Below are 72,089 nucleotides of genomic sequence, written 5' to 3'. Positions count from 1 at the left end.
TTTATGGAAAAATCTTGATACTTAGTCTTGAGTTTAGGATTTGAATCCTTCATAGAAATTTCTCTTAGCAATCTCTGATAGCTTGGATCCTTCACTGCCTCATCTTTAGCTATTTCTATGAGAGGGTTACTAGGCATTGAAATCATTGTAGTAAGAATTTCAACCCCATAGAGTTCTTGTAGGATTAGAGCATTAAGAAATGATTTACAACTTAGGGCATCTGCAATCACATTCTCCTTGCCTACTCTATACTTGATTTCAAAGTCAAATTCCTACAAGTTCTCAATCCATCAACATTGTCTCGTATTGAGATCCGGTTGAGTAAAAATCCATTTTAGGCTTTTATGATCAGTGACTAGAGAAAACCTATTACCAAGCATATAATGTCTCCATAATTTAAAGGCATGAATTACATCAAGTAATTCTAGATCATGTGTGGCATATTGTCTCTTAGGAAGCTACAGTGGTGCAAGATATTCCAGCCACATATACAAGTAAACAAACGTGTATTAAGAATATTATTTATAGTGACATTCAGTAAGAAGAATATATTACTAATCGAGGAGTCAATGTGCAGACGTCCGTATTGAAACTCACATGGAAGACCCCTTGCAAGTTGCTATCTCTTATGCCACTACAATGGTGAAGGTGGAGTGGCATAATGTTTTGTGTAACCCATTCAAGACAAGAAATGCATTATGAAATGATCAACCAAGTGAGGAATTCTCTAGATTGGTAGAGGCATTCAAGGAGATCAAGCAACACAAGATGGTCAAGGTTGATGGAGAAACCACAAACATAGCATGCGATATCATGGTGGTTCATCTCCATGAAGATAGTGTTGTGCATGGATTGGGGGATGGAATTCCATCATGAAACTCTCATATTGAGGTAAAGTCAATTGATGCCATGCATCTAGCTAATCACGTGCTCAAGAACACAGGGATGTTATCTTTCCTTGCCTCAGCACATTCCATGGTAGAGCTCATCGAGCAGGTTATGGAGGATGGATGCGGACGGGGATGGAGTCAGGAAAGAAGTGTTAGGCCTTATGTATGGCATAGGTTATTCATTATGAGACTTTTGTCTGTGTCATTGGAGATAGAGAGGTGAGAGTTTTAAAGTCATGATATAGTCATACTAGACATTGTTAATGTATGACACTTGTTGCTCACTTTGTTTAATGAGTACATTGCTAAAATTAGTATTTTATACTTTAAACTCACGTACATGTGATATATTCTAGTGTACATGCATTCAAATGTTGTTAGAATGAAATTATCCCTCTAGAGTTTACAAAAGACAATATTATTCTGAATGAGTGGGTGTGAGATGAAAGGTGAGAAGGATCGAGCAAGAGAGCATGGAGGTGAGAGCTATGGCGGATGAAGCAAGAAAGAGAGAGACTCCAAATGTGGAAACTCCAACCGTCACAATGTGTGACCAGCCTTCTCTGTATTCAAATGTCACTGAAAGAATAAAGAATGAAGTGATAGTGATGTGTGTCCACCACCTATTGTGTGCAGGTGCAGGTACTGTCAGTGTAGTAATACACGGGCGGCTAGACAAAGATGCCTTTACCCCCAACAACCTCCCACTTAAAGGAGAATTTGCCTTAGTGAGGAGTGAGAAGAAAAAAGAAAAAAAAGGCAATACAAGAGGATAAGAAAAGATGTCATCTCATCCAACGCCCATCAACTTCTTAAGGAAGGCAAAGCACTCTGTAGAGAGGCTTTTCATGAGCAAGGCTGTAGGATTCTAGTCAATTGAGATCTTAACAAGGTCAACAGACTTGTTCTCAACAACCCCATGAATGAAGTGATACCTCATCTCAATGTGTTTTGTCTTTGTATGGAAGACCAGATTCTTGGCTAACTAGACAACACTCATAGAATCCGAATGCAGTGTAGGGATAGCATCTACAATACCAAGGTCAGTAACCAAAAATGACCCAACCAATTGGCCTGCTTGCAACCCTTAGTGGCTGCAACATACTCAGCCTATGTAGTAGAAAGGACCATGCATTTCTGCACCCTAGACATCCACGAAACAGCTCCTCTAGCAAAAGTGAACACATAGCTGGAGGTGGACTTCCTCTATCTGCATGTTTTGCATAGTAAGTTAGTGTATCCCACAACTCTTATATCCTAGCTACCATAACATATACACATATCAACAATGCCCTTCAGGTACCTCATGATACACTTCACGGTATCCCAATGCCTCTTGCCATGTGTAGCCATATAACATGCCACAACACTAACTGCAAAAGAAATATATGGATAGGTGGCTATCGTGGCATACATAAGACTGCCCACTACAAATGCATAGGGAATCTTGGCCATCTCGACCCTCGACTCATCTGTCTGCAGATAATCAGCCTATGATACCTTCACATGAGAAGGCAATGGACAGCCAATAGGCTTTACATCCTACATATGGAAGCACTCAAGGACTTTATGAATGTACTCTCTTTAAGATAGATAGAGTAGTCCTCGATGCCTATCACGCGTAATATGCATACCAAGAATATGAGAGACTTGTTCTAGATCTTTCATCTCAAAGCTCTTCTTGAGCTAAGCCTTAAGAGCATCTAGCTCATCATGAGCTTTCCCAACCAAAAGCATGCCATCCACATAGAGTACCAAAATCAATAAAGATCCATCACGGGCTTTCTTCATGTACTAGCAAGATCCATAGCACTACGACTATAGCCCTACGATTGTAGCCCTGTGATTGCATAAATGCATTGAACTTATGATACCATTCCCTAGGTGCCTGCTTCAAGCCATAAAGACTTTTTCTCAATCAGCACACTAGGTGTTCCTTGCCAAGCTCTACAAAGCCCTTAGGCTACTCCATGTAAATCTCGTCGTGCAAATCCCCATGTAAAAATATCGGCTTGATATCCATCCAATACAAGTCCAAGTCAAGCTATGCAACCAAAGCCAAAACCAAGTGCAGGGTGGTCATCTTAACCACAGGAGAGAAGACCTCATTAAAGTCAACACCATATTCATGCTTAAAACCCTTTGCTACCAATCTAGCCTCGTATGCTAGCTTGGGGTGTCCAGGGGTACTTTTCAACTTGTACACCCACTTGCATGGCAGAGCCTTCTTGCCACTAGGCAAGTAAATCAAATCCCAAGTATGATTCTTATGTAACGAGTCTATCTCAGACTGCATAGTTTTCTTCCAGTAGTGGTTGTCACCCCTGTGCATGACCTCATCATAGGTGAGAGACTCTCCTATATCTATAACCAAGACATAGTGTAGAGAGGGCTCAAAGCGGTCAAGATGGCATCTATCTCAGTAGAACACCTCACTATAGGTTGTGCTGCCTACCCAACATGATGTCTAACATCATGGCCACAAGTACCAACTATTGTTGCAGGCTATCCAGCTGGCTGTATGGGAGAAGGTAGCACCTCCTAAAAGATAACCCTGCAGATCTCCACTACCTTTTTAGGCTGCCTATGCATTTTTCCCTCAAGGAACACAACATCATGGCTACGGATGACTTTTCGTGCCTACAAATCCTAGAGACGATATCCCATCTCACCTGCATCTCCATAGACAAGGAATATACATTTCATACTTTTAGGATCCACTTATTGCGCTTGTCCTTAGACACATGGAAAAATGTCTCACATCCAAAGACATGCAAATGAGTATAAGAGGAAGGCTTTCTTGTCCATGCCTCCTCTACAACCTGGTAGTCAATGCCACTATAAGGCGATCTATTAATGATATTCAATATAGTCATATTAACTGCCTCAGCCCAAAAATGTTGTTGTAAGCCTGCATGGCTAAGCATACTGCGTACCCTCTCCCAAATAGTCTTATTCATGTGCTCAGCCATACCATTCTGGTGGGGAGGGATGTAAGGGGCAGTCAACCAATGCTTTATACCCTGCTCATCACAAAACTGATCAAGGGCATGTGAGACATACTCACCCCCATTATCTATCCTTAGGCATTTTCAGCCTATGCCCAGCGGCTAAAGTAAGTGAACGTTGAAATACTGCAAAGACATCAAACTTCTGCTTTATGGGATAAGCCCAAACCTTACGTGAAAAGTCATCAATAAATGTAACGAAGTACTTCGTACCCCCTAGTGTGATTGACAAGTCATGGGTCCACAAACATCAAAATGCATAAGATCCAATGGCTCACCCATGCGTGAGATACCAGAATTCTTATGCGAATTCCTAGTTTGCATGCCATATAAACAATGATCATATGATGCAAGGTCAGAAGAGTCAAAAGGCAGGATGTACTACAAAGCACAAAGCATTTTCATTCCTTTAAGAGACATATTCCCCAAATGAGCATGCCAAAGAGATACATGTGGGATAGAACCCACTGCAAAAACATGATCAAGAGTAGAACCAAATACAACCAAGGTGTAGAGGCTGCCAGACTTGGCACCTCTTGCAAGTACAAGTATGCCACGAGTAATTTTCCATGTAGAGTCTCCAAAAGACATGATATCCTGAATCATCAAGTTGTCCAGCTGACATAAGACTGTGAGTCAATGCAGGTACATGGCATACATCGTGCATAAGAAAAGTGTTGCCAAAGGAAAATTACAGCATAACATCACCTATGTCCACAATATCAAGAGACCTGTCATCACCAATATGCACAGAACCAGAAATAGTGTGGTATGTATGAAACCAGTCTTTGTAATGTGTCACATGAAAGGACGCTTCCGAATCAAGTATCAGTCATATGTAAGGCATCACATGAAGAAGCTGCAAGAATATCATCTCCATCAAAGTCCTCAGGATGCATAACATTAATTTCCTCAATCCTAACACTGGACTTTACAGGTACAATACTGCGATCAGAGGACTTTTCCTACACTTTCTATTTTCCCTTTTCCTTGCACCTTTCATTGCATAGTTCATGACATTGTGGCCTAATGTGGCCCTTTTATCCACAATGATGGCATGTAACATTTGCATTCTTGCCATGGGATTTGCTAAGTGATTTTCCATGAGACTTGGAGAGGGATCTTTGAGAATCCCGTCCATGGCCATTGCCAGTACCATTCTTTGCATTTCCATCAATCATACCTCTAACTGTCAATGCATGAGAGACAAGTGAGACATCCAAATTCTTTTGGTTTATCTCTTCCTGAAGAAGAGCACTCTTAACATCAGATAGCTTAAGTGTAGTAGTAGAGGCACACAAAGCAATACAAAAGATATCCCAAGAGTCATTAAGAGTGCCAAGCAAGAACAAATGAGTCACATCCTCCGTAAAATCAATGGCCTGCAAAACCAAATGTTTCAGGATAGCATGGAACTAACTTAAATGAGCAAACATAGTCATATTCTCCTTTATGCATAGATCCATAAGCTGTTTTAACCAGTATATCTAGGAAGCAAGACTTTTCTTATCATGCAAGTTCTTAATTTTCTCTCGAAGATCCCATGCACTCTGTGATTCCTTAACTACAATGTAGTATACTTGTTCTATGAGAGACAATATGATAGTAGACTTGCACAATTCATCAAGCTCAAGCCGTTGATCATTAGGCATCATTGCAGGCTGCTGCCCACTCAATCTTAATGGTTTAACCTACGATGTTTGCACCAACACTTGCCATATTTGGCTTTTCCAATAGCCATAGTTCATACCATCCAACTTAATGATGTTGAATATAGCATTATCAGTGGAATAACTACCCATAATGCAAGCTAGAAACAATGCAGATAGTCAAAACAGCTTACTATATACTGATGTAATAAGCAGCCCAAAACCATGAGCAAACCAAGAAAAAATGGCAAAGTACAAGTGATCAATGATGTTGTCCACCAAATACTATGAATAATACATCAAAATGACATGATTCAACCCAATAAATACATAACAGTCTCTGCATAAAACAGATTGTTGTAATAAATGACAGCAGTGAGTAAATCAGAGCAAATAGTGAGCTAATAGAGATCCAATGATAACAATGACTACCAAGTCCAATCCTACATCAAGTAGGCACAACAGAGGCACTATGATAGCCAATGAACATGAGCCAAACACCCAAAGGTGTTAAGAGAGTTCGTCAATACAACCGATACATCCCTTGAGTAATAGGCAAGATGTACATACCACTAGCAAGTCCTGACAAAGGTTGGTGTATGCTCAATGAAGACAGATCAAATCAGCTCATAAGCATCCAAGAGCAAACATGGAAGTATCTACCAAGCAAATATCATAGTCAAGGACATGTAAGAGATCCCAGTCTCAAATCTCAAGTAATAGCCCAAATGCATAACCCACAAGCTTTAGGTAAATCCAAGACCATAAGCATAAAGCTCCCATTGGCACAAAAGTTGATGGAAAAATGAGCAACCAAGCTCAGAGATAGCATAAGACATCTCATAGCCAAGACCGTACATCATGAGAGCACCAAGAGCATGTAAGTGGTCAAGCATCCAATAGCATCTAAGTATATCATGTACGAACCCAAGTCAATCTCTGACAAGCCAAGAAACATCCAAAAGAGATTCCAAAGTATCCAAGTACAAGCCCAACTAAAGCTCCAAGTGGGAAAGAAGCTCAAACAATGTAAGTAGCATGCATCACTGACATATGCTTCAAAGCATGTACTATAACGGGTCATGCATAGACCATAGGTATAACCTCTGTCACAAAGTATGCCAGTGTAGACCAATGTCAAGTAAGTCCCAACCAATATGGAGCTCAAACGAGGCTCAAAATATATTCTAGAACCATCCAAGACATTTGCCAATCTCCATTTGCATCCAAATAGTCACAACAAGCATACGGGAAGCACCCAAGACCAATAAGCATAACATAACCTGAGTTAAATAGCTTCAGCCCTTCTCTATTACAATAGTAAATTCACTATCAAATTGAGCATAAATAGGGCCAATATCAGCACCAAATCAGTGGCATATCATATGCATAGCTTCCCATAACATCCAGGCATGATTCAGACACCAAATGGCATCAATAGCTAGTACCAAGCAAGCATAACCATCAAATGCTAATGTAGCATTGTTTGGGGCTACCTATGGATTGTTATGATAGTCCTAGACTGAAGTATATTAGACCCAAATGTCAATGCCAAGCTCAAGCCTTCAATGCCATGGTTGAAGCATACTCCTATGCCTCAAATGAGACCTTTGTGTAGTGCCAATGGCCTAAAGAGGTGTTGGAGATGAAGGCCATGTCTTGACATGCTGAGAAAATTGTGCAACCTATTGAAATCACATTTTTGATGTTGCTGAGGGAATTGGGCACTACTTGATGGTTAGGAAGCTTCTATGGCTCCTAAAGAAGCTTCCCAAGAGGCCTCAATAGGTATAGAAGAGAGAGAGAGATCAGTTTCAAACCTGCATGGGCTGGAGCCATGGCTGCCCTATTCTTCAAACCCTATGGACTAAAATAAAGAGTGGAATGAGAGCTCCAATACCTGTAGATGAATGTCCTAAGGTTGCCCAAGATGACCCAATGGTTGCCCAAGAAGGATGAGACCGATCGGAAGCTCGAAAGTTGTGGCTATGGTTGCCAAGAGTGAAGACAAGAGTGTAGGTATTCAAATGAATGTTGACAGAGTGTGCGACCACATTCAAGTCCTTGAAAAGCCAAGCTCTGATACAGTTGAAAGGTAAGAAGGATCAAACAAGAGAGCATGGAGGTGAGAGCTATGGCAAATGGAGCAAGAGCAAGAAAGAGAGAGACTCCAAATGTGGGAACTCCAACCATTAATGTGTGTGACCGGCCTCCCCTTTATTCAAATGTCACTGAAAGAATAAAGAATGAAGTGACAGTGATGCGTGCTCTCCACCTACAGTGTGCAGGTGCAGGTACTGTCAGTGTAGTAATACACGAGTGTCTAAGTGGAGGCACCTTTACCCCCAACACGAGATACATCAGGATCCCAACACCACTGAGAGGTTAGTATGAGATCCAATGTTGTTAAACTACTCTAGAGATGTTTTGTAAACATTTAGTAGATTCATAATCCCTTATATGAATACCAAATATTGTAGGTGGCATGCAATGTGGCAAGGCTTTTTGGAGCTCGTTCTTGCAAATGTACACAAAAGAGGGGACACCATTTTAGATTTTAATGCGAGATGTGGTGACCTTGCATTGGTAGCGCTAAATTTCAATGGACAAATTACATGTCTGTATCGAAGATATCTAAGAGAAAAAGTAGCATGTTTACATAACCTTGTGCAATATTTGACTAATATGTAGTGCTCTTTTTTGTCATACCAATACATGGGTACTCATCTTTCCACATGTGCATGTACAACTACCTCCCACAACCAAAAAATTAATTATATTCGATGTGAATGGGGTGCCTCTAGATAGGTAGCCAAAGCAAAAGGGATTCAATGAATCCCCTAGAAGTGGATGGTTATTTGGTGATTTTGTGGCTAGGACTCGCAAGGTTTTTGAAGGAAATATCCATATTGTTTGACATTTCCATTTGGAGCTCCATGAAGAAAGACAACTTAAGTGAGCTACTCCAACTGGTTAGAAGTGAACATGTGAAGTTGTCAAAGCAAGCACCAACCTTTGTATTTCAATATGGACAAGGCAAGTGTAGAGCAACTCCACAACCACTTCTTCTAGAAGAAATTACATAATGCCCCTTTTCCTGAAATGTTTTGATGATATTGATTGGCCGCACTTCAGCCCACACTTCAGCCCAACGACAATACTATTTATGGATGATAGCATGGAGAAGATGTAGAGAAACCCATCCAATGCCTTTATGTGTCTATCCTAGAGCTTGCTACCTACGATGGTGAGTGCCATGGGACTGGCACTCATCTAGGAGGGGGGTTATGTTAACCCTCAGATGAACAAGGTGAAAATTTTAGAAAATCTAAAGCTGAAGATAAGGCCAAGGCAAGAGTGAAAACGAAAGACGAAGGCGTGCCAAGAAGAATCTGGAAACACAAGAAGAGTAGAAAAGTCCTAAATCAATGAGAAAGGCACACAAGAAAAAGTGCAAGTCAATACTTTTGTAAAAAATGCAAGGCGTACTATGATTTATTTTAATAGCGTCGGGCTCTCACATGTGCAAATTGTAAAGGTAGATGGGCGGTAGGAAGGAAGCTATGAAAACAGGAGGACAATGGGAAAAAGGGCCTAGGCCACAATGGGCCATGTAAAAAATGGGATAAGGGGATAACCGCCCAAAAGGGATTTAGGGTTTTGTATATAAAGTTGAAAAGTGAATGAGAAGCTCATTCTTGTGTGTGGCCAAAAGTAGCTCTCTTCTTCTTCTTCTTCTTATTTGCTTGAGCTTGTGCTTGAGAGAGGGAGTGTGAGTGTGAGGGAGTGAGTGTGTGAGGGTGAGGGACCGTGGTGGAGAAGCTCTCCATCTTCTCCTCTCTTGTTCTCTTCTCTTCTCTTCTCTTCTCTTCTCTTGCTCGTGACAATGGAGCTTGCTTAAAGCTTGCACTTGGATCATGGAGCTATTGGAGTGCTCAGGAGAGGAGGCAACTCGATCGGGCATGGAGGTAAGCTCACTACACTCGTAGAGATGGATAGCACGTTAGCTATATGAGAGGTAGCCATTAGTGCTCGGCTTGGAACGCTTAAACAATAAGTAGTCTGTGGGTCTTGGTGGTTGAGTGTGCTTGCCATTACATGCTAAATATAACTCTACTTCCCACAATAGTAACAAGTTAATGTAAACTTATAGCCACAAGACTTACTGGGAGACTATTCCCATGACTGAGAATGAGACTTCTAAGAGTCTCGCCCATGGCAATCATTATTGCTCCTACCATTATTACCTCTAACTGTCAAAGCATGAGAGGTGTAGAAAGCATCTATATTCTTTCAATTAACCTCTTCATTCTAAAGGGCACCCTCTACGTCCTACAATTTTATCCCATCAATAGGAAAATTTGTATAGATAGCAATACATAATGTGTCCCATGACTCAAGCAATTAACCGATAAGAACAAGGGAGGAATATTTTCCTAATATTCAGTCCCCTATGAAGATAAGTGGTTGAAAATAGAATGAATCTCATTTAAGTGGGTAGATATGGAAGTCCCCTCCTTTGTACCAAGGTCCATGAGTTGCTTCACCCACCACAATACATATGAGAGGAAAGGCCTTGCTTATCATAAACATTATAAATTGTATCCCATAACTGCCAAGCGGTTTGCCCATCTCAGAGACAACATTATAGTAGACTTGCTTAGAGAGTGACAAAATGATTGTAAATTTATATAACTCATGCAATCCAACCCAATTACTTGTATCAATGTGTTCAGGCTTGACATGCTCATGTCCAAATGGCTTAATCTACAATTTCTACACTATAACTTGCCAAATTCATACCTTTCAATAGCTGTAATTGGTGCCATCCAACTTGTCAATGTTGAAGATAGCATTGTCATTCAACCCACTAGCCATAATGCAATAAATAAAGGCACAACACAACATGAATAGATTGTTGTAAATGATTACAAACAACCCCAGCCAACTCAAGGGCTAAGCAATAGGAACTTCCAAAATGGTGAGCTTTCCACAAACGATCCTTAGATAGAATTCATAAAATTGAAATGATAAGCTACTGTAATAAACTATAGCAATGTGTTAACAACCAACTATGAGCAACCAAGAAACAACTAGCACTAAAGCTTATCACAACTGCAATGTACATAACCATACATGTGGTAGGCAAAGACATCATACATATAGTAGATCTCGAGGGAAAAGAAGAGAACTACCAAATGCATAATCCTTATGCAAAGCTCAATACATAACCTAGAAGCATATAAATAGCATTGACAACACATTAACAAATATAAGTGCTAGGTCCAAAAAGTAAGCGATCAAATCAACCCACTATAGTGTAACTACATCCAATACATATCAAGAAAGCATGTACATGAAGTAAGTATCCCATGATCTCGACGAAAGTAAGCTCAAGCTCAATTGTGAATATCCAAAGCTCTATGTAACATCCAAAATGTCAAGAAAGCTCCCACTAGAATGAAGAGTGAATGCCAAATGAGTAGAAGAAGCTCAATACATCAAAGGTGTAGCATCCAAGTATCCAAGATACATGTGACATACATCTGAAAGCATGAGACCCAATATCTTGTTCAAGCTCTTATTGTGGCATCCAAAGGAGCATGCAATAGCATGTAACCATAGCCAAGGTCAAGGTAACTCAGCCTAAATCTTAGCTCAAAAGCATACCATAGCATATCATGAAGTATACATAGCAACCAAAGTAAAAGTACATCCGTTAAGTATCTCGTAAAGCATCAAAGAGCATTAAGTGCATAAACCATCCCTGATAAAAGCTTGCTGTCTATAGTAAACCAATAGTGAATGAGAGTGAAAAATGAGCTAATGCACGCTCAAGCCAAGCTCAAAAGCATCCCAATGCATTGTACTAGCAATCATGCATCATAACCAAGTGTCAAAGCATCACATAAGCAAAGTAGAATGAGTAGAATGAAATACATTGCCAATATTAAAATGTGGTAGCTCAAATTAGCACAATAGTGCCTTAGTACATCACTATGCATTAGTATAGCATCCCGAGAACATCAAACAAGCAGTAGAGATGATTAAGTGCTTGCTATCCTAGAAGTATACATCAAGTCTGTTGTGAATGATAGTCAATAACAAAGATCCCCCACTTGAAATAGGTGCCCAAACACAAGTATTTAATGTTAAGAAGTGATACCAACCTTTCCAAGCATGCAAGAGTGCTAGAGGCCACATGGGAGGCAAGAGATACACTTAAATTGTCAAAGACAAGCTATTAGACGACAAGCGCAGTTCACGCAGATCTAGCTAGAGTGTTTGCTGGTTTGGCTACCCACTCTAGAGGGTTTGTTGATGGACGACCAATGAATATTTAGTGCTCGAAGAAGTAAGCATCATTAGGTCTTGACAAGTGTTGAAGGAGAGAAGCATCAATGCATACCTTGAAGAAAAGAAACCATGGCTACCACTAAAGAACCCAAGCTATAGGTATTCAAAACTAAGCTGAAAAAGAATGTAGAGAAAGCTCTTGAGTTTAAAGGATCTAATACTAGTTGAAGGGAGAAGTTGTGAGTGGAAGCACACAAGCGAAAGCAAGAGCTATGGCGAAAGGATCAAGAGAGCAAGAGCAAGAAAGACAAGATGTGGAAACTCCAATAGTCACAATGTGTGACTGGTCTTCCCTTATTCAAATGTCACTAAAAGAATAAAGAATAAAGTGACAATGATTAGCACCTGCCACCTGTAATGTACAAGTGTGTAAGTACTGTCAGTGTAATGAATACACAAGCAATTAGGCACATGTACCGTTATCCCCCAATACATAATGTCAATGCCTAGCAACCCCATTATCCAATTAGTAAAAGAAGAACCCAAAAGGGATCCAAAATATCAATAGCTAGGTAGAGATGTTCAACTTAAGATCCTAAGTTATGGCTTAGATACAAATACTTTGCTATTGAGGAAGGACTTGTATACTTCAAGAAGAGGCTATGCATCTGTGCTTATCAAAGAAAAGGTTACTTCATGAGGCACATGACTCACTATTTTTAGGACACCTTATGTAATAAAGCTAATGAGTGCCTTAATTTCCATTTGAGGACTCTTAGTTTGGACCTGCCACCATACCAAAGTTATGTGAACCTTGCTCAACCATAGTAAGAGGTGAATATCTTTCTTTCTCTATTTTCCCCCATTGTAATACTTCATCTTAGCAATGAGAATCCAAGCTATGATCACCCTCGTTATGGTTGTTGTAATATTTATTGTTGTATTTTGAGTATATCATGTTATGAAGAAATTGCCTTCCTTACATTGGTGTTTGAACAGTTCAGATACAACTATGTTATCATTTAAATGTTAGATATGGCTACAATAGTTTGTGTAGAGTAACTAGATTTACAATTCTTGGTTGTTGTGACAAGACTATTTAGGGGCAAGACTTCTATAGTTAACCATGACCACATATGAAGCCACTTGAAGTATTTCTTGGGGAAGAATGGCAAGGGCTTCACCATTTTACCTGGCCATCACCAGATCTAGAGCTATTTCGAAGGTTTGTGGACAAAGCAAGAGCTAAGGAGGCCAACTGGAACTAAGGTTCTGTTTTCTCCTTCACCATCTTTCCCAAGCTCTTCAACAAGGTTCCATTGAGAAATTCCTTCTCCTCACATAAGCTTTATGGACCAAAAGATATGCTACAAGAGCACTCTTCACTCAAAATGCTTGAGATAGAGTAGCCTTATGTGGGCATTGGAGCTACCATACACATGTTGACAATATGCCAAGTTTGTGCTACTCCCTATAGCCTATTCCAACACCATGACTTTTATTTTGGCCATGTCTACTACATTACTAATGCTTCTATGCTTCCAATTAACTATTGGACTCAAGCTTGCTTAACATTGAAGGTTGTCCTTGCCATGGCAAGCTTTGAAGCAATACTCACCACATGACCAATAGTAAAACAAGGAATACATTGTGCTAAAGGCAAGCTATTATAGCAACAACCTCATATGCTTCATTTTGCTATTGAATTGGTCTAGTTGGTAACACCTAAGCTTCAAGTATCATTTATCTTTGCTCAGTGCATCATTTGTAATGCTACGGATGCATGAGGCACTAGCCTTAAAACCTATATTCCATGGCTTTGAATCATTTTGGCTTGCTCTTCTTCCTTATAATGATTCCTTGGTGCACCACTAAGACTGTTTGATCCTTGAAGCATGCCATGGTATTGACCTACCTATTTGCTTCAATAGTTTATAGTGTTGTAAACTAGGGGAATAGCTTGAAGAGGTAAAGAAGAGATGAGGTAGACTGAGCCTTGAAGTAGGCCAGCGCCATGGGAATTTCCTCAACTACTATTGAAGCAAAAGCATGTGACTGCTAAGGAAGCAGAGAGAGCTAAGCTTGAGAAAGCTAAACGAGATAAAAGAAGTGCCATTGTTTGAGCACAAGGAGAGGCTAAAAGTGCTCAAAGAAATTGCTAGTACTATATCCAATTTAGAAAATAGAGACTTGCTAAATTTGAATGGATTAATGCTCCAAGAACTTTATCAAATGGCACATAAAAATTAAGCTTTATTAGCATTTTCTCTTGCCACTGTAATCCTCATATCATGTTATTCATTGGTATGAAACTCAAGGTGAAAACTAAGATGTCATCTTAGCTTGAGCTATGGCTTCTTGCTTTGTTAAACCAACTGATGATAGAGGAGATGTTGTGCTTTTAGCAATTGGTAGAAAACCATACACAAAGAGTTCTAAAATTAGAGGCTGTTGGTGCAAAGCTTGGGAAATTCCTTCATGTTCCAATTTTGTAATTGGATGCCATGTTTCTTTTTTTAGAAATTTTGGATTCAATCTACTATTAGATGCTTAAAATATCTCAATCTACATATCTCCTATCATTTCATATTGGAGCAAATAACATTGTTAGTGCTAAACCTTTTCAACATACACAACATGAGATCCTTCCAAGTTTTATCTAGCTCAACCTTTGGGGTTGCAAGCTATGCACAAATAGTGTGACATTCAAGCAAGGTTTGGGGCATCATGACTACCAATAATGGCAATCTTGCCCAAAGAAACATCAGAAAGTGAAATGGCTTGTTAATTTGACCAATCCTAAACACTGCACCATCAAAAGGTTTGGATACATTTGTATTTGCAAAAGAGGTGTGAGCATTTTTGTATAACAAAGGGTGGACTAAAGAAGCAAACTAATCACTTGCTAATAATGGCATTGATTCGGTCAAGGGCTTTGCAAGAAAAGGGAGAATGGAGTTATGGTTTTTTTAAGTGGTGGATCCTCATCCAACAAAAATGGTAGTTGCTCTTCTTGCAAGGAATCGGATATACCAATTGAAAACAAGTTTCTATCCAAAATAAGATGACTAGATTCTTGCCTCACTAGCTGTGTAATAATTTTGTGCATTAAAAAACTCTTCAAAATATAATTATTCCAAAGGGTCATTGCATAGAAGCTTGTGGCAAAGGTCTATGCATTCTAAACAAAGTCCTACTAGATACAAATGCAAGAAATTGAAGCTCATTTGACTTGATATTCTATAGTAGCTACATAGGACATTGCTCTACAAATGGCGGCTATCATATCGCTAATTTGTACATGTTAATTCCTACACTCCACAAGTCTATCTTTGCATCATATATTTTGGAATCTAGGATTTCAAGTGCCATATACTAGGGGAATCCGTAGAGTATCTTAACCATTCATTGTGGTTGCAAAGACCTTGCAAATCCAAATTTTGACATTTTCAAGACATTGTCTCCATTGCTTGATGATATAAGAAGATTTTGAGGTTTCAGATCTCTATACATAGATCATTTGCATAAACAATAGCTCAAACATCCCTTAACCTTGTGAAAGAACTTGCTAGGACAATACCTACAAAACTTGCAGGGGTAGCACTTGGAAGATCTACCTCAACTACTATAGGAGTTTCCAAGGAAATCACAATAGCAAAATTGGTATGAAGACTTAATATCAAGGTAGAAATGACATTGGATAGCAATTTAGAGTGGAAATACCATTTTGGTCTTTTTAGTGTAGCTCATTAGGGAGTTCAAAAAGTTCTTATGATCAGTGCATCTCACAAGATAGCATGGACCAGTAGTTTGCGTGTTCTTTTCAAGCACTATCAAAATGTATTTTCAACTAATAGGACAACTTGAATTCAAGGATAGCATGGTTGATAAGGATGTACGAGAGTGTTTTATGCAATTGAAGGAAGGGATTGACCAATTTGGTCATAACGTGGAGTCCAAGATTGACAAATGAATTGACATTCTTCAAATTGGACATATGATGGAGTCCAAGATTGACAAATTAACTGACATTGTTACTTCATTCAATGACCAATCTACTCATGTATCAGGCCCTTATATTTTAGATCCCACTCTCAATGAGCTTTCTACTTCATGGTTTTCAAGATCACTATTTTGGGTGGCAGCCACATGGAATTACATCTCATGGATACTCTTTGGGATAATTCTCTTATGTACCTTCATCATATGGATAGCATCATGACTATCAATGCTCAAATGTACTTGGACAGTGGCACAATTACTATGGGCATCATGTTAATGATTATGCTTGTGAGGATTTATTTACTTAGTAGCATGGTTCCTATGGACAACATGCCCATGTTTATGCATTGGAATTTCATTTAGTTTTGGCCAACATCAAGTTGACAATCATGATTGTTTTTATGAGCAGTCCTATTTGAATGGACATCAAGCTACTTCATTTGAACCATATCCCAATGATTTTGAACATCATGTTTATATGGGACAAACAAATGCAATGGTGAATACTTTACTTGTTGATGTGGCCAATGAAAATGATGAATAGGACAGTGGAAAAGAAGATGATCGAGAGGATGAGGGAACAAGTGTGTTCAATGCTCATAACATACATTGTGTGGATGGAGGAGACATTCATACCTCTTAAGGCTTCAATGAGTATCAACAATTGTCAATAGAGTTGTACCACATGAATGTGGGTATTCTTAGGGAATTTCAACAATTCAATAAGTCAATGGATATGATGGATAGTAGATTTGATGAATTGATTGCAGTCATCAAGAGTTTGGGCAACAAGATGCATGATTCTTAGCCTACCCATGATTGTATTCCACCCTCACATGACTCCATTCTAGCCCTGCATGGTAATTCCATTAAATAACAACTCAAATCAAACCTCAACTTTGCGAAAAGGAGTTGAAGACAAGCATTAGCCATACAATTTACTGAAAGATATGGGCAAAAATACAAGAGAGATGCTGTGAGTTTTTAGCCTAAAGGTGGTGTAGGTAAGAGTTCATCAAATCAGTCTACAAGGTCAAGGTATAATTTCAACCATTGAAGATTTTAGATAAGAAAATAGGGGATTAAGTAACTACAACAGTAATTATAGCAAAGTACCAAATTATTCCATTGTTTTTGCATCAAAACAGGGAGGTAACTACAGATCTACAGAGCTGAAGACGACTTTCCATTTGATCTGGGCACTAGTAATGGAGTGAATGTTCTCATGGACTCTAGACACGTGTGTTATGGATGTGATGGATGTGTTCATGGTTTCCCATTTGACCCTTTGTGCAGGGAAGGAGGGGGTAAGACCATTCTGCAATGACCCCATCATTAATTAATTCAATAGTCATTTTCCCATGCTTACCCCAAATAATCATCCCCCCATACTTTTATTCATGTAGAGTGCAAACAATGGCAGCTGGGATAGACCATGGACAACTACCAAGCATTACCTTTCACAATTAAGTGGTGGGTATGTTATACATTTAGCCATCCTATTATATGTATGATGAAGATGTTCTATTTCTTTTACAATGCACTCACTTATCTTTCCAAAAAGGTCCAAGCACTTGACAACAATGCAATTTATATAGTTAAAGACAAGTGGACAACTTGCTATGTGAAATTTATGTCATCTATTAAATTACTTTATTCACAACAACTATTGAGTTTTATATGATCTAGGGGTTCCTTATTGTCTCTACTTTGTAGCAATACTTCATTCATGTTAATCATGCTTCTCTATCACAAGTTATGGGCAACTTTTGATGGTAGCCATGTTTTAACTGTATATAGCAGCTCATTGGGTTCTCTCATTTGTCTTATGCTAGAACTAGTACTAACACAAGAGGTCTCTCTGTAGAGACTCGTTGTTAGCTAAGAGGCACTAATGAGCCATGGGGGCTCAAGTTGTAATTCCTGGGGCCCTAAAGGACTAGTCTAATCCCCTATGAGTTTAGGATAGATATCCCAAAAGGCCATGTTGTTAATTGAGGGCTGATGGGTAGCTTTTGCCTTTGAGTGTAGTCATGTTTATTGAACTAGAAATTGATGGAATAAATCAAGGATTGTAAACCTTTCTTGGAATAAAGATCTATGCTTTCTCAAAGATTGTTTTTCACTTGCATTTGTGTCTATGCTAAAATTATGTGAATAAATATATTTTAACAAGTCTAACTAAGGAATATATTTGTGTGTGTCAAACAAGTAATTAAAAATTTAAGCAAACCCCTTCTCAATGGGAAGTAGGAGGGCTCGATGAATTCATCCTATGGTAGAGTGGTCTAGGCGAGTTGAGAGATTTCCCACAAAAGCATTAAATTAGGAAGATTTGGGAAGAGCCATCCAAGGGCATCATTCTTAAATCCCGACTTAGTTTTGTTTAAAAGGACAAGAGTGAGACTTTACCCTACAAGTAGAGGGGTTGATGCACTCAACTTTCCCTCATTTCTCACTCCCTTTAAACCAAATGTGACATGGTTTTGTTTCAACTTTCAATTTAGGTTGACTTGCATAAGTGGCTATCCACAACCGACATTATAAAGCTTTGTAAGAGAACTTAGAAGTCTTTTAGGACCCTTTTTTCAAGCTGATCCTTATGGGGGATGAGGTAAAGCTTCCCCTATGAGGGTGGACTAAAGAGATCCTATTCTATAAAGTTTGAATATTCCTTGGGAGTGTAGCTCAAGAGAGAACACCGAGAAAATGGGAAAATAACTACAAAAAAGTCTATCTTATCACATCAACAAGTATTTTCTTTATCTTCTAATCGCATTACAAAGAAAATAGGAGCAAAGGAAATAGCTTCACAGAACATCATAATACAATTCTCCCACAGTAACATCTTCAATAAAGCACATAATTTTCTTCATATTCACAAACCATAAAGCAAAAGAACTCATCCACGAGACAAGATTGAATGGAAAATAATCTCATAATATTAACAATTGTTTTCAACTATGTCTTCTCTCTCTCTCATATGTACAATCAATTGATATAAAAAATGACTATCTCTCTCTCACAATCACTCTCTTGCATGCTCTCATACAAAGATACCATATAAAATTAACTTATAACCCTCACTTGGTGGTGGAGTATCCTTTGAAGGGTATTTTTGATCCAAAGAGGTAGCAAAGCTACTACAATGTCCCTTCACAGAGTGAACTATTGTCATTATCACTTTAACTCTTCCACTCCAAACTTTAGCTACTACTCTCTTTGCTTGAACTAGGTAAAAAGAGCTTATATTTTCCTATTTCCAAAGAAAGAAGACACTCCCAAGCTTCTAACCTGTCATACAAACACATACAAAAGGCTAGAAAAGCACATAAGAGCTCATAGAAGCTACAAAAGGCAAATAGAAGGGAATAAAACCACATAGTCAATACAAGATCCATATCAACCAATCAAAAGCCCATCCAAATATTGTTAAACCATAACCAAACACACTCTTCCATAATCATAAAGCTTCAAACGACAGGAAAATAGAGCTTGATAAAACCTCACAGAAGCAATCAAAACCCAACATGTATCAAATAGAACACCTCAAATTATTCTATACCAAACAAAAAACTCAATCAACATTTAAAAGACGTTCAAACAATCCAAACTTATCCCAACACTCTCAATATAAATTATACATTAGTCAAAACCCACAAAAGCATACACCAAACATGCAATAAAGCTCCAAAAATCAATAAAACATAGCCAAAAAATCAATTAGTTCAAGCATACAACGTATCCCCATGCTAAGCTAGGGAGCGTCCTCCTGACCTTGAAAATAAGAAAAATAAAAACCCTTCTAGCTATTTATCATTAAAAAATTTATAGCAACTCTTTCCTATAATACCATAATATTGCCTTTGGGCCTCTCCTATATTAATAGTTTTGGACCTTTATCAAAACACACACACACACTCACTGTCTCTCCCTCTCTCTCAAGTTGTCATTAAATTTCTCTATTTAAAAGTTTTTGTTACCCGAATACAATTAGACTAAAAAGTTGCCTTTAGACTCACACTTTAATCGTAGTAGAAAACTTTTCTATCTTTAAAAAGATATTTACTTTTGCAACAAATATACAATGTAAGAAAATAGCCATAACATAATATGTCAATTTTTAGTTTTCTATGTTTTAAATTTTTTTCTCAAAAGAGAGTGGTCGATTTTTGTTCATAAGGTCCAAACGTTTCAATATAGTTCATTCACAAAGTCAATCTATTATGTCTCACATTAAGAAAACATCATACATAATACATAATACAATTCTCTTAGCTATTGGTTATTTTTTGTCTCTTCTCTCTCGTTACATTCTTTTTCAACTCTTCTCTCTCCTATTCTCTATCATCTCTCTATGTGCACACACACACACACACACACATATACGTACACATACATACATGCATATGCATAGTATATATACATCTATGTGTGCATGTATATGTGTGTGGATCCTATTGAGTCCTAGCGCTTCTCAAATTCAAAATATTTAAGAATATTTTCAAATGCTTATCACAAGTATGTATATATATATATATATATATATATATATATATATATATATGAAATGAGTAAAGATGGTGGTGAAGATAGTAGTGGTGGTGGTGGTGGAAGTGGAAGTGGAGGTGGGTACATCTAAGGAGGGTGGAATAAGTGAACTATGTGGAATAAGAATGGAGGTGTTGTAAAAAAAAAACTCACTCAAAAGGGTCGCTTCTTGATGTTTCCCCACCTAACTAATTTAGTTATGCTTAGATATGTCATGAAAATGTTTAATTTATCTAATTCTGATTGTCTTTATCATTGAAAAATAATCATCTTTTTGGGACACTTTCTTGTGTGCCCTTGTTGGCAAGAATGATTAAAGCTTGCCTTGGATCCACACTATGTAAGGCTTGCCAAAGAATAGGTTAACAAAAAGCAAACTCCATGGGATTTTTGACTTGAAGTATCAAGGCTAAATAGGTTGATTGTTTGTCTTGACTAGAGAGAATCACCTGGGGATTGCTCCACATATTTCAAACCAAACAGGCTTGTGCTAGAGAATAGATCCTATTGGTGGGGCTTTGAGTTCTTACCATAGACAATTGGAATAATTTGACAAGATATGAAGAGGAATCATCGAAATATTGAAGGGCATGAAATAATTTACCCTCCTCTTATACCAACTACCACAACTCCTATTGTCATTTTAACCAATCAAAATACTTCTTTAAGGGTTAGGTGTTTGTAGACTTTTACACATTGGAGAGAACATGACCTGTTACTTACTTGTTAAACGGGTAAACTCCTTGTTGGACGGGGAGTCTCCTCTAATAAGTTTGTAAAGTGATGGACAAGGGTATACTTTTTGTATTTGCAACTCACTTTTTTGCAAAATGTGTATTTTGGTGTGTAAAGGCTTTATGTCTAAGTTTGCTCTCAAAAATTGCATGCCCAAACTTTGGGTGGGGGAGGCATCCACTATTCGATGTGTAAGTAGCCTGAGTCGGGTCTGTGCTAAATTGGGGGCTAAAACTTTAAAAAAGAAAATCAAAAGTCGGGAAAATTAGGATTAGAAAATACTTTAGATTAGATAGATAGGTCATAGGTAACAAACGTCCTTTTTGCTGGCTAATAAAGCCTGCAAATCCTTCTTTTGCAGTCTAATAAATCCATCAAATCTCCTATCTAAATCTAAAGGGGAGAGAGAGAGAGAGACGAAAGACAGAGAACAGATAAAGAAAGAAATAAGACACGGCACACAGAGAGAGAGAGAGAGAGGAAACAGCAGAAGACACCGGAAACAGGGTCGCTGATGGCCGCTTGTTGGCCTCGAGGCGGAGAACAGGCGGCGCAGGCGGCCGTCCCTCTCTCTTCCTTGCCGCCATTGGCCGAGGCGCAGCACACCGGGCGTGCCGATGCAGCAGAAGGCGCTGCCCCGCAGTCCGCCGCTGATTGCTGCTCCAATTGGTACTTCTCGCGCGAGTTCATTGACCATTGCTCCCCCTCTCGGAAGGATGGCATCGACCTCAAGCAAGAGACTTTTCTCAGACGGTCGTATTCGGCCTTCCTGCAGAGACTCGGCAAGGAGCTTCACATGTAAGATTCCTTCTCTTCTCCCTCTCTATGTTGTTCTGTCTCTTCGTTTTAGGGTTTAGAGATCATTGGGCTCGCATCAATGACAGAGGGATACTTTTCCTGGTGGGAATGAACCTTTTTTTTCCCCTAAAATGTTACCGGAGAGACCTGGGGCATTTTCCCACGTTCCTTGATGGATGAGCATTACTTTCGTAATCTTGAAGTAGATAGAATTGGCACTACCCTTTCTGTTTTAGATTTGTTTTTCAAAGAAATTCCTGGCATGCTGCATGTGAATGCATGTTATGTCTGAAAAAGCTTTTTTGGATGGCCATTCAAATGTCTTAAGTGTACCATGATGCTCAAGCTTATAGGCCTGTCAGTTCTTCGTGTTCCTGTGGTTCTTCAGACCAGTATCTGTGGATTGTGCTGATGACTTGCACGGTAAAAATGCAGCAGTAAGCTCTTTTATTGTATATAATGTTGATGTTATATCTTCGTGCTGGTTTCTCGATCTTGATGTCTCATATAGCAGGACGTTATTGTTTCACAGCATGGAAGTAGCATCAAACTCTTTCCAATCTTCTAAATCTGCTTCTAAGTATGTAGAGAGGCCTAATTGGCATCTAACAATGTCAGTGGCCCAAGTTTGAATCAGAAGAAAGTGTTTGTTATTAGTTGCAGGATGAGCACAACTCCTAAAAGGTTTAATTTTACACGTAAACATTTCTTACATGACCATACGGAGAAAAAATTAGGCCTTGAGGAGATTTAGGAAAGCCACCATAGATTCTAATCATTCATTACCTCAGGCCTTGGGCGTTGAAAGAGATATGGCTAATACTGGGGTAATGAGCATAAACGGTTGTTTCTAAGCTTTAAAACAGGTTAATGTTGTTTTTCAGATTCTGGTAGGGTGGTCGTTGTCTTGTGCAAGTTTAAGGAGACTGCTGCAATCATTGAATCTGGGTTGCTGTAAGAACAGCCTGTTCCTCCAGGTGGGCAGCTGCTTTGTGAACATAGCCTGGGTCTCTATTCAGGCTGCTTAGTCCCTCTATTTTGCACTAATGGCAGTTATCTGCTCCTTGAATCCTTTCCATCATTCGTTTGCATTAGGTCCTCTATGTTGATTCCAATGAAAAGAGACACGATGAAAGAATCAGTGGTTTTGGGGTCTTCAGCTGAGGTACCATGCATGAGCTGCAAGCAAAAACCTTGAGGACGAGAGAGAGAGAGAGAGAGAGAGAGAGAGAGAGAGAGAGAGAGGGGGTCTCTACAAGGGGTCAAATCACCTGATGAGATAGAAAATAGATATATCTTAGGGAATTAGCAATGTATTTAGTACCAAAAAAAAAGCATGATTGAAGAAACATCTAATTAGAAACAATGGGGAATTGACAAAAAAAAAAAAAAAAGGGGTTTGACACAACTACCATATATGGCAATGCTGATGATGAGTGTGGAACCAATAAAACAAGCGGCATCCGGATATAGTGCTAGATTGTTTCAAGACTGTTAACCACGATTTTCCTAATTGTGTGGTGTAGCTAGCAATATTTCTACTATACTTGTGTTGGAACTTTAGAGCAGCCATAACTAAAAAGAGACCAAAAGAGAAAAATAAGATTAATGTAGATTAGACCATGCACATGCACTTGCAAGAGTTAAGAAACGTTGTATGATTGAGTTGTGATGTAGAAGATGCTACAAAAGCTTCTAATAGGAGGCCCCAAATGCATGAACCCACTTAAAGTGAGGCACAAGGACCAATACTCTTGGCAACACAAATGTCACATTATATATGTGTATGGAAGGAAATCTGCTGAGGGTAAATTGCATCCTTCGATTAGTTGACCAATTGTTTCCACATAGCGCTGAAATTAGTTGGCTAATTATTTCCACGTAGTGCTTGGCTGGTGGCTAGTCCACTGTATCCAATTATTGAATTGTCTAAGGACTTGAATGCTTCTCTCTTCGATGACCATTACTGCCATTAGGTGATTGGGAAACTATTATGGTTTATTCACTCTTGCTCTAATCTCTCATATCCTTTCTCCAATTCAAGCCAATACTTCAATTCACCTAAGCCATCTCATTAGAATACTTGTATGCGCATTTTGAAATATATTCATGGTACTTACTCTTATGGCTTGCATTTTAATCATGGACTAACCCTAGAGGGACATTTTGATTCTAGTTGGGCTAGTGACATGTTTACCTAGCTCATGGTGGCGCATGTTCTCTTTTGGTTGGGCTGTCATTTCTTAGTCAAGTTGTTAGTGCCGCTGCATCTTCACCTAAGGCTGAATATTGGGCTTTGTACAATGGTACTATAAAGACCATCTACTTCTGGAGTTTGATGGCTAAGTTGCAAGTTCCATGTGAGGCTTCAATTATGCTTTATTGTGATAGCTAGAGTGCCATTGTGCTTGTTGGCAACCCTATCTTTTTTGACAAAACCAAGCATGTAGACATATATTACCACTTCACTCCAAAGCAAGTGAAACAGGGTGCCTTATGCTTTGTGTTTGTGTTGTCATCATAGAATAAAGTCCCATAAGCAAACTCCCCCACTTATGGTTGGTTTTATCTCTATAAATAGTGTGTGTACTAGGTCACTTGCATCCCTTGCATCCTTAGTCTTCTTGGTTTAGTGACTACCATCTTCTTCAACTAGCTGCTGCCCTCCATCTCCACCTCTTTCCACAGTCATCCTACATTTTTCCTTCATCATTTAGTGAATTGCATTCGTTCCCAGCGTGTTGACGCCATTAGTTTGCTGTTGTTGGAGCTGCTCATTTGCTGCCAGCCTGATTTGGAGGAGTTTTCATGCTTTTGTACATGCTTTTTCTGTATCATCTCCTCTAGTAGTTGCCGCCAAGCTTGCCTTGGTGTCGCTAGCTCCTCCAATCCTTGTTGCCATCAACACCAGCCTACATTTTTGCTGTTCCATCTAACATCTGATTGCTGGTCATCATCTGCAGCAAGTGTTTTTTTTTTTTCCGAGCACTTTTCTACATCATCCTTTGCTTTGACTTGTGGTTATTGCCCTCCAGATTTGTTTGCGGTGGGTGATCCACATCGATATCTCCCTCAGCCCACTCCCATGTGAGTCGTTTGTTATTCGATTGCTGTGCTATTGGGCATTGTGTATATTCACTCATTGACATTCAACACTCAGTCATTCATCATATTCTACTCTTTTGCATTTTTTGTGTTTTTTGTGTTTTGCATTTTGCATTTTTGTTGGAGTTTTGGTGTTTTAGTCGTGTTTGTACATTATTCTCAGTGCAAACCCTCGCATATCTCCACGTACTCCCTTTTATCTTGTTAAAGAGTGGTCGAATTGGATATGCATGTGTGGTAGTCACATTGGCAGCTTGCCCTCTTCATTTCTTCTCCTACCCTCTTGACTGACACTCTTGCCACATAACGGTTCTCTATGGGGGATCCTATTGTCCATTTATTACCTCCCCTAAAAAAGAATACAAGATGCATAGCTGTCACAGTCTCCCTCTCTCCAACAGGGCTACTCTGGAAGTTTGCAAGTGATAAATGACGGAAGGGGACAGAGCTAAAGAAGAGAATAGATAGGCCAATAGCCTGAATAAGATCAGCGCCCCCCCCTCCCCACCAAAAAAAAGAAAAGCAGCTCTTAGCATGATATAAGCCCTCTTCTTTTCATAAAAAGCCAAAATCTCCCCCAGGGTGCCTAATAAGGCTAAAACATCCCCTCCTAGTTCACCATAGTTGCATTCATACTATGTACGGACTAGTTCATTCCGTATGGTTGGTACCGTACCATATGGCATGTATCCATACCAATTTGTACCAAAAAATAGGCTATTTTTGGCCTATGAAGATTAGACCACACAATATCTTTTAACTCCTAAGCCTTATGTTTATTATCAGAATTTCAAGTCTCTCTCACTCCCTCTCCCCCGACTTCCAAGAAATGCAATTCCAAGAGCATCCCCCCCCCCCTTTCTCTCTCTCTCACACACACACACACACACACACACACACACACAAACAAAATTTAAAGAGCCTCTTTATCCATCCACCCTACACTTTGCTTTGTTGTATAATGTATTACATATACACTCCCATTTGTCTTCTAGTAGCGCGTTGCGCATGCTGTGCATGAGGTTTTACCTTGTTACTCTCATGTAGTCATCCTATTAACTCAAGTGACATTGCTATTTTAGCTCTAAACATGTGTTCTATTATCTGTAAACCAAAATAACTAAGTATTTGTTTTTTTAAAGGGGTTTTTTTTCGTATTAATATTGTATCGTACCTTGTAAAATCATAAGGGACCAATTAGTACCGTATTTTATCGTACCTTTCGTATGTGACAACCTTGTAGTTCACAAAAACAACTGTTGAAAGTGGAAAATTTTGATCAAACACAGCAAACAAGAGGTTCAGATTGAAACAAGACAACCGAGAATCACTTCAAGAAGTATAAAAATATCGTCGCCGGCTTGAAAGTTGAAAGGGCATTAAATGCACAAAATAGAGTAGTTGTTAGTGAAATCGTAGACTATAATGGCTTGAAATCTAGGCAAACAGCAATAAAATAATGCAGATGATTAAAATGCAGGTGATAGGTGAAACCTGCCTTTCTTCTCGGATAGCGTGGTAAAACCTTATAAAGATCTTAATTACAACAATATATAATTGAGTATAAACTAAAATGCACACATTAACTTAATAGTCTTGGACAATAGACGTCTTGTTACCTCCGAAGCTAGTGCCCCTTTTAGTATTTCTTTAACTTCAATTGATAATGGATCAATTACAAGCCGAGATTCTCCCATCTCCTTGGCTAAACCAAAAGCCCCTTCTTGTACAAACAATCAACAAGTAATTTGGGCCAATTGCCTCTCGATTTTTACCTAAGACTTACTTAAATGGAACCACTAACTGGCCAAATGCTACCCCAATTCATAATGGATGGCTTGGCATTTGAAATCCTTGTCAATACAACAAATTGTAGGTGCTGATTTCAGTGTATGATGCCTTATCCTATTGGCATGGGTCTCGAGGTGGCTGTTAAACCCCATTTTTTGCAAAAATTAAGGGTTTATAGTAGAAATCCTCTTACTGTCCACCAAATCTGGCTAAGATCTACTGCGAATGGTTGAGAAATGCTGAGATCATTTAACAATTGATTGGAGAAGGTGAGAGAGAGCTAAGATGAGAGAGAAATCTGATTTCCTTTGTGAGAAAACCCTAAAATTTGCATGCTACCTGCTCTAGCTTGCATTTAATGGAGTTACCTATTGTTAGGCACCTCCAAAATGGTGTCACCTGATTAGAAATGCTGTTGCCAAGCCTTTGAAGGCGTCTCCCTGTTGTCTCTTGCATGTTGAGGCCCCCAAATGGCTGTCTTCTACAACAAATTGCTGTTCTCTGATCAGAAAATGGGCCACAGCTTCCCCCCACCTCCACAAAAAAAAAGGTGGTTGTAAACTAATTGAATGGTTTAGACCCAGTCCGCAAAAACGTTTTCTTAGTTTACATGGGCATTTTTGCTAAGTATCAACCTTTTAAACCCATTTTTCAGCATTATGTAGTCATTTAATTAATTTTTAAAATTAAATAATCTTGAAAATTAATTTCAGCCCTTTTGACCTTGCCCACAATTGAATGTGCCCATCCATAATTAGGCCATTTGCAACTTGAAGTGGTCCCCAACCTTGGTTGATTCTTAGACTGGCATTAATTAATGAATTAATACTAGTTTTTAGTGTCACAAATGACACTTAATGGCCAAATAATTGTTCGAGGGACAAAACTGATACCAATTGACCACCAAAACCTAGTTGGCATAGCTTATGATAACTTTTGCTTTGACACCCATTGCATCCTCAGAGTCCTTGGCTTGTTACCATGAAATAATTGCCATGTGCATCACATGTGCCAAACAACCTTGCACATTTGATTAATATCTTAATCAAATGTTCTTGGCAAGATTAGAGCATCTCAAAATTTCACGTCCTCGTGACAGACCTCCCCCTTGAAATCCCTGCAATCGTCCTCGATTGCAATGCATTATGCCAAAAAAGCATACTGCATTGGAATTTCCATAAGACATCCTAGTCACAACATTGGGTCACTGTTGTCTAACCATGCCACATGTCCCTAACTTTCCTGAAAATTTCCAACTAGCATAAACATGATATAAATCTGAAAATCAGTCTAGAACTGTTGCTAGAAAACCCATTGGATGCACATCCATAACTCTTGCTTCTCAAGTGTTCCGACTTCACAACCATAGTAAAGCATATTTGCAGCATAAAACCATGGCTGAAACTATCAATGGCATTTACTAACATGTTGCTGTCCATGGAACTAGCTGTAAACCATGAAAATTGAGCATAACTTGATCATAAACTGATCATTTGCTGATCTGAGAACTGACCACAAACTGCTGCAAATGTGACTCCAAACTGATTGCAAAAACTGATCAGCAATCTATGCAAAAACTGATGCAAAATTGATCCCAAAAGTGACCACAAACGGTTCTCAAACTGATGAAAAACTGATCAGAATTTGATCCCAAAACTAAGGCAAAAACTCATACCCAACTAATTGTGACTGATTCCAAATTGATGCAAAAGTTTAGTCTTAGAGCTGCAGGAACAACCATGCTCATTTGCATACATCTCACAATGACTAGTACAGTGAGTAGTGATTTCATCGTAAACATACTATTAGCACATTACCTTGGATGCATGTTGAATACATACGAGAGTTGTCCACAATTGGAGTGAAAGTGCTACCATCCCTCCTGAGCATTAGGCAATGCTTCAGATCCCCTTCTCTATTAAACTTGATTGAGCTTGAATTGAAGTTGGCTCTAATTGAAAGGCATTCGGGTAAAATTACAACCACCAAGGATGGTCTGCTAAGTCATTCTCTTCCATCCATTTTGCATCCATTGGTGAACACTTTTGAAACTTCAGCAAATATCCCTTGGAAACTTTACCCCTGATCTTTCTTTCCTTATGTGCCAAAATTTGCTTGGGTACCAAGATCTCATCCAACTCCTCAATCTCAGGTTGAATGTCAGCAGATATCCTCAAGCACATCACCACGAAAAGGCCTCAACAAACTGATTTGAAAGGCATTGCATATCTGTGAATGTGGAGGTAATTTCAATCGATACGTCACATTGCTAATCTTCTCCAACACTTGGAAGGGCCCATAGTATCTCATGCTTAACTTCGGATACAACTTTTCTCTTCCTTTAATCTTTTTCAGATTTTCCTTTTCAAAGTGCTATAATATATACTCGCCCTCTGTAAATTGCAAAGCACATCTATAGCGATCGACTACTTTCTTTTGCTTTTTGTGTGATCTTTGAAGTACATACTTTATCTTTGCATATGCTACATCGAAGTTTTTGACATAACGATCAGCCTCAAAGATCTTATTCTTAGTCTATAAGATAGGTGGTACCTTTTTGCCACCCTTAACCACCTCAAATGGAGCTTTGCCAATGGAACTATCCATTGCATTGTTATATGCAAACTCAATCATGGTAAATATTGCTCCCATTGTGTCTTGTGGTTTGAAACATAGCACCTCAAAAGATTCAACATTGTGGAATTGGCTTTCTCAAACCGACCATTTGTCTGTGTTGAGCTAAAATATGCATTACTTGCTGATTAGCCTCTTAAATAGCCCCAAAACACACTAAAAATGCTCTTTTAGAGTAAAACCCTAAAACGGGGAGCGGTTTGAGAGAGTTCAGTGGAAACCCTAAAACGGGGAGCGGTTCGAGAAAGTTTAGTGGAAACCCTAATTTTTGGGGCGCCCTTCCATATCTATAAATAGACAGGCTGCCCCCATTCAACGATCATTCTTGTTTGCAGGTCACACCAGCCCACACACCCTTTGCTGCTGTTGGCTCCCAGTTTCCAGCCTGCAGCTCACCTCCATCTGCTGTCCAACCATCATCGACTGCAGCCACATCATCTTCAGCCTGTCCATTGCTGTAGGCGACAGCTCTCAGCTGCTGGCGACTGCTCCAAACTATCCCAGATTGTTGTTCAGCCTGCTGTCCATCATCTCCAGGGTCAGCTAGCCTGCATTTTCAGCATTGCAAGCCTTGACACTCTCAGACACTGTTTCAACCTGCTGTCTACAACAGACTGTGCACAGTTTCCAGCCCTTGATCGGTGGTACACTGCTGCGTTTACCAGTTTCCAGCCTCCAGACTGTTGCGTTTTGGTGACCAGCCTGCTGCCATTCACTATTCAGCACTCCTACACTCTGACTGGTGGTCACAGACTTGGGATCCGTCTTCAGTGGACGTCACACTCCGACATTGCTCTGCCCTTGAGCACACTGTACACTCTTACATTCATTTACAGCTTTCATTCACTTCAGAGTTGTGTTCTCTCTCTCCCTTCTTCTGTTTGTGTTTGAGTTTTGAGTTTTGAGTTTTGCGTTTAGGGTTTGAGTTTTGCCCTCTGTGTCTGTGTCTGTGTTTGTGTCTTTGTGTTTCTGTCGTGGTCGTCCACTCTGTGTGTCCTTAGTGCAAACCCTAGCAGTCTTCTTAACAGTCTGCAGATGGAAGGATGATGAGAATTGCAGTGTGGTACCCATATTCTTAAACAATCCCTTCCAAAATAAAATGGTTATACGAGGGTCTCAATCATTGATGATTGGCCTTGGCATACCATGATACTTAAAGATGTGTTGTAAAAACAATTGTTCTGTTTGATCAACTTTTATTTTCTTCCTCATCGGAATGAAATGGGCTTGCTTGCTAAACTTGCAAATGATAGTCAATATCCCATCATTCCCTGTAGGTGCCGTAAGAGCCTGAAAAATATAATCCATTGTAATGCTCTTCCAAGGCCTATCTGGAATAGGCAAGGGCTGCAAGAAGCCCGACATCTTTTGTCTATCATGCTTTATCTTTTGACATACGATGTATGTCTTGACAAATTGCTCTACATCATGCCTCAAAGCTAGCCAATAAAAGAAATGCTCCATTGCCTTGACTATGGCATCAATATCTCTATGTCTTGCATATAGAGGAGCATGACTTTCAATGATAACTCTACGCCTCATCTGCTTTGTGACAGTCTTTTATGCATCATTAGAAATCCATCTCTAAGCACAAAGTGCTCATGCCTCTTGACATTGCAAAGTTGATCATAAACATCAACAAAGTCTGAATTAGTATCATATTGCTCTTTCATGGCGTCCAATTCAATGTAATAAACCATGTTGATGGCTGAAATTCATGGCTTACATAACAATGCACTAGCCACCACATTCTTTTTACCATCAATATGTACCATCTGAAATTGAAACATAGAGAGAAAATTCTTCCATCTCATATTCTTCTCTAACAACTTTGTCCATGTCAAAAAGTATCTCAAAGTCTGATGATCTATCTGCATTGTAAAATCAGCCCCTAGCAAATAATGTTTATGTAACCGGCCTGTTCACTGGGAAGGGCGGTAGTGTACAACCAAAATATATAAATGCTTTCACCCAATTTAATAGTTGCCCACTTTACCTGAACTTAAAGACACAAAATCAAGAAGAAAAACAGGAAGCTAGAATGCTCCTTTTGCCACACAGACACCCTGTTGGCCCCTTAGTTAGGCGCCCCTTGCGGTATTTCTTTATTTTTAAAAAGGAGAAAGTACAATGGGCTGTCTTTCACCTATTCTGGGTGAAATTTGGAAGCATAACAGTACAATTACTGACCAAAACAAGCAGACCAGGAGGGGAAACTCTGCCCAAGTATGAAACTTCTGGTTGGAGTGCAACAGTGACCATTTCAGCTTGCTGTATTTACTGGTTCAGACCTGTTCTGAGACTTGTTTTCAACTCATACTGTTCCTTGTACTGTTCAGCCCACAGTTACTACTGGTTCAGACCTGTTCTGAAACCTGTTTTCAGTTCATACTGATCCCTACACTGTCCTGCATCAACTGTGCCAAGTGCCCCTTGATTCTGACATCAATTGGGCTCTGAAATACCCTTTGAACAGTCTAGAATCAGTTCTGGATTAGTGCTGTTTCAGACAGTTGCTTGGTGAGGTTACCACCCTCACCTGTCCTTGCTGGGAACTGCAAATATCTGCTCCTGTTCCTGGAGAAAGGAGGCTCTTGCCTCATGCAAAGACAGCATATTCCCACACAACTGTACCTGAATTAGAAGAAATGCCCTTGATTTTGCAGCATAACCATATTGTTAGGGAGAGAGAAAGAGAGAGAGTAGGAAGCAAGCCCAAGCCTCTGTGCATCGTAGACAAGGTAGACCAGCTCTCAAGAGCTCTCCATTTGCAGCAATCCATCTCCCTTTCACAAAAATTGAGCCCCCAATGCATTGAAACTCGTTTTTGTGCTGCCCTCTCTCTCTCTTTTTTAGGAATTTATGTCCAAATTGTGACACATGGCATACATGTAACAATTTTCCTGTTTAAACCTTTCGGTCTAAAATTCTCCATCCTTGGTTCAAAATTTGACCTCGGCACAGACCAGAGGATTGATCCTCTTGCAAAAACAAAGATAATGACGTGAACAGATTCTGGGGTCCAAAAATAGTAACTCCCTAAATTTTAGGAGTTGCTTCCATTGCATCCCCACTAGTCTTCTGACTATCTTTGCAGACTATGGCTACATCCAAATCTGTAATGTAGCTCAACTGAAAGTGAATTTCCACTGATGACCCCACATGGACTAATCTCTTGAAGATTTGTCCATCTTCACTTTGAACTATACTCTTCCAGGCTAGTTCTTCAACACACTTGTCCATATACACTTTCATAAGTCTCTTCCAGGCTTGTCAATCTACAGTGCCATCAGTCTCTTCCAGACTTGTACTGGACCTTAACTGTCCAGTCTTGACTCACTAGACATTCCTGTCTGTTTCACATACTGGCCATGCAACTCAGGCGTTTAGATTTCAAGAGGGATCCTTCCAAAAAGAAAAACCAAATAAAATATGCAATAAAGAAATCAACAAAAAGGTAATAGTTGTCACAGTCTTGTGACAGTTTCCACGTAGATAGTGCATGAATTACAGCCAAGAGCTCTTTCTGATAGACCTGCAAATTGTTCTTTGCACTGTGGAGAATTCAGCTTTCATAAGCTATAGTATAGCCATCTTGCATAAGAATAGACCGAATGCTTTTTCCACATGCATCACATTGAATGATGAATGACTTCCTTAGATCGAACAATACGAGCATAGGATCTAAAGTCATATTTTCCTTTAATTTTTCAAATATTGAATTTCCACTATTGTCTATTTGAATGGCACATTTTTCTTTTGTAAAGCATGCAACGGAGATGCAATTTCAGCAAATCCTTGTACATACTTATTGTAGTAAGAACATAAACTGAAGAAGCTGTGGATCTCATGCACATTTCTCAAAGGTGGCCATGATTGTATTGCGTCAACCTTTTCAAGGTCCATGCGAATACCATCAATTGATACAATATGTCCCAAAAAGTGGATTTCATGTAAAAAGAATTCACTTTTTTTGGCATTGATAACCAGCCTATGCTTATGCTATTCATCGAACACAATATCCAATTGTCTTCTATACTTTGTCCCATTCTTTGAATAGACTATCATGTCATCAAAGAAAGTGTCCACAAATCCTCTATGTCACTTGAAAATGCATTTGATTAAAAGTGACAGGATCATTTGTAAGCCTAAAAGGCATGACAAGAAACTCATATAACCCAAAAGATGTCTTGAAAGTTGTCTTAGGCACATTCTTCAGTCTAATGCGTATCTAATGATACCCTCTTTTCAAATCTATACGGCTGAATATGGTTGCCTCGTGCAATCTATCCATAATATCATCGATTCGGGGGATTGGAAACCGATTTTTAATCGTGATCTTGTTAAGAGTATGATAATCAATGCACATATGCCATGAACCATCTGTTTTCTATACCAAAAGCACTAGAGAACAAAAAGGAGATGAGCTGGGCTGAATCAACCCTTTTTCTAACAGATCATTTGACTCAGAATCTCTTCCTGTTGGGTTTCATTGACTCTGTGGGGTGGCTTACTGGGTGGGCTACTTCTAGGGCTTAGATCTATGCCATCATCCATGATCTTTAGGCCGTTTAGGCGGTAGCTGCCTTGGAAGTGATTGAGAGAACTATTGGCATATATTTTTAGAAATGACATGCAATCCTTCTCGAACTTGGAGATGCTCTCCCAACATTCTTAGTGTCATCTTTATCCTTAGTAAAAACCAAGCACGCTGAAAGATAGTTTTTCATTGCTTTAGAAATCGCAATTGTATCTAGTTTTGCATTGCTTTAGAAATGGGAATTGTAGATACAATAGGGACATAGTTCCCTTTTAACTTTGCACATCAAGCGTGAGTGTCTTTTCCTTATGTTGAATAGTGATCTCTTTTGCACGAGAATCAATCATTACATGCATACGATGATACCATGGCATTTAGCCTTTACATGCCATTCGAACTTCCCCCATGGATCCCATCACATCCTCTCTGATTCCTAGATGGGCTGCCATGTCTACATAGATGAAGTTGGCTCGTGCACTATTATCAAAGAAAATCAATGCACGGTGATCTCTAATTTTGCCCCATGCTTTGCACAATTTAGTAGCATCATCATTGGTTTGATCACTATTGCCCAATACCCCTTCCTGAGCAATTGTGGGTTGCCTAAAGGAATCATGGATTTTTGCATTAAATCCACCATCTCTAGCATGTCTTAGCTCATACAGACTGCCACTATAGTAGATGCTTTGTTGCATGGAAAGGATTCGGGTTTCCTAGAGAGTGAGAAGAAGTTGAATAAAAAGTTGTGTAGTGCTAAGAAAGGGGAAAGATTTGAAAATCAGCCAAAAGAGAGGCCAATACAACAAAGAAAAGGCTGGAAAACATTGGCACAATATAGGGAATTAATGGCTGCAAATAATTTTTTTTATTTGTGAACAGGAGGGTCATATTGCAAGGGACTATCCCAATAGGGAGTAAGCTGGAAAATAGTAAGCTGGAAAATCAGAAATCAGGGAGATCCTAAGAGAAAGAAGCCCAAAACATCGGTACTTGTCAACCAATTCGATGCAAACATGTGCTTGAATTGTATCCATGTTGACGATGCTCTACCTTGCATCAAAAGAGTGGACCACCATTGCAATGTATTCCCCTTTAAGAAAGTGTTTACCTTTCGAATCTTTAGGACTGAGTGAAGTTTTCTCTAAATAAGCTTCATCAAACCGCTAAATGAAAATCAAAGCTTTTAGTCTATCTTGTGCACCATCGAAGGATTCAAGCTTCAGTGTTTATCTATCCTCATCATAGTCTTTTGGTACCTCTTTGGATGTCAAGTTGTTATACACTGGAATTGTTTGGTTGCTGGAAAATGCGTGCATTTATTGAATTTACATCAAAACCAACACTAAACAAAGCATTTGCATGACTATCACTCATTCCTTGAGCCTCATAAACATTCAGGGGTGCAGATGCATTACCGAACATGCTACTTCGTGCCCTAGGCATCAAGCCAATGCTACCGTCATCTCACTGTATGAAGATATATTGCTGTAATTTCTCAACTGAGAGTAAAAAGGAGCACTAGCACAAAGCATTGGCTTGCAATTAGGTGCCTTGGGCCCACAAAGTCAAGGGATTGAGTGGTATCTTGGTGATGGAACAATGAAACCAACCTTCCTTTTTAGATAGGGTAGTAAAACCTGATCAAGCACTTAATTACAACAATAAATAATTGAGCATAAACTAAAATGCACACATTACCTTAACAATCTTGGACAATAGAACGCCCTGTTGGCCCCAAAGTTGGTGCCCCTTTAGGTATTTCTTTAACTTCAATTGCCAATGGATCAAATACAAGCCGAGATTCTCCCATCTCCTTGACTAATCCAAAAGCCCCTTTTTGTACAAACAATTAGCAAGTAATTTGGGCCAATTGCCCCTTGATTTTTACCTAGGACTTACTTAAATGGAACCAACAACTAGCCAATTGCTGGCCCAATTCACAATGGATGGCTTGGCATTGGAAAACCTCATCAATACAAGAAATTGCAAGTGTTGATTTCAATGTACGATGCCTTATCTTGTTGGCATGGGTCTCGAGATGGCTGCTAAACTCTAATTTTGGCAAAAATTTAGGGTTTACAGCAAAAATCCTCCTGCTGTCCACCAAATCTGGCTAAGATCTGCTGAGAATGGTTGAGAAATGTTGAGATCTTTTGAGAATTGATTGGAGAAGGTGAGAAAAAGACGAAACGAGAGAGGAATCTAATTTTCTTGGCGAGAAAACCCTAAAATTTGCATGCTGCCTGCTCTAATATGCATTTAAAAGAGTCACATATTGTGAGACACCTCCAAAATGGTGTCACTTGATCAGCAATGTTGTTGCTAGCTCTTGGAAGGTGTCTCCCTATTGTCCCTTGCATGCTGAGGCCCCCACATGGCTGTCTTTTACAACAAACGCAAAAGTGTTTTCTCAGTTTGTATGGGCATTTTTGCTAAGTATCAACCTTTTAAACCCATTTTTCAGCATTATCCAACCATTTAATTAATTTTCAGAATTAAATAATCTTGAAAATTAATCTCAAGCCCTTTGACCTTGCCCAAAATTAAATGTGTCTATCCATAACTAAATTGGCTAGGCCATTTGCAACTTGGAGTGGTCCCCAACCTCGGTTGATCCTTACACTGGCATAATTAATTAATTAATATCAATCCCTAGTGTCACTAGTGACACTTATTGGCCAAACACTTATTGACCATCAAAACTGAGTTGGCATAACTTATCATAACTTTTGTCTTTGATACGCACTGCATTCTCAGGGTCCTAAGCTTGTTACCATGAAATAACTGCCAAGTGCATCACATGTGCTAAATGACCTTGCACATTTGATTAATATCTTAATCAAATGTTGTCAGCAAGATTAGAGCATCTCAGAGTTTCACATCTATGTGATAAATCATAATAGAAGGTAGAAAACAGACTGGTTTGGTCTAGAATTAGGTTGTTGGGCAGCAGTAGTTGGAAAAAGACTAATCAGCACTCAAAAAGTATGAGGGCAGATTGTCTGTAGTAGAAAACAGCATCGAGAGCCCAAACATAGATGCTCGATACCATGATAGGAGTGAGTGCGATGGAATTGTGAGAAGCTGTTGTAATTGACCGCACAACACAAGAAAGAAGAAAGACTACAAAAGAAAAGAAGAAAATTGCAAAGAACTCAGAAGAATGCTCGGGAAATGGAATCCATATACCAAGACATGAGATAGTCAAATACAATAGTGAGTCACCAATGTCAAGAAAAGTGGAGGGATGGTATGCACTCATACCATATGAGAGAGACTGTAGGGTGTGCGGGAAGAAATATAGTGTATGGCAAAACATTGAGAGAAGCAAGAATCATGCTGATACAATGGAGCAAAAGCTCGAAGGTGACTGCACTATAGGGGCTGGTTAGGTGGTAGTATTTATAGGGAACATGCACTATGAAGAGAGTGAAACGCAATCCTCCGGGTAGTAGGGTATTGAAGGAAAATGCTGAATGATGGACAGTTGGAGAGGGAGGGGAACACAGCCTTTAGATGTTGAAGTGAGGAGAAGATGATGACCAGCAACCACGAATTCTAGGGTGAGAGGATCAATAGGGCAGCTTGCCTTAGGGCATAACGCAGTAGTAGAGGGCCTCCCAACTACAAAATACAACATGTAGAGGTAGTAGATTGCATGTTGGAGTTGTGATGGATGCTGAAATTGGGCTGAACAGCAAAACATAGATGGAAACAGCCTAGAAATAGTTGCGTGGCAGCAAGGAGCAATTGCCAGCAGGAGATGATGGTCGCTAGCCAACTGGGGAAGTGTAGACAATTGGGCGATTTGGTTTGCCTAAAAATGTGGCGTGAAGGAGTGTAAACAAGGCACTTGGCAGCAGGATGGAAGAACCACGAATTGTAATGTCCTCCTTATCGAGGGTGTGAACAGCAGTGGGGAGGAGGAGGAGAGGAGGAGGAGAATGATTGATGAGTGAATGAGAGTGTGTGAAATGAGAGGAGTTAGTGCCCTATTTATAGGCAAAGGTAGTCTCTAGCAAGGCCCTAGAATGTGGGTGCCCAGCTCTTTTTGGGGTTGTAAGTGTGAAGCTGGAATGAATTAACGAAAAAAAATGCAGTTAATGAATAGGTTTTCTCTACACCCCTCTTAGGCCCAAAAAGGAGGAGAGAGAGAGAGAGAGAGAGAGAGAGAGAGAGAGAGAGAGAGAGAGAGAGAGAGAGAGACCACATTTACGAAAAAAAAAAAGAGAGAGAGTCCACCATGGAATCTCATATCTCCACTTGTAAGGTAATGTGTAGTGAAGAACTATAGACATGATGAGTTGATAGTACTTGTAACTCAACCTCAGGAGAGAAGTTACAAGCTTTGTGATTCCATGTTAGAAGGAATACGAAGGCCTAGCCACCAAGTCATGGCTGAGACACCCAAGGCGTGGAACTAGGAAGATACTTGCTGGAGATAAATTATTGTTTAGAATCCACACAAAATCAATCATTGCATAGATCTTGTGTATGAATTGGAGTCAATGGGTGAGATGGTATGGAGATGTCAAACCACCCCAAGAAGGTAAAGCGTGTGAGAAGAACCACAGGATGAGTAGAGACCCCCTTCGAAGTGGGAGGAATGGGATCTCCCTTTGAAGGAGAAGAAAGATGAACCCCTTGTGAAGCTCCCTTTGGAGAGATCGGGAATCAAGAAACTCATAGATCATGGACTTCGAAGTGTTGGATGACAAGAGAAATGCTACCAACGGTGCCAAAGAAGGTACTTGGGACCCCGATGGAACATAAGCTTGCAACTCCCAAAGATGGCCTCTCAAACTTGGAAGAAGAGGGAGAGTAGGGAGGGTTATTACATAGAATCTCCTCGATGGCTACATTGGAGATGGTGTCCGCGGAGCAATACAAGGGAGGTGAGGAAATAGATAGGCCTTGTGGAGCCATCGGTGCGCAACCTCCTCTTGTTGAGCTAAAAATTCATTACACACTAATTAGCTCTTTAAAATAGCCCCAAAATAATAAATTACCAAAAGTTTCATCAAATGGGGAGTAGTTGTAAAGAGATTTTGTGGCCCACATGCAAAACCCTAATTTGAGAGGATCTTTCCGTGCCTATAAATAGATAGGGTGCCCACCATTCAGCTTCATCATTGTCTTGCAAGGTTCGGCCATCACCCATTTATCACTAGTCATCAAGCCCCTAGTGGCCGCTACTATGTGGTCTACTCTATCTCCTAGCCTTTCATTGTCGCTGATGATCAATTGCCATCATCTTCATTAGGTTGTTTTTGTGTTTTCAATAGTGTTCTTTATCAGCCTTTGCTCGGATTGCTGGTTATTGCACTCGAGATCCATCTCTGGTGGACTATACACATCGACATCTCCCTCAGCCCGCTCCCATGAGAGCCCATGGGTGTTGGACAGCTCTCCCCTTGAGCATCTTGATTCTCTCTTTCATTCACAACATTCATTCATTCAGTTCAGGGTTCTCTCTCTTCTTTGTCTGTGTTTGTGTTTTTTGTGCTTTGAGTTTTGTGTTTTGTGCTTTGTGTTTAGGGTTTGAGTTTTGCATGTCATTGTTTGAGTCTTTGTGTTTGAGTCACAGTCGTGCTTTCTATGTTCCTCAGTGCAAACCCTAGCATATCTTCACATGGTATCAGAGCTGGTGCTCTTGTATAGAGTATTATGCGGATATTGTGGAGGCTTGGTTTTGTGCGAGATAACGAACGAAGCGTACTTGAGTCATAATCTCTCAAACACCTTCTTGAGATCCCATGGTGTCTTATTAGGCTTCTCCATTATTGGAGGCCTTGAGGAGGTATTATGGACTCGGCGAGGAAGACCTTCACTTTTTTTTTTCTACTCATGTTCCATGTTTTAGTCTCATGATGGAGGAGGAGTTTGAAGAGTACTTGTGCATCACGTATAGTTGTGCTTGCACGCCTTCTACCAGTGTTGCTACTATATCCGGATCGGTTGGTGAGACTAATCACCTCTCCAATCATGGAGGACATACAACAATTGGGATGAGTGGTGATCTATCTTCTTCATCTCAGCCAGGCCCAGTGTTAGGTTTGTACAACCCCTTCGAGTCGTATGGATCAAAATCCTCTCTTGTTTCTCCTTTTGGTCTGTAAGATTCGAATGATTTTTTGTATGTAGATCTCAATAGAAGGAGCTCTCAAAGCAGACATCCTTCATCAGGTATATCTACATCTTTTGTTTCATTTGAGCATGTAAACCAATCTTCTCAAATCCCTCCCATCCCACCATCTTCTGATCCACATCTTGATCCCCTCTTTTCTTCATTCCAAAACCTCGAATTGCACTTCACTTTTGCATCCAACACACTAGGAGTTGGATTCTCCAGCACCTTCTATCTCCATATATTCTACCTACTCTCACCTCACTACTGCTTTGCACCAAGATACGTTGTTAGGGGGAATGCCATCCTTTGACACGGTGCCTTCCACATTCCCACAAGTGAGCACTTCCTTTTACGCTAGGATAGTTGTGATGGGCATCTCCTTGACTACCTCTTGTTATGAGTTTGAGTTTTGTGTTTAGGATTTGCATTTATTGTGTTATTGTCTGAGTCATTGTGTTTTGATCGTCCTTGTATATTCTGTGTTTTCTTGGTGCAAACCGTAGCATATCTTCACAAGGTTGGCCATAAAATAATGGCTAAACCTCATGAATCAGGCACCATTAAAAAATGCACAAATAAAAATAGTGTGCCCGGCCCGCTAAACCACATAAGACACTCATTGATGATGATTGACTAATCTACTAATACTTGGGTCCAATGCCTCACTCTCTCTTCGTCGGGGGTGGGATCTTTGGGAGTAATATTCTCTACCCCCTTGGACCTTTTTGAGCATGGGAAGGGGTGTTGAGCCACTAAAATCAAAGGCATGCATTAATACAAAATCATCATGCATTGATGCTTAATTTTACTCCATTAAAATAACCCTGAAAAGATATGTAAATGAAAAAGAATTATTTTTATTCAAGAGGACGAATGCCGGAAAATCCCTTATAAAAGGACATTTTGTGGGCATCCACTCTGCATTTCCTCATTATTCATGATATACACCATCATAGTCAATACAGTCAAAGGTCATCGTCCTCTCCTTTGTTGTCCATACCCCTTGGAGGTTTTGCTGCCCAGTTGGAGGTGGAACTCTGCTGCTTGAGAGGTGCAACCCTGCTGTCCGGCCTGCTGGATGCCTTGGCGGACATTGCCAGCCTGTGGAGGTCATTGTCAGGTTTCCGCTTGCACTCTTGATTGACAGCGTGCTGCCGGAGGTGTTACTGCCTAGCTGGAGGTGGCACCCTGCTGCTTAAGGTGCAGCCCTGCTGCCCAGCCTGCCTCTGAGCTGCTGGATGCCTGGAGGACATTTCCAACTCGTGGAGGTCATTGTCAGCTGCTGCCCAGCTTGTTACCTGCTGTTGGCTAGCCCATCCACTGCATGATTGGGCTGCATTTTTCAGCCTGCTCACCTTTGTTTCTGCATGTACTGCAGGCCGTACTACTTGTATGTGGCAAGAAATTTCTCTAAATACTCAACTTAAAGATAGTAATGAAGGATGCTCGAATCAGTCAGCTCAAACTGACAGTGCAACTGCCGTTACAGCTAGAAGGCCGTCTTCATTTCCACTTACACACAAGATGATTATCACAGCTTAATTAGAGTCAGCCTCTGAACATAAGAACCAAATTGGATAAAAGGCTAATGAATATGTTACCAAGAATTTGGAGCTTGCTTCGATCCATATAGGGCCTTTTTGAGTAGACAATCTTTGCGTGCAGTCTTTGACAGCAAGTCTTGCTTTATGCTTATGTACTGTACCATTGGAATTGTATTTTGTTTTCTATTTGGAAGCTTGTCAACAAGCAACCAAGTGTTATTTCTATGGATTGAGGCAATGTTTGCCCCCATAACTTTTCTTCAATGAAGAATCTTGATGGCCTCCTTGATTTGATGGTTGATCATGTGATATAATCATGCATTCTGCAAACATTACTGTAAACATTTTCCCAATATGGTATTGTGACATTAAAGTGATATTTAATGTGACATTAAGGTCACAAACATTGAATGTGACATTAAGGTAAATCAAGGGGAACATGCACGAGGATGACCGTCCGGGCTCTTGGGCACCCGAACGAGGTTAAGGGGAGCCTAGAACTGAAGAGAGTCCAAGAATAGTAGGACTCACCAAGGTTTGACGACTGGCAATCGGATCACGATGGTGTGGCCAGCAATATACTAGGCAAGGCTAGGAGGTGAAAGGAAGGACTTGTGCTTAACCATGCTGACTGTTTTCTTCTGGCTTCATAGTCTTCTTTTGTATCATTGGTATCAGAGCTGACGGGTTTAGTCGTGTGGATCTGTGAAGTTCTTCATCGAAAAGGCAAAGTCGACGGGTTTCAGTCAACGGGTCTTGCCTCATCGACCCGTGAAGCCACTGGTCTAAAGCGCCTGGTGACACATCACATAAAATTTGACGCGACGATTATCTACGTCACGTATTTTATGGCGGGGAGGGTATCTTTTACATGGAACGCCGTATGCTGGATCGTGCGCCGCCGAATCCTGGCTCACGCTTGTCTTTAAACGCACCAACGGACCACACGTTTTTTTTTCCCCTTTTCGCAGGCTGGTCCTTCTGTTTCGTGAAACTGAAGCTATTTTCTGATGCATGTGTGATCAGTCGACTGCACGTTCTGGAATTTTTCTCACCAGCCTCAACTGCACTTGCATCACAAGTACAAGCTCAACAAAGAACAAGTTCAGGAAAGGTGCATTGATGGCCTGGGTGATTATTAAGAAGGGGGTTGAATACTAGTCGTTTCTGCAAAGAAGTCCTATTTCCTGCGTGATCGACTTTGTTCGGATGATAAAATTTGTTCCTTACTCTTTGGGTTTATTTACGAACCAGCAACAATTTCCTGCCATTAAAACCAGGGAAGTACTTTACTTTGTATGCAAATTTCTTATCTTTGCTTTCCAATTCCAGTGTATTAATGGCAGAAAAAGAGAAAGAGAGAGTAACGGAAGGTTCTAGTTTTGGGGACCACCCTATAGTAGATCCCCATGAACCAGAGATGCAAGTAGAACAGTGGGAAGAATTTTTTGCTACACGAGAACAATTTGATGATCTTACTGCTCGTGTACAGGCTCAGGGGATTCAAATGGAATTTTTAACCCAAACACTCACTGAAATAAAATCTCAATTAACTTTATTGTTAGGAAGAGATAAAAATAAGATAGAAACCTCGGATGTCCCATCTTCATCGAAAGATTTAGATGTGACTATGCGAGATCCTAAGGAACCCCACCATAAGTTGAGGGATAATCCAGTTTTAAAGGATATGAAACCCCCTCAGTTTCACGGGGAGGAAAAAGATAGAAATAAAGATATAATCTTTAATTTCCTCCAAAAATGGGAAGATTTACGTAAACTTAAAAATACCCCACCACATCTCCAAGCATTGGAGGCTAGTTTAACTTTGGGGCCCAAAGCATATAAGTGGCGGCGAACTTTAAAGGAGGCAAATAAAATACTTGAAACTTGGGCTCAATTTGAATCCGTCTTTTTGAATATTCCTTCCTGAAAATGAAATGGAAAGAAATTGGGAAGATTGGGATTATGTCAGACAAAAGGGAAGACCCCTGCTGACATAGCTGGATGAATATCGTGAGATAATCCTCAAATTGGAAGGAATAGATGAATTTCAAAAAACAAGAGGATTCATTAGGGGACTAGGTAAAGTTTGTAAAAAGGAAGTAAAAAGGAGTTCATCTAAGACGCTGGAAGAGGCAATTAAATTTGCATTAATTAATGAAGATAGTATGCGTCCAGGTACACTCACTAGTCTCACTGATATGGAGCCCAAGTCTAAGGAATTGGAAACCTCAAAATTTGTGGGCAAATTTAAAAGGAAAATGCAATTTTTAAAGGGTAAAAAATAACCTTTTGAAAAGAAACCATATGTGAGGCCAAAGTTAAGTCCTGATGACTTTGATAAGGCCAAAAAAGAAAAGTTGTGTTTCAATTGCCTATCCCCTAATCATGCTGCTTGGAATTGCCCTCAAAAGAAAAAGGGGGAAGACAAAGGAAAGGATAAGGACAAGGGCAAGGGAAAAGAAAAACAAATCCATGTAGTGCAGACCTTAGAATTAAAGAGGCATGAAAAGTACAAATCTTTAGAGGTCTTGCACATGGATGTACAACACAAGTGTTGTATGTCAACTTCTATGTGGTAGCCTACTTTTGGGCCACATGATTTACTTAGAGTACACGGATTAATAGTTGGAAAGAGAGTTAGAGTCATGATTGATGACTCTGCTACACATAATTTTATAAATTATGCACTTGTTAAAAAATTGAAACTTCCCCAACAAAAGAGTGGGCATCAATATGTTGTTCGTATGATGCAAGGCCAAGACAATAAAATATGGGATACAATGGTATCCAATTTGGAAATTGAGATTCAAGGATATAAAGATAAACTTGATTTCCAAATTATGAATATGGAAAGAGCGGATATTGCTCTAGGGAGGGAGTGGCTATGGGGATTGGAACCATCCTTAAAACGTAGTTACCATCATAATACACTGGAATTTGAAAGGGATAGTGAGACTTTTGTCATTCAAGGTGAGCACGAAGTATCTGATAATCCTTTGCTGTGTTCTACTGAAGTTCAGAAGCTGATAAAGAAGGAAGTTTGTGAGGTATATATGTTATGGTCTCTTCCTGTACAAAACACTTTTACTTTCTGTAATATAAAGCAGCAATTTTCTTATGTTTGTGAGTTGAATGTTAATAATGAATTAAGTAGTTTGTTAGATGATTTTAAAGATGTGTTTCCTTCTGATTTACCAAGTGGCCTTCCACCAGATAGGGGTGATATAAATCACCCAATTGACATAAATAAGAATACACACCCTATTTCTAAATCACCGTATAGGTTAAGTGAAACACATCATCAATTAAGGATTACCTTGATAAAGGGTTTATACAACCCAGTAATTCACCTTGGGCTTCACCAATTTTATTGGTAAAGAAAAAAGATGGTTCTATGCGACTTTGTGTTGACTATAGAGCACTTAATAAAATAACGGTGAAGAATAAATTTCCTATGCCCAGAATGGAAGATCTTTTTGATCAATTGCAAGGGGCAAAATTCTTCACAAAGATAGATTTAAGATCAGGTTATCACCAAGTAAGAATTAAGGCACAAGATGTTCCCAAGACAACATTTCGTACTAGATACGGACATTATGATTTTTTGGTGATGCCTTTTGGCCTCACTAATGCACCAGCTACCTTTATGAAGCTGATGAATAGTGTTTTACGGCCCTATCTAGGACATTTTGTAGTAGTCTTCTTGGATGATATCTTGATCTTTAGTAAATCAAGAGAAGAACATTTGGAACACTTACAATTAGTATTCTAACTGTTAAGAACACATTTCCTTTATGCGAAGAAAACTAAATGTGAATTCTTTGCACAAGAGGTCAAATATTTGGGGCATATTATCTCGAAAGAGGGAATCAACATGGATCCAGAAAAAGTAAGGGCAATTATTGAATGGCCATCTCCAAAGAACCTGGAAGAGCTGCAGATCTTCCTAGGTTTATCTGGATTTTATCGTAGATTCATTCGAGATTATGCCAAAATAGCTGTTCCAATGACTGACCAACTTAAAGGGAAAGGAAAAAGTTTTAATTGGGGAACATACCAAAATGAAAGTTTTCAAAAACTTAAGGTAGCTATTGCTACAGCTCCAGTACTATTAATTGTGGATCCCAATAAACCGTTTGTGGTTGAAGCTGATGCCAGTGATAAGGGGATAGGCGCGGTCTTATTACAAGAAGGTCAACCAGTTGCTTTTGAAAGCAAGAAATTGGACCGTGCAAAACATAATTATTCTGTTTATGAGAGGGAGCTATATGCAATAGTACATGCAATGAAGAAATGGAGACACTATCTGTACGGTGCCAAACTTTTGATTTTATCGGATCATGAAAGCATTAAGTGGCTTAATGATCAACCGGATTTACACGGGCGTAAAGCCAGATGGGCCGAACTTCTCCAAGAGTTCGACTATGAGATAAGATATAGAAAAGAAAGTATAATATAGTAGTTGATGCACTCAGCAGAATGCCCATCATTAATGAATTGAGTTTTACTCAGTTCACTTCCAACTTGCTTGAATCTTTAAAAGGGAAATGCCAAGTTGATCCGGCATATTCCAACATATGGGAAGCAATAAAAAATGGGGATCCAAATGAAAGTGCTTCTACTGAGGAAGGAATATCTGAGGATGTTCAACAAGGAAATGGAGCATCAGGGGTTGCTCAAACTGGATTCAAGTGGAAGAATTTTACCATTGATAATGGTTATTTACTCTACAAGGGTAGGGTATGTGTCCCAAAAGATACAGAAATAAGGCACCAGATACTCTTTGAGTGTCATGATATCCCTAGCGCGGAAATTTAGGAGTTAATAAGACTTATAGTCTTATTAAAAGACAGTTCTATTGGCCTGGAATGAATAAGGACGTCCTTGACTATGTGGTCAAATGTAATAAATGCCAGGTTAATAAAGCTGAAAGATTGAAAATGGAAGGACTTATCCATCTACTAGAGATTCCTTCGCGAAAATGGGAAAGTATCTCCATGGACTTTATTGTTGCTTTACCCAGAACACAGAGGGGGCACGACTTTGTGTGGGTGATTGTGGATAGGTTAACCAAAATGGCTAGGTTTATTCCAACTTCAACTGATGTTAAAACACCAGAATTGGCTAGATTGTTTGTAGAGAACCTATACAGATTGTATGGCCTTCCGGCAAATATAGTTTCTGATCGGGATAGAAAATTTGATAGCCAATTTTGGCGTGCGGTATTTAGGAAATTGGATACTAAACTTAGCATGAGTACGGCGGATCACCCGCAAATTGATGGGCAAACTGAAAGGGTTAACCAAATTCTTGAAGATATGCTTAGGGCATATGTAAGTAAAAGGCAAACTAATTGGGAAGAGTATCTACCGACAGCAGAGTTTGCATATAACAGTGCCAAGCACTCTTCCACTGGATATAGTCCATTTATGTTAATGTATGGGTTTCAGCCCAGAGCTCCTTTTGCAGTAGGACAGCATAAGGAAAAGGTTGAGGCAGCCAAAGACTTTTTGGAAGATATGAATAATATGTTAAAATTTGCTGAAGAAAATATTAAAAAGGCTCAAAATCGAGCTAGAGCATATGCAGATCCTCACCGAAGAGACATCTCCTTTGAAGAAGGAGAATTGGTCTATCTTAAGGTGCTTGAACAAACTAAAACTATGAAAAAGGGACAATGTCCAAAGCTTTCACCAAGGTATTGTGGTCCTTTCATAATACTTAAAAAGGTGGGAGAATTGGCTTACAAGCTCCAACTACTTGCTGGTAGTAAAATACATCCAGTTTTTCATGTAAGTAAATTAAGGAAGAAGCTGGGTGATTTGGATAATCTAATCTTAAATGATGACATTGAGGAGCTATTAAATGACCAATCCAATCCACATGAACCAGAAAGAATATTAAATGTTCGTAATAGACGAACAAGGAATACTATTTATCAAGAATGTTTGGTTAAGTGGAAAGATTGTTCAGAAGAAAGCTCAACATGGGAGCGAGTAAGTACTTAAAAAAAAAGGTTTCCCGATTTACAGTTAGACCTTCCAAGTATCGTTTTCGAGGACGAAACTGATTCTTAAGGGGAAGGAAATGTGACATTAATGTGACATTAAAGTGATATTTAATGTGACATTAAGGTCACAAACATTGAATGTGACATTTAATGTGACATTAAGGTAAATCAAGGGGAACATGCACGAGGATGACCGTCCGGGCTCTTGGTCGCCCGAACGGGGTTAAGGGGAGCCTAGAACTGAAGAGAGTCCAAGAATAGTAGGACTCACCAAGGTTTGACGGCTGGCAATCGGATCATGATGGTGTGGCCATCAATATACTAGGCAAGGCTGGGAGGTGAAAGGAAGGACTCGTGCTCAACCATCCCGACTGTTTTCTTCTGGCTTCATAGTCTTCTTCTGTGTTAGGTATGATCTGATTAATCAGTTGGACAGCAATTCTATTGCAGTGAAAACTACAAGGGCTAGAAGGCCTGAGATGATAGAGATAGAGAGAGACAAGCAAAGAGTGCAAAATGCAATGTCAGCAAATTATGGATCACACTAGATGAGATGGAAGTACAAGAGGGTGCCTCTCACTATATGGACACCTGGACCAGAGCTTTGGACCAAAGTGTTAAATGTGAATAGGCACCCAAGAGTAGCTAGGTACCCAAACTTAAGGTCCCCAAGCCCAATTTTAGATAAAACTGACTTAAATACAGTGAGCCCAAGGCTTCCACATTGATCTGGTGGTGGATGTGATATCTCAAACATGGTTTTCAGTGTGGTGAGTCTGAACTGACATGGAAAATTCCTGCAATGAGATGATATTATCTCCGTAATCTTCCCATGGTGTTGTCAGCTTGTGAGTGGTGGGGAGCAAGGTCCATGAAGTTGAGGGCATAGCTTTCGGTTGTCGCCCTTTGTTGGGGTCCTATACCATCCTGATATCTAGGGAGGGCAAGTAGAACCTTGGGATTTTTTCCCTCTTTTTAGGGTTTTGGGGGGGGGGGGTGCCAGGGAGGGAGGTGGGAGAAAGAGAAGACAGTGGGAGGGGTCAATTTCTTGAGAATGGCTTCACATTCTGTATGATAGTGTTGCAGTTCTTGCAGTTCATTGGGTTTAACTTTCAAGAGGATGGATCACTTATATTGGCTGATGATATTGTTGGCCTTGTAGATCTTTGGACAACTTCTTTTAAAGGACCTGGTATGCAATATGATATTACATTGTAATTTTCTTTTGCTTTTAACATGGTTGCATATATCAATGCAATTTGTAGTATAATCTCCGTATGAGGTGGGATTATGTGATTACATAAAAGAGGAGGAGGAAGGGAGGAACAGAGAGAGAGAGAGAGAGAGAGAGAGAGAGATTGGTGCGTGACCTTTTTTGTGTTGCTATATTCCAGGCCTCAATTGACAATAGCGACAGCAATTGTGTTCTGTCACCGCTTTTTCATACGGCAATCACATGCAAAGAATGACAGATTTGTAAGTAATAGTACACTGCTTGTTGATTACTTCTAAATAGCATGGTAGAGCTATAAGTTTGGGTTTTATACAGGAACATGTTTAACCAAGCGCAAACAATCAGTCTTTTTAAGTTGTACAGTCTGTTTTGTAGGAAACCTGCTTAGAAAGTCTATGTTTGCTATCTCGTTTAATTAGGATTTAAAACTTTTGCTTGTAATACAGAATCAAGAAATACTAGGTGGAACTTTTGTAGGATTAGCCTCTTAAAAAGGTCATTTTGTCAGTTTTTCTGTGCGCTGCAAGCTAGGACCTACTATACATGACTGTAACAAGCATGCATTCATTATTGGCATCTTGGTTATGAGGTGAGGTTTTTAGGGGCCGAGTAGTCCTATACGACAGTTCAAGACAGCAAGTTGAAGTGATGGAAAGATGGTGCTGGTTTGTAACTGGTTCAATCAGCTAGCTGAAGTGCTGTGAAGATGGTACTCGTATGATAGCTGGCCTCCAGAGTCTTTGTGCCCCTGTTGATTGAAATATAGCATGGAAATGTTTGTCAGCCAGGTGCCTGGATGTTTTTATCATCAGTCCTCTAATTCAACTGTTAAAGGACAAACTTGATCAGTTCCACACCATGACAGGAAGGAAAGAATCTATACCTGTACTCCTGCAAGTAATAAGATTCATAGGGACTCTCTACAGTATAACCTATTGTATGTACAAGTTCGAAGGCTAAAGCAGCCTGAACAAAGATTTGGACAAGAAAGCTGTCTCACTTTGCGTTTACTCTTACCACTGGCTAACAGAATGAGAAGGTTCATGAGTATTCAGAATTGATGGTGTTCAAAGAATAAGATGAGTTGTGGACAAAATGCAGCAAATGGAAGATTAATTACATGCTGAATGCCAGACCTAACTTCTGTACCATCATTATGCTCATATGTGTTGGGTACGTATGAACATAAACCACTATCATCAGTAGTCATGAACATAAATGACATGGTAACTTCTAGGACATAGGTTTGTAGATGATCAAAAATAGGTACTGTCACATGTTCCAAAGTATGTTTCCTTAATCCACAATGTAGTAATAAATCCGTTTCAATAACTATCACGTACTTTATTGTCTTCTCTTTGCTTGTTTGCAAGTGCAAGGTACCTCTCCTTGTTGTAACTAACGTGATTAAACTTTATTGAAGCTCTACTTCATTGTTGTGAGCAAGTCCCTCACTTGGCTATAAATGTGACACAATGAAGACCTCAAAGACATTGTAGGGACTTGGTTGATGGAGCTTAGTTACAAGCTAGATGTCCTCGCTTCTCTCTTAAATTGTAGTCAAGTTTCATCCGCCATCCTTATTGTGTCAATGGGGAGGATAGACATAATGATCATATGTTAAATCAAGCATTCTGTTCTTAGCTTGCTGGCCAAAGTTAGTGTTGTTTCTTAAGGTCTGTTGTGTCTTTAAGGGGGAGATACACATCCATGCAGCTGCAAAGGTTGTCTATAGAAAATTTTTACCTCTCCTCTATCATCCAGCTCATAAAACCTCTATTCTACACGCCTTCGGTGGGTTTATACTGATCTCTGCCCTTCTTTTGCTCACAAGCCTTTGCGGTGTGTTCTTAACGCAATGTCTCCACTTGACTTTATGCTTGGACTTGCCCTTCTCACCTTCCTTTGAGCTAGCTAGCTCCTTTTCATTTTCATCAAGTGGAAGTGGAATGATCTTTTCAGCTGATTGCAATGATTAATTCTGAAAATTCCATTTGTAAGATGGAGGACAACATACTAGAAATACTTTAGTAGAATCTTTTCTTTCTTAGGTAACACAATCTTTTTCATTGAGATTTAAAACCATAGAGTTGACTTTATAACTGTCTCAAATCTTTTTACTATAAACTGTTTCTATAACATTCTCTAAACCTTAACATAGATATTGTTGGATGACTAATTGTAAGGCAAAATCAAGAGCTTTCTAGACTTGCCCTTATAGTTTGCTATTGGATGTGGATCAATCCCAAGTGTAGGTGCTGTTGGATGTCTAATTGTAAGGCAAAATCAAGAGCACCTTTTTTGTATGGTTTGCTATTGGATGTGGGTCAACTTCAAGCATCTCTAGACTTGAGTGGTTTCTTGTGGCAAAGAAGTTGTGTACCAAGGGTTGATGTAACATCCTTTCACATCATGGATGGGTGCCTGCAACATTAGCCACTAGGGATCACTAGGAGTGAATGTAGTTAGGGCACTGTTGTAGGGTTAGCTAAAGGGTCTTGTAGTGTGAGTTTAGGGTACTTTGGGAACTAATGGCTTAGTTGTGCAGCACGCATCTTCGGACATCTTGGATGGGCACCCGCAACATTGGCTGCTAGGGGTCACTAGGTGCACTTGTAGTTAGGGCATTGCACGGTTAGCTAACGGGTCATCTAGTGTGAATGCATTCAAGGCACTTGAGAGTTCGGGTAGCTAGGTGCTAAATAGTACCCATGGTTGAGTTATATGAGACTCTATGCACAATGGCTCTTGGACTCTAGAACCTAGGCGGCTCTGTCCAGAGTGTGATAGTGTGGGCTGATGGTATGGGACATTTGTGAAGATATGCTAGGGCTTGCATGGAGAACACACAAAATGTATGAACATGACTAAAGCATAATAACTCAGACTAAAACACAGTAATTTAAACAAAAACACGAATAATGCAAACAACAAGAAAGGCGACTCACAAGTAAATGAATGATTATTGTAAATGAATGAATGAATGAATGTACAAGATGCTCAAGGCAGAGTTGTCCAACAGCCGATGATCTCATGGGAGCAGGCTGAGGAAGTAGTTAAAGTGTGACGTCCATTGGAGATGGATCGTGAGGTTTGTAAACACTAGTTGGACCTGAGATGATGCTGGAAAAGGTAGGGCAGTAGGCTGGAACAAAAAACACAGCAGTCCAGAAGCCTGTACATGAAAAGGCCCAAAAATTTCAAGGCCAATGTGCACAATTTTTGCAAATTTCGGGTCTGATGTCACTATTATGCATGAACAACATCAAATCTGGGAAAACCCCAAAATTTCATGCATAAATATGCACAAATCTGAGAATTGTGCTTATGCGTTGCGAACCCTCGTCAGTGAGAAGGGGAACAAATTGCAGAAATTAATAAATAATCTGATGAAAAAGAAATGTCGAAACGTGATGAGGTTGACCTACTTGCTATTGCGTGATCTCTGCCAGCCCAGCCCGTTGCTTGCTCATGACTGCCCTGTCCAACCCGTCTCTTACTCACGCTTGCAGCCAATCACAGATCCGGTCGCCTGCTCACCCCTACAGTCAATTGCAGATCAGGCCTGACCTGTCCAAGCCATTGCCTGCTCACGCCTGACCTGTCCAAGCCGTCGCCTGCTCACGCTTGACATATTGGTGTCGCTTGTTGACGCTTGACTTATGCCTTACTTGTCCAGTGAAAAAAATGACCTACCGACTGCCTCGATTGGTCAGCGGGGTCAAAAACAACCTATTACCTACCTCATTTGGTTACAACTGACCTATTACTTGCCTCGGGAAGTGCACACACCTATGCCACAGCTCTGATACCAGTTTGTTGAGATGAGTGCGCAATGGAATGTGAGACAAAAATGGAGCAAGAGTAGTGTTGAGAGTGAGAGTGGGAGAATCCCAAGATGAGTGTACCAGAAAGTCACGGTACACAAAGAATAAAATGTATTTATATGTTAGGGTACAAATAAGGGCGTGTCCACACCCGTATAAGTTTATACATATGGAGATCAAGGGACTTTACATCCAAGAGTTTCGAAAATGGCAAGGTAGGAAACGAGTTTGAAACCAATTTTTATAGTATTAATTTCTAGGAAACATCAAAAAAGCGTTTGTTACAGATATTAAAGAGTATGGTTTAGAGAGGATGTACATATGAAAATTTCAAAGCAATAGACCTATTTGTTCATTATATACATAACCAATGGTCAAGTTTTACAATAGAAATCTTCAAACAATGTCAATTCTTTAAGAATATAGGTGTTACTTGTCATTTCTTAACCATGTTATTATTTATAATGTGGTTAAAAGGAAAGTAACCACATTATTAATTACAACCATCAAGCAAACAATATTTAAAAAGAATCATAAATATCAAAGGTCAAATTAAAGCAAAGACATGTCCCTTATGTGATAAAAGTGATAACATGAATATATCTAGTAAAAGTGTCAAACAAGACCCATGGACCGACCAAAATGCTCCTTACATAAATGGAAGTACTAAAAAGTCACTCTTGAATTCTAGAGAATACATAATGACTCACCTCCACATCCTCCTCAATCTCCTTATCCTCACTCACGCCACTAGAAGTGGAGGTCTCATATTGTAGTATCTTCATTTTGAGAGAGAGAGAGAGAGAGAGAGAGAGAGAGAGAGAGAGAGAGAGTTTACGAAAAAAGAGAGAGAGAGAGAGAGGAATATTCTGACTATTGTGTAGTGTGTATAGTAGTAAACTAAATGTATTAAATTATATACTATTGTAAATTGTGTATATACTATGTGTTAGGAGGATTGCCAGCTCGTGTGAGTCTATGTATGGTTGTTAGGGCTGGTCACAATTGTCCTTATTTTAGGCATTTTATTGTGATTTATTTGTGTGGCATTTATGGCATTTTATGCCAGTTTAAATGCTGGCCAACCAGCTATTGGTTGTGTCCTATTTTGGGCCCATTTATTGTTGGGCTTCTCCTTCTCATCAGTCATCATCATTCTTTAGGTGGACTTCCTGTTGGAGAGAGGAGCCGGTGCCAATGCCCACACAGCCCACTTACTGGTTGTACGCGATTGTCTTGTGTTTGGTATATGGATTCCATTTCCCGAGCACATCTGTGAGTTCTCTTCTCTTGCAGTGTTTTTCTTTATTATTCTATTTTCTCTCTTCCGTCTTGTATTCAGCTGTTTATTTCAACACTTGTCTATATGCTTCCATCGTTGTATCACTTCTAACATAGTATCAGATTGCAGGATCTAGATTCCTGATGTGTGCTTCTTTGCCGATTACAAGTACTCCTTCTCCTTGTTGATTAGGTGCGAGCTTGTTGCTGCAAATCGACCTGTTTGCTGTGAGTTGTATATGTGTTTTCTGCATTTAATGTAGTGACAATATCCTTATGCTCCTCTTGGATTTGCGTTTTCAGGCTGTGTTGCCACTCCACCCGTTGGCGGTCTCTGCATTGTTGCCGATTGTTGATTTTTGCTTAGCATCTTTGCGTTTTCAGATTCGATCTTGCTTGAGCAGGACGAGATTGGTTGATTGATATCTTGTGATCAGCTTGTGAATACTGCATGTGAACTCTATTTTTGTGTAGGTAGTATTGTTTGGTTGTTGTCTTCTCTCTGTGTCTACCTTCTATCTTCGTTTCTTCTCCTCTCTAGACGGCTCCTCTGTGCACTTCTATAGATGATAAGCTAAATGGACCTATCTTACATGGAGTGCTGTGATGAAAGCATGGTTTGTGTAGAAGCAGATTTGGTACATTGTTAGTGGAGCTATTCCTCGGCCTCAGCATCCTTTTTCTTTTCGCAAAGATTTTGATGAGGACACAACCATGAGGAAGTTGTGCCTACATGGGATTTGGATGATGTGCGTGTTTATTTTACTCTTCTTCGATGTATTTCGAAAGAAGTTCTATTGGCGATTATATCCTGCAGGACATCTCTTGAAGTATGGTCAAAGCTTCGCGGTTGTTGTACAAGGTACCTTCCATCATGCGTGCAGTGATCCTCCATGGCCAACCTCAACAAATGAAATTTGAGTCTTCTTAGCAGAGGTGGAGCTAGCAGTCTAGATGCTAGATGGCTAACCATAGGCAGACTTATAGCATCGTAGACTTGTGTAACGGGGATGTGAAATTTTGAGATGCTTTAATCTTGCCGATAACATTTGATTAAGTTATTAATCAAATGTGCAAGGTGGTTTAGCAAATGTGATGCACATGGAAGTTATTTCATTGTAATATGCCAAGGACCACGAGGATGCAGTCGGCGTCAAAGGCAAAAGTTGTATAAGTTATGCTAGTTGAGCTTTGGGGGTCAACTGGTGTTAGTTTTGACCCTAGGACAATTGTTTGGCCAATAAGTGTCAATGGTGACACTAGGTACTAGCATTAATTAATTAACTAATACCAGCCTAGGGATCAACAGAGGTTGGGGACCACTCGAGGTTGCAAATGGCCTAGCTAATTTAGCTATGGATGGGCACACTTAATTTTGGGCAAGGTTTGAAGGGTTGAAAATAATTTTCAAGATTATTTAATTTTGAAAATTAATAAAATGGTTGGATAATGCTGAAAATGGGATTTAGAAGGTTGCCACTTGGCAAAAATGCCCATGCAAACTGAGAAAACGTTTTTGGGGTTGGGTCTTAGCCATTTAGTTAGTTTACAGCCTAGAGAGAGAGAGAGAGAGAGAGAGAGAGAGAGAGAGAGAGAGAGGGGTGGGGGGGGAGGAGTTGGCCTATTTTTTGATCGAAGAACAACAATTTACTGCAGAAGACAGCCACCCTTTCAACAAGCAAGGGACAACAGGGAGACACCTTCAAGGGGCTGGCAACAACATTGTTGATCAAGTGATAGCATTTTGGAGGTGCTTGGCAGTAGATGACTGCATTGAATGCAAGCTGAAGCAGGCAACATGCAGATTTTAGGGTTTTCTTGTGAAGAAAATCAAATCTCTCTCTTATTTTGGCTCTCTCTCACCTTCTCCAATAATTGCTCAAAAGATCCCAACATTCCTTAGTTATTCTTAGTAGATCTCCACTAAATTTGGTGGAAACATGAGAATTTTTGCAAAAATTAGGGTTTGACAGCCACCTTGGGACTTGTGCCAATAGAAGAAGGCATTATACATTGAAATCAACACATGAAATGTGTGGAATTGATAAGGATTTCAGATTCCAGCCCCCAACCATTATAAATTGGGGCAACATTTGGTGAGTTGGCGGTTCCATTTGTGCAAGTCCTTTGTGAAAATCAAGGGGCAATTGGCTTAAATTGTTTGCTAATTATATGTACAACAAGGGGGTTTTGGATCAGCAAAGGAGATTGTGAAATCTCAACTTGTACATGATTGTTAAGGTAATGTGTGTATTTTAGTTTATGCTCAATTATAAATTGTATTAATTAAGTGCTTGATCAGGTTTCACCATTCTATCTGAAGAGGAAGGTGATTTCATGGTTTCATTGTTGGGATACCACTCAATCCTTTGATTTGTTGGGCCCGAGGCACTTGATTCCAAGCCAAAGCTTTGTGCTAGTGTTGATTTTTGCTGTTAGCTGAGAAATTACAGCAATATGTCTTCATCCAGTGAAATGGAATCAAGCAGTGATGATGCGTCTCAATATAAACATTCACATGGGAATGAAGAAAATGCAATGCTTGATCTTGGACAAGGCTCCCGACCATGGACAACAAGCTGAAAGTGTTGTTGGCAAGATGTTGGGCCTTCAAGGCATAATGATGTTGATGACCAACAAAGTGAAGAGGAATTTGATGACCAATTCAAGAATTGGATGAGGATACAACAAATATCTTTGTTCAATTGGCAAAGGATCCTTAGTTTACCCGGTTTTTGAATACTTTGAAGGACAGCAAGGGCAAGAAGAGAATGTCATCTTCTACATCTTTGGGACAGCAAGGTGCATCGAAGGTAATACCAAAGCCTTCACTCGAAGCTCCCAAAGATGCTAATGAAGCAAAACAATTGGTACCTATGGGGCAAGGAATGCAAATGCAAGGCCATCATAGAAGTGTCTATCTTATGGATTTTGGACAGTCGGACATGCATGCTATGATGGGGCAGCCAAGATACTTTGGTGGTAGTATAAATTTTCATGCTATGTTTAGACAGGGATCACATATGGGAATGTATGGCACAAGTCCCTATGGTATGCATCAGCCAATGCATGGTATGCAAAGCCCAATGTATTTGGGTATGCATCAGCCAATGCATGGTATGCAAAGCCCAATGTATTTGGGTATGGTTGGAAATGTGCAAAACCCTATCTATGGTAGCATTGGCTTGATACATGGGGCACAAAGTAGCATGTTTGGTAATGCATTTGCACCTTCAAATGCTTATGGGGCTCATGGTAATAATGCTGGTCATGCAAATGCTCCATATAGTGTCGGTCATGAGGAAAAATGCAGCTAATAATGTATGCAATGTATGGGAAAATGTATCTATGTATAGTTGGTAGTATGCAAATTCCCATGTGCAGTCACATTGCAATGGTCCAAGGTATGCAAACAAGAATGTTTCCTAATGCATTTGGTGATCCTAGAATGTGAGGTATACGTGAGGGGCTAGTCAACTAGATGCAATGTTGCATATTAGTTAAGTTGGAATTGTAGCAATTTGAAAGTATACAACATCACAATGCTTAAGGGGAAGAAAGGCTTACAACCTAGTGGAGGTTTGAGGCAAGTAAAGTTAGAGGTAAAGTTTCCATATGCTTCTTGGTGAAGCTTCAACATTGTTTTAAACAATAGATGCAAAATGGATGGAAGAGGATGACTTGGTAGACAATCCTCTGTTGTTGCAGCTTTACCTAGATGCCTTTCGGTTAGAGCTGACTTCAATTCGGGCTCAATTAGATTCAATAGAGCAAGGGTCAGGAGTATTGCGTGATACTCAAGGGGGGAGGTAGCATTTCCACTCCTCTAGTTGTGGACAACTCTCGTATGCAGTAGATCTTGGATGTACTTAGCACGCATCCAAGGTACTATGCTAATAGTATGTTTGCGATGAGGTCACTACTGGGTGTATTAGTCACCGTGAGATGCATGCGGATGAGTATAGTTGTTACCGCAACTTTAAGACTATACTTTTGCATCAGTTTGGGATCAGTTCTAGTTGGGCATGAGCTTTTGTCTCAATTTTGAGATCAACTTCTGATCAATTTTTGGTTAAATTTTTATTAGTTTGAGAACCGTTTATGGTCACTTTTGGGATCAATTTTGCATCAGTTTTTGCATTAGTTACTGATCAGTTTTTGCAATCAGTTTGTGATTAGTTTGGAGTTGCATTTGTAGCAATTTTTGGCAATTCTCAGATCACGAAGTGATCAATTGATGATCAGATTATGCTCAGTTTTCCATGGTTTACAGCTAGTTCTAGTGACAACAACATGTTAGTAAATGCCATTGACAATTTCAGCCATTGCTGATGCTGAGAATATTCTTTACTATGGTTGTGGAGTCGTAATAGTTGAGAAACATGAGTTATGAATGCTCCCAATGGGTTTTTAGCAACAATTCTAGGCTAGTTCTTAAGATTATTTGATGTTTACGATGGCTGGAAATTTTCAGCAAGGTTTGGGGCATGTGGCATGGTTGGATAACAATGACTAATGTTGTGTCTATGATACGTTATGGAACTTCCAGTGGAGTATGCTTTTCCTTTGGTACAATGCAGTGCAATTGAGGACAATTGCAAGGTTTTCAAGGGGAAGGTTTGTCATGGGGATGTGAAATTTTGAGATGCTTTAATCTTGCGGATAATATTTGATAAAGTTATTAATCAAACGTGTAAGGTTGTTTAGCACATGTGATACGCATGGTAGTTATTTCATGATAATAGACCAAGGACCTCAAGGATGTAGTGGGTGTCAAAGGTAAAAGTTGTGAAAAGTTATGCCAGCTAGCTTTAGGGGTCAGTGATATCAGTTTTGACTCTAGGACAGTTTTTGGCCAATAAGTGTCAATGGTGACACTAGGGACTAGTATTAATTAATTAATTAATGTCAATCTAAGGATCAATATAGGTTGGGGATCAATCTAGGTTGCAAATGGCCTAGCCAACTTAAATATGGATGGACACATTTAATTTTGGGTAATGTCAGGAGGGTTGAAATTAATTTTCGGGATTATTTAATTTTAAAAATTAATTAAGTGGTTGGATAATGTTGAAAAATGGGTTTAGAAGGCTGCCACTTGGCAAAAATGCCCAGGCAAACTGAGAAACGTTTTTAGGGCTGGTTCTCAGCCATTTTATTGGTTTATAATCTAGGAGAGAGAGGGAGGGAGCTGTTGGTTCATTCTTTGATCAGAGAACAACAATTTGCTGCAGAAGACAGCCATTTGGAGGCTTCAGCAAGCTGGGGACAATAGGGAGACACCTTTGAGGGGCTGGCAACAACATTGCTGATCAAGTGACAACATTTTGGAGGTGCTTGGTAGTAGGTGATTTCATTAAATATAGGTTGGAGCAGGCAACATGCAGATTTTAGGGTTTTCTCGTGAAGAAAATTAAATCTCTCTCTTATCTTGGCTTTCTCTTACCTTCTCCAATAATTGCTCAAAAGATCCTAGCATTTCTCAACCATTCTCAACAGATCTCCACCAAACTTGGTGGACAACAGGAAGATTTCTACTATAAACCCTAAATTTCTGCAGAAATTAGGGTTTCACAGCCACCTTGGGACTTGTGCCAATAGGAAGAAGGCATCATACATTGCAATCAGCACCTGAAATTCGTGGAATTGGTAGGGATTTCAGATGCTGGGTCATCCATTGTAAATTAGGGCAACATTTGGCGAGTTGGTGGTTCCATTTGTGCAAGTCTTGGGTAAAAATCCAGGGGCAATTGGCCCAAATTGCTTGCTGATTGTATGTACAGCAAGGGGCTTTTGGATTAACAAAGGAGATTGGAGAATCTCAACTTGTACATTGTCCATTAGCAATCAAAGTTAAAGAAATACCAAAAGGGGCGTCAGTTTTGGGGCCAATCGGGTGTCTATTGTCCAAGATAACAAGGTAATGTGTGCATTTTAGTTTATGCTCAGTTATTAATTGCCATAATTAAGTGCTTGATCAGGTTTTCCACCCTATCCGAAGAGGAAAGCTGGTTTCAACTTGTCTATCTTATTTTGAGTATAAGAGGTGTGTTGGGGGCATTGTAAGTTTGAGTAAATGTACAAGTAAACTAGAAATTCAAGGAGCTGACATGATATGAGAGGCTAGAAATGGTGCCTTAATGGTTTGTTTTTTGCTTATAGCACTCAAATTCCACACAACAGAATTGAAAAGCAATATTTGTGCTAAGTCCCTATTACCATTTCAAAAAAATAATGAAAAGTCCTGTTTTTTTTTTTGGTGGGGGGTGTGAATCTGGAAATTTATAGCACCAAGATTTTTTGTGAATTAACATAGGATGGATGAGGTTCACGCTGGTTGTATTTTCCCTTTTCTGGTAGTTCCAACTGTATAGCTACTGGTATAGCTACTGCACTGGCCTAATGAATATGCCATTGTGACCCTTGGCTAAGTCCCTCTCAAATGCTCTGCTAGTATTGAATACCAGAAATTTAAGATCAGTTGTGGCTGTTATTGTGAAGATCTCATAATTGATAATGCTAAAGTTTGTAGCTAGCATGAGTCTCAAATATTACGTCTGCTGTTGAAAGCCTGTTGTTGTGGATATCTCATCGCTGTCTGAAATTTATAATTTCAGGTAATTGCCACTATCTGTATGTTTTTGGCTGGAAAGGTGGAGGAAACGCCTGAAAGGCTTAATAATGTAATTTTCCTGTCGCATGAGATCATACACAGCAGAGATCCGGCTGCTGCCGAAAAAATCAAGCAGAAGGTGAGTTTTGACAATTCTCTCACTGCAAGGAGCATGTTTTTTTTTGTTGAATAATATAATATCCAACAAACATATCTGCAGCTTAATTGAGCTGTTATTTGTGGTAATATGGCTTCTGTTAGGATGTTTATGAGCAGCAAAAAGAAATCATGCTAGTGGGTGAACGCCTTGTTCTTGCAACTTTGGGTTTTGAACTCAATGTTCATCATCCATACAAGCCTCTTGTTGCTGCTATCAAGAAGTTTGAAGTTGCACAAAGCACTCTATCTCGGTTGGCCCAAATTGCCTGGAATTTTGTGAATGATGGGTATGTGTTGTCAAGTGATTCCCTAGTTGAAAGTAGGTGATCAATCTTCTAATAAATTGGTTGTGCAAAATGGCGGTGTTACAAAATCCTGATGCATTTACTCTTACATCTAGTGTTGCTATTTTGAAACTAAAGAGGGAACTTGTGTTGTGCAGGCTGCAGACATCCCTATCTTTGCAGTTTAAGCCTTGCCATGTTGCTGCTGGGGCTATATTTTTGGCTGCAAAGTTTCTAAAGGTAAAACCTCCTGTGGAGGGTGAGATGTTTTGGCGGCAGGAGTTCAAAATAACACCACAACAATTAGAAGGTGACTTTTATTGATTTTCTGCACACTTTTGTTATTCCTTAAATCCGTATATATTTCATGGTGATTCATAACTTCTAGATATGAACCTTTTCAGCGGCAAGATTTTATGCTCAATGATTTCCCATCTCTGTGCAAGCATTAATATTAATTTTGAAACTTTATCTGCAGATGTAAGTAATCAACTACTAGAATTTTATGAAGTATCCAAAGAAGAACCTGCTTTTCAGACTGGCGCAGGTGCAATTGGCTATGATTATTGCGTTGCAAACAATTACCAGACATCTAGAAATGAGGTGCCTGCTGCCAAAGCTCAAGTTGCAGAAGCACGAGTAGCACTGGAAAGTCATGAACGAGATGAAGGTCAACACTGCCAAGACAAGCCGACAACATCATGGCCTGGTTATGAGGAAGTGCATTTTAGTGAGCTTGAAGATGCCTCTTACAGAAAGGAGTCTACAATGATTTGTGAAGGCTCAAGATCTTTTGAAGGTAGTTATCTCTGGAAAGATGAGGAAGAATGGAGGGATAAAGAGTTGGGAAATGGGTATTACAGGCAGCTAGACAGCAAGTACCAGTACAATCATTCATCTTGTGTTGAAGATGATGATACGAGATATTGTGTCAACCCTCCAGATACTTATGAGGCTGATCTTTTAGGAAGGGGCAGCCAACAGCCTGCAGAACATGTTCTTGACATGAGGCGGAAGGATGAATATCAAGAAGAAATTTACTATGGGCACATGAATGAGACACAAGATTTCACCTACTCATTGTCCAAGGATGTAGTTGAGCCCACATCAACTGCTAATCCTTGGCTTGGTTACGAGGACAGGCTCCCGAGGAGGGATTGGAAAGTGCTACCAGAAAGTTATGTGGAAAATGGGTATAGGGATGACCATCTTGCCAATACTTATGGGAATGTAAATAATAGGAAGCGTGCCCATTATACTTCGATGGATGATGACGACTGGAGATCCAACTCCAAGTCTTGGATTAATTATGAGGAGGAATACCCTGAAAGAGGCACAAAAAATGGATTCAGGGGTGACTCTTTGGACAGCAGCTACAGGTCTTCATACAGCAGGGGCTACTATCACCACCAGTATCGACATGAACGCAGGGCTGACACTCGGTTTGACTATCAGCGTCACAAGATGAGAGGTTGGCAGGAAAGAGACCTAAAGAGAGCCCGATATGAGCATGTGAACTGAGATTTTTAGTCACTTGTTTCCTGTTGGGTGTTGAATATGGTAGCTATTGCATTGAAACCATGAAAATTTGAGGCGATGGGGTGCTTGGAGCTTACCATATGAAGAGATGTTATCACCCCTGAAATTGAATCCATCAAGAGGAAGAAATTAAGGGTGTGAACTGTATAGTTAAGCAAGGTGGTTGAACTGAGCCATATTCCACTGTCAGTTCTTCCTTGTTACCCGGGCATAGAATTGCTCTATAAAACAGAAATTTGGGAGGGGATATCAATTTGATGTGGTGGTCATCACCTTGAGTGAGCAAATGCACCATTCTTGTATATTCTGCTTCATCAAGAAAAGGTTATCACATGTTGAAGAACTCCTGTCTGCAGTATATGTGCAGAAATAGCTAAAATTTGCGCATTGTTCAATATTTATTCTAATTGGCATTGTGATCTTATCACAAAATCATAGCTTTGTCAAGGCTGCCGTGGTGATATGAATGCTATAGAGATGCCAGTGCCATATGCTGTTTTCCCAATCATACACCTGTTGAGCACTTTAGACAAATGCGAAATGTACCTAGTATGACAATTAGAATACTACTCCTTTGTTAGTGAATCTGACCTACGGAAGGTGAAGTACCCAGTGTCTTATGCAGTGCATTTTTGGAGCATTAACAGAATCTTCTTTGATTGAAGAGAGAGTATTTATATGCTTAGGAAAATGCTTTTCAGCTTTGAACTTCGACAAGTCATGAAACTCTGGCTGGGGGAAATTAACTGCGTTTGAATGAGGTTATGTAATACTAAGTTTGGCATTTCAGGTAGAGTCCCTTTAGACAAGTATATTTAATATTGAAATTGCTTGCACATTTTGGGGTAATTGTTACATATCTTTGAAAAACCAACCCCAAGTCCGGAAGGACATGGGTGAGTAAAAATGAACTTCATGAATTTGAAAGAGTACAAGAGAAGGATATCTTGGTGTTTTGTGCAAGCTCAAGTGTCTTTTGGGATATTACTCATACAAGTTCTCAACTGCCATACTGTCTTACAGTCGGCCCGCGTTCCAAGGAACTTCTTGCCTTAATGACGTTGTATATGCTGTGAGAGGGGGGCAGGGAGGTGATGGTAGGAACAGCAGACCCTTTTTCGGCGAGAGGAGAAAAGAGCTTGAAAAAAGTAAGCTCAAAGAGCTGTAAGAATGCCAGTTGTGAGCTGAGTTTGTGAACTGAGAAGTAGAACATTCTGTTGATGTATTCAGGGATGGAGTATGCATGCTGAGAAGTGGATCATTTCTTTGTCCTCATCAGGGAGAGGGGCAAGGCATAAGGTTGTGGAGAGGGGGGAACTCACACAGTGGTAATGCTGCAATGCAAGGCTATGAAGAGGGCCATCTTCACCGTCTGAAGGCAGGTTGTTGGATTACCAAGCTTGTGAGAATCTGCCATGTGCCTTGTGATCTACCTCCAGTTCTAGGTAAAGTGTGTGTTGCAAGGACATTTCTTTGCAGGTTCGAAAATTCAAAGTGCACTCTTCCCTACTCATTCTATCCGTGCAGTAAAAGAGATTATCCAAGTTAAACCTGTTTAGATTGTGTTATGTTATATCAGGAGGGTGCCTGTCTTATGACCAGCTTTATCGAACTCGAGCAGAATGCCCTTGTGTTATGTTCCATGAAAACTAGTAGAAGCATTTTAGCAGATCTATGTTGGACGAGGTTGCATGATGCACATCTTCTACTAGCATTGGCTGGCAAATTTTGTGGTGGCAAATTTTGTGATTACAATCACGTGGTGGTTTATGTTGTTTAACTTAAGGTAACAGAGCCCAAACCTTGAAGAACATACCCGATGTGGTGAGAATCGACCGGCTGCATTATAGAAGAAATTTATAGACGTAGTCTACTGGAGTCCTTTCCTTCTGTTTGTGTTTCATTTAACTCGTCAAGGCTTACTCTGATATATTTCTTGCAATCTAGTTATCCTTTCTAATTGGCTACATTGTGTGTCTTGACAACTAAGGGAAGCTGCTTGTTTGACCTTTGCACGTTTAACATTAACAACACCATCCTTCCTACCTGCCTTTTTATTGGACTTGCTACACCATCCCTTTCTGTCTTGCACCTCTAGTCGCGGAAGGATAGCATCCATCCACTGTTGGGCTGCATGTGATTACACTTTTCATTCAACTTATTCATGCATCATCAGAGTAGAAACTTGAGGATTATTGCGAAATGCAAAGCTACAGACTTTTAGCAACTGACTAAAGCTTCATTTGCATCATGGCTTGGAAATTAGTTAAGGAAAAGATTGCTTGTACTAATTGTACGGTATTAGACTTTTTTATAAATATTGAAAATGTGTAGTGGAAAGGAGTGTTGGAAGTCTTACATCACATATTTGTAAGCATATGTAGATACAAGATCTAGAACATTAAAATCCAAGACTTTCCAGACAAGTTTTCCAAAATCCCTTGATATCGTTTTATATGGGGAATCTCACTACTATATTATTTTGGTTGTAGGTTTGAAAAGTCTCGAACCTTCGGATGGCTTTCCAAACCTACCCCCTTCCCTTCCCAAACCTCCCTTTTTTAAAAACAAATCCCCCTCGCTTATGATTAACCACTCCCTCTCTTCCCTGTTCCCTTTTTAATTAAACCCCTCCTCTCCCTTGCGTGCTCTCTCTCTCTCTCTCTCTCTCTCTCTCTCTCTCTCTCTCTCTCTCTCTCGTTCCTTTATGAATTAAATCAAACTTTTCCAAATGTTTCTCTTTCCCTTTTTAAATAAAAAGTTTCTCTCTCTCTCTCTCTCTCTCTGAGTTAGATTAACTTTTTAATAACTAAACGGGGGCCTAGGAGCGGGGGGAAGCAGGAGAGAAAGTAAAAAGGAAAAAAAGAGGGGATAGAGAGAAGGAAAAGATAGGACCGGGGGGGGGGGGGGAGGGGAGAGAGGGAGAGGAAAAGGGGAGAGAATATGAACATAGAGAATTATAGAGGAAAGAAAATTTAAAGGAGAATGAAGAGAGAATAAGAAAAAAAGGAAAAAAGAGGAGAAGGACAGAAGAAAAGGGGGAGAATATGAACATAGAGAATTATAGAGGAAAGAAAATTTAAAGGAGAATGAAGAGAATAAGGAAAAAAAGGAAAAAAGAGGAGAGGGAGAGAAGGAAAAGAGAGGAGGGGGGAGAAGAAACGCGGAGAGAGAGAGAGAGAGAGAGAGAGAGAGAGAGAGAGAGAGAGAGAGAGAGAGAGAGAGAATTATACAAAGTGAAAAGAAAAAAATTAAAAGAGAATAGAAAAGAAAAAAAGAGGAGAGAGGGGAGAAGAAAAGGGGAGAGAAGAAAAGTGGGGAGAGAAAAGGAGAGGAAGAGAGAGAATATGAACACAAAGAGAGAATTATAGAGGAAATATAAAATTTAAGAGAAGAAAAAAATTTAAAGAGTGAAGAGAGAGAAGAAGAAAAAAAGGACGAGAGAGAGAGAGAGGCAAAACGGGAGAAAATTTTACATTTGATGCGTGCGTATGAGAGATGAAAAAAATTAGAAAAAAAGGGAAGAGGAGAGAGAAAGAGGAGAAATGGATTGTCGAGCGAAGTTATAGTGCGATAGCATGCTAACTTTGCTTGTTGCTTTGTGGCAGCAAAGTAGCCTAGTATTCTGTGCGCATAGTGCATGTGAAATGTTAGTCCTTTGAAGAGACATATCTTTTGATATGTTTACATGCTTTGGTTAGAAGCCATCCACATCCGTGAGATTATCAAGTTGAGCTAACCATACCATTGGTCGAACAAAGGCTTTCTTCAAAGCAATGACTTTTTTTCAAAGACTATCATTGATCCCATAGGACTCGTGTCCTCCAAGCAATTAACATGCCATACCTTCTTGAGTATTGGATTTTCTTTGAAATTGTTTTGCTAGTAGTGTCTATGTATTGCTCAAACTCTAGCACCTTATAAATTGGTGTTCCCTACTAATGAAACTATGAATCCGCTATACACATTTACATTTCCCTTTCAAACGTTCTACATATCTCATAAGCTTTCTTCTTCTTTTTAACTATTTTTAAACACTAATATTTAATACTTTATATATTTTTACTTACATATTTACATACCTCATATTTTTTCTTTTCTTCTCCTTCTTTCCTATTCTTATAGTCCTATTTTATAATGTTTGAATGACTTCTTTTAGTTATTTTTACGTTTTCTTCCTCACATACCTCTCATATATCTACATATTCAAATTGCCCTTTAAAATATTCTACACATCTCATAAGTTTTCTTCTCCTTTTTTCCTATTGTTATGATAGGCCTAATTTATGATATTTGAAGCATTATTTTAATACTTTTTCACTTCTTATACCTCACAAATTTTACATTTAGTCCAACCATCTCACGACTTACTCTCGAAAGCTTTTACAAGTGTTCTCCCAGTTCTAATACACTCGGGAAAAAACTATGGAAAAATCAAAGCCTAATGATGACAACTCCCACAAAGACAATATTCAGCCTAAAACGTAGACAAAGAAGAATGCATGTAACAAATGTTGCTGCAAACTATCGCTCAAAGAACTTGCTCACATTCCTTTGATGGATCACAACTACTATGTTCCAATCAATGACCATGAGTTCATGGATGCCTCATATGCATTGTTCTGAATAGAAGAAGGGCACCCCAAAACTCAAGGTGATATCATGGAATGTTAGAGGCTTTCACTCTAACTTGTGCAAGCAGATTTGCTATGGCATCGTACAGAGGTACAAGCCGTGTGTGATTGCATTGCAAGAAGTCAAGCTAGATGGAGAGGCATGCAATAACCTAAATGTTACTAGATTCAAGTTGTTCTACTACCTATGACACAAAGGCAAGGGAGGTTCCATTCTCATGGTTAGAGAGGAACTTAATCCAACCTTTGCATGGATGATTGAAGATGGTGGAGCTATTGCAACCAAAGTAAAAGCATGGGGCGAACCTTTGTTCCCTGCTTCGATCTATGCATCTAACATCTTGCTTAAGAGAGCGAGGTAGTGGGAGTTCCTAAAAGACATCATGCAACAACCTCCCGGAGCAATGGCAAGTGATTGGAACATGATATGTATCTCTTGAGATTGTTCTCATGGCACGACCAACATGATCCGAGAAGAGAAAGAATCAAGGCAGTGCTTCTCCCAATATTGCAAGCTAGAAGACCTAGTAATCTTGGCAAAGGGTGATGCATTAGTGCCCTTCACTTGGTCTAACATGCACACTAGCCCCACTTGGTGTGCATGTAGGCTCGATTGCTTCTATGCCACTCAACGGCATGTGGATTGGGAGCAAAACAACTTACCATCTACTTAATGAGGTATCAGCTTCAAATCACATGCCCATACTAATCTCCTTCAAAATGATTCCTTTTCATATTCAACATGTCCTTCCTCTCTGACGAGACATTCATGAAGAAAGCAGCCAACAAGGCTTGGTCTCAAGCACAAGACATGTTGCTCCCCCTGCTCTCTGATGGGGCATTCATGAAGAAAGTATCCAAGACCCCGTCTCAAGCACAAGACATGTTGCTTCCCCTCCCCGGGGGGAACATGTTGAATATGAAAAGGGGCAGCGACCCGGGGGGAGGGGGAGCATAACTTTCCACCTAAAACAATCATTTTGAAGGAGATTAGTATGGGCATGTGATCTAGAGTTGATACCTCATTAAGTAGATGGTAAGTTGTTTTGCTCCCAATCCACCATGCTTGTTGAGTGGCATAGAAGCAATCAAGGCTACATGCACGCCAAGTGGGGCTGGTGTGCATGTTGGGCCAAGTGAAGGGCACTTTCTCTTCTAGGATCACCTTGGATGTGCCATGAGAATAATCTCAAGAGAAACATATCATGTTTCAATCACTTGCCAATACTGTGGGACCCTAGGTTGTAGAACATCTTGAATCTAACAACATTTAGGTTGTTGCAGGCCTCTCCATCTAGCTTGACTTCTGGCAACGCAATCACATGGGGCTTGTACCTCTATACGATGCTGTAGAAAATTTGCTTGTGCAAGCTAGAGTGGAACCCTCTAACATTCCATGATATCACCTTGAGTTTTGGGATGCACTTCTTGTATTCAGATTAATGCATTTGAGGCATCCATGAACTCATGGGCATTGATTGGGACGTAGTAGTTGCGATCCATCAAAGGATCGTGGGTGAGCTTTTTGAGCGATACGTTGCCACAACACTTGTTACATGCATTCTTCTTTGTCTACACTTTAGGCTGAATATTGTCTTTGTGGGAGTTGTCGTCATTAGGCTTTGATTTTTGCATAGTTTTTTCCCGAGTGTATTCTTCTCAGTCGCAGTTGGGAGAATACTTGTAAAAGTTTTCAAGAGTAAGTCGTGAGATGGGTGGGCTAAATGTAAAAATTATGAGGTATATGAAGTGAAAAAGCATTAAAATAGTGCTTCAAATATCATAAATTAGGGCTATCATAAGAATAGGATAAAAGGAGAAGAAAACTTATGAGATGTGTAGAATCTTTTAAAGGGCAATTTGAATATGTAAGTATATGAGAGGTATGTGAAGAAGAAAATGTTTAACTAACTAAAAATAGTCTTTAAAATATTATAAAATAAGACTATAAGAAAAAGAAAAGAAAAACAGACGAGGTATGCAAATATGCAAGTAAAAATGTATAAAGTATTAAAAATTAGTGCTATATAATAGGAAAAAGGAAGAAAAAGCTTATGAGATATGTAAAACATTTGAAAAGGAGATGTGGATGCAGATAGCGGATGCATAGTTTCACCAGTAGGGAACACCAATTTATAAATTTATAAGGTGGTAGAGTTTGAGCAATACATAGGGACTGGGACTACTAGCAAAACAATTTCGAAGAACGCCCCCGGCCCCGGCCCCGCTCCCCACCAGCCAACAGATTGATTGGCGGAGGATGCGAATAGGCGACGCGATGCTGAAGCGGCTGGATGCATCAGAGATCTTCTCAGATTTCTGGAATCTGGCTGAGAACCCACACGACCCTATCCTGCATAACCTCGTCGATCAATTTTTGCAGGCCCGAGAGGATAGGGCTGTTCAGACAGTGAGTGTAGTGTTGCTGCGCGAGAAATGGGAGACGCTCCTCCTTGGATGAGGTCCGATACGCAGTGTTCCAAATGAAGTCAGGGAAGGCTCCAGGGCCCGATGGGCTCCCCACCGGGCTCTTCTAGCAGCTCAAAGTTCTCTACATGAGTCCTCATGGAAACTCATTTAAAGCGCTCTATCTGTAGTCGCACTCAAGTTCATTTGGACGAATAGGAATAAGGCACAAGAAACTCTAAACCACTTACTATATAGGAAAAAAAAAGAGAATTTGCTAGTTAGATTTCCACATAATTAGAAAGAGTCTAATATAGGAAAAATCAAACTTTACTAGATTGCCAATGTAGAAACATAGTTTCCAATATAGAAATATTTTTTTACTTAACTTACTATATCGAAAGCTTTTTTTGGTTAGCTTACTATATAGGAAGTTTATTATCATAGCTATCTATATAGTAACTTTATAAAAAAGGTTACTATATAGTAACTTCATAAATAGACATTATCTATATACTAACTTCATCGAAAAGGTTATCATATAAGAAATTATAACATATAATATTTATGTAGTAATTTTATTATTTAACTTATTATATAGGAGGCATATAATGACATAATAAAATCTCATAGAATGGTATTTTTATATATTTGATATAAATAATAATAAAAGAATACTTGATTTAAAAAGTAATTTTAATAAAGTAAAAGTGAGTAATAGTTTTTTTTTCAATGTCCACAATACAAAAGTAGCATACTATAATGTGAAATCCAAATTGTCCCTATTTTACTACATTAACATCATCTAGGCTTAAACTTCCAATGATTGTATCTTTGATTATAACTCATTTTTGCACCACGAGCCACTGTACTATAGCCTTTCTCATGGCATCTACATTATACTCTGTACGATTTGTAGTGAAAGTGGGATATCTCTTAATGATGTTAAAATTAGATTTTAATGATGTATATAGCTCATCCACCATAGTAATATCCAAATATTTTAACAAGATCATTTCTTCATTCACCTCACTCAATATATTTTTAAATTTTTAAAAAAAGTAAAAAAAAAATATTTACATATGTAGCAGCACACACATACACTAAATAAACACAACACATATAACTTGAGAGGATTGGTATTTATCAAGTGTCTTAGTATAGCTCCTAGCTAGCCGCACATTGGAGTTTTCAATTCCTTGTTAAGTATCACAAAAGGGCAAAGTTACCAAAATAAAGACATCCATATTTATCTTAAGAGACACTCAAAATACATTGGATTTATTATGATTCTTTATATCTCTTGAAGCTTTTTTCTTTTTTTCATTCATGTCATCTTTCACATTTTCGCTCCACTATAAGATAAAAATAAATAAATTAAAGAAAGATAATATTTAATACAAACTATAGAGATAAACAATGAGAAATATCTTAATACCTTTGGGATTCATTTGCTTTCTCGATTTTGAACTATAACATTATTTGCCACCATAGTGTTCTTCTCAATCTATAATTTTAAAAGAATAATAGTATGAAATTACAATGTGATATGTATTAGTATTTAATTTTTACAAAGTATTGAAGATAACTAACTTGTGTAGCATGTACAAGAAGGTCGGTAAATGATTTATACTTCTTGAGCACGTCGTCCTTAAAAGAAAATAAATCATGTTAGTAAAATTATCCAAAGTTTTTATTAAAAATAATTATGAATATCATGCTCACCGTATCAAAATCCTCATCATTTTCTATGTGATTCGAATTATCTTGTGTATGTGAAGGTAGTTCTCGACGATAAACATCCTCTATCTTCATCTTGTTTGAAAGAAAATACACTGATTAAATAAAAAATATAAATATTCCAAAAAATAACGATCAATGATATGCATCATAGTTTTATTGACAAACCTCTATTGTGCCACATGCATTATGATCCAAACCCTCATTTTCTTCATTGTTAAAAGCTTAGGATTGCTACAATATTTTTTTAAAAGAATATAACAACAAAAGTGTAATTTATATCAGTACAGTTATGTAAACTAAATCATAATTCAAAAAATTATCACTCCAAAAGGGAAATGAAATTTTTGAAATAAACCTGTTGAACTTCTTCTTGAGATAATCTTTAACATCTTTTCCAACTATAAAAGTAGTTGATTTCTATAAAAGACATTGAATTATAAGCAGCATAAAAAGTAAAGTAAGTTGTAATACATGTAAAAGAGTGTACCATAGAGGAGCTCTTCGATAAGTGTCTTATATTTTGTTTCTTGAATTTTCTATTTATTTGCATATTTTGAAGCAAATATAGGTAAATGTTTTATTTTCTCCACATATAAGTTTCCCTTGGAAACTCAAGTGGCCTAATCTCATGATGCTTAGACTCAATGTAATCTTTTATCTCTTATTGCAAGTCAAGCTTGTG

The 72,089-nt window shown here is 39.4% G+C and overlaps 1 protein-coding gene across 1 annotated transcript; it reads left to right on the top strand.

The window, feature by feature from the left end:
• Nucleotides 1-21,535: 21,535 nt before the first annotated feature.
• Nucleotides 21,536-63,249, top strand: LOC148021670 (uncharacterized). The gene is made up of 6 exons (XM_087697155.1): nucleotides 21,536-21,930; nucleotides 49,082-49,163; nucleotides 60,647-60,781; nucleotides 60,904-61,088; nucleotides 61,244-61,395; nucleotides 61,564-63,249. Exons 1-6 carry the CDS (start codon nucleotides 21,647-21,649, stop codon nucleotides 62,604-62,606), a joined length of 1,881 nt encoding a protein of 626 aa, XP_087553281.1. The 5' UTR covers nucleotides 21,536-21,646; the 3' UTR covers nucleotides 62,607-63,249.
• Nucleotides 63,250-72,089: the final 8,840 nt, after the last annotated feature.

The sequence above is a fragment of the Lygodium microphyllum genome, chromosome 17, assembly GCF_053477565.2.
Source record: "Lygodium microphyllum isolate KBCC chromosome 17, Lygodium_microphyllum_v1.1.10, whole genome shotgun sequence".
NCBI lineage: Eukaryota > Viridiplantae > Streptophyta > Polypodiopsida > Schizaeales > Lygodiaceae > Lygodium > Lygodium microphyllum.
This window is presented reverse-complemented; position numbering and strand designations above follow the sequence as displayed.

Bases quoted from the DNA above. Each gene is read 5' to 3' on its own strand.
- LOC148021670 (XM_087697155.1), top strand. From the start codon at position 21,647: ATGGCCGCTTGTTGGCCTCGAGGCGGAGAACAGGCGGCGCAGGCGGCC. The intron at 49,164-60,646 runs GTAAGTAATAGT...TTATAATTTCAG, and splicing joins ATGCAAAGAATGACAGATTT to GTAATTGCCACTATCTGTAT. The intron at 61,089-61,243 runs GTATGTGTTGTC...TGTGTTGTGCAG, and splicing joins TGGAATTTTGTGAATGATGG to GCTGCAGACATCCCTATCTT.